This window comes from Rosa rugosa, chromosome 3 (genome assembly GCF_958449725.1).
Source record: "Rosa rugosa chromosome 3, drRosRugo1.1, whole genome shotgun sequence".
Taxonomy (NCBI): Eukaryota; Viridiplantae; Streptophyta; class Magnoliopsida; order Rosales; family Rosaceae; genus Rosa; species Rosa rugosa.
In genome coordinates, this window is record NC_084822.1 from 36042304 (window position 1) to 36103251 (window position 60948).

General features: G+C 39.0%; 8 protein-coding genes and 1 long non-coding RNA gene across 21 annotated transcripts in view; 3 read left to right on the forward strand and 6 right to left on the reverse strand.

The window, feature by feature from the left end:
* The window catches only part of LOC133736805 (zinc finger CCCH domain-containing protein 12-like), a 34433-nt gene extending 29278 nt beyond the window's left edge, over positions 1-5155 (reverse strand). Inside the window, exons 1-5 of one of the 12 annotated variants that reach the window (XR_009859742.1) lie at positions 4257-5114; positions 4028-4107; positions 3709-3864; positions 3446-3563; positions 3197-3290 (exon numbers count right to left, since the gene is read on the reverse strand). The gene's annotated coding sequence lies outside the window, so the exon portion shown is untranslated. Of the gene's footprint in view, positions 3116-3196; positions 3291-3445; positions 3564-3708; positions 3865-4027 lie in introns of all 12 variants that reach the window. The other 11 variants (XR_009859744.1, XR_009859738.1, XR_009859740.1 and 8 more) reach the window with 11 other exon arrangements.
* Positions 5156-10138: 4983 nt separating this feature from the next.
* Positions 10139-14577, reverse strand: LOC133739409 (probable galacturonosyltransferase 3). Of its 2 annotated transcripts, XM_062167188.1 has the most exons (9): positions 14429-14577; positions 14163-14215; positions 14004-14064; positions 13273-13323; positions 13057-13194; positions 12803-12940; positions 12380-12714; positions 11334-12279; positions 10139-10516 (listed from the first exon to the last, which is right to left on the reverse strand). In XM_062167188.1, exons 1-9 carry the CDS (start codon positions 14534-14536, stop codon positions 10241-10243), a joined length of 2106 nt encoding a protein of 701 aa, XP_062023172.1. In that variant the 5' UTR covers positions 14537-14577; the 3' UTR covers positions 10139-10240. The 2 variants fall into 2 exon arrangements, with proteins under 2 accessions (XP_062023172.1, XP_062023173.1); XM_062167189.1 differs by lacking the exons at positions 14163-14215; positions 14429-14577 and having other exon boundaries at positions 13057-13168.
* Positions 14578-16727: 2150 nt separating this feature from the next.
* LOC133738751 (probable serine/threonine-protein kinase PIX13) lies at positions 16728-20093 on the reverse strand. The gene is made up of 6 exons (XM_062166348.1): positions 19600-20093; positions 18789-19123; positions 18106-18241; positions 17837-17979; positions 17594-17717; positions 16728-17452 (listed from the first exon to the last, which is right to left on the reverse strand). The coding sequence occupies exons 1-6, from the start codon at positions 19673-19675 to the stop codon at positions 16995-16997; spliced, it is 1272 nt and encodes a 423-aa protein (XP_062022332.1). The 5' UTR covers positions 19676-20093; the 3' UTR covers positions 16728-16994.
* Positions 20094-25136: 5043 nt separating this feature from the next.
* On the reverse strand, positions 25137-30785 carry LOC133736529 (uncharacterized). The gene is made up of 9 exons (XM_062164053.1): positions 30221-30785; positions 29584-29632; positions 29411-29492; positions 29258-29303; positions 29054-29152; positions 27709-27777; positions 27341-27632; positions 27072-27226; positions 25137-26555 (listed from the first exon to the last, which is right to left on the reverse strand). Exons 1-9 carry the CDS (start codon positions 30716-30718, stop codon positions 25545-25547), a joined length of 2301 nt encoding a protein of 766 aa, XP_062020037.1. The 5' UTR covers positions 30719-30785; the 3' UTR covers positions 25137-25544.
* Positions 30786-31227: 442 nt separating this feature from the next.
* LOC133735144 (uncharacterized) lies at positions 31228-32314 on the forward strand. The gene is made up of 2 exons (XR_009858776.1): positions 31228-31261; positions 31768-32314. It is a non-coding gene; the product is annotated as an uncharacterized LOC133735144 (long non-coding RNA).
* A 2159-nt stretch (positions 32315-34473) lies between these two features.
* Positions 34474-36388, forward strand: LOC133739029 (uncharacterized). Its single transcript, XM_062166741.1, has 5 exons — positions 34474-34730; positions 34822-35008; positions 35371-35580; positions 35735-35926; positions 36011-36388. Exons 1-5 carry the CDS (start codon positions 34648-34650, stop codon positions 36143-36145), a joined length of 807 nt encoding a protein of 268 aa, XP_062022725.1. The 5' UTR covers positions 34474-34647; the 3' UTR covers positions 36146-36388.
* A 4853-nt stretch (positions 36389-41241) lies between these two features.
* Positions 41242-44069, reverse strand: LOC133735183 (metallothionein-like protein 4A). Its single transcript, XM_062162592.1, has 2 exons — positions 41952-44069; positions 41242-41538 (listed from the first exon to the last, which is right to left on the reverse strand). Exons 1-2 carry the CDS (start codon positions 42035-42037, stop codon positions 41367-41369), a joined length of 258 nt encoding a protein of 85 aa, XP_062018576.1. The 5' UTR covers positions 42038-44069; the 3' UTR covers positions 41242-41366.
* On the forward strand, positions 43837-47158 carry LOC133737660 (uncharacterized). The gene is made up of 6 exons (XM_062165173.1): positions 43837-44022; positions 44673-44868; positions 44979-45050; positions 45801-46309; positions 46399-46542; positions 46714-47158. The coding sequence occupies exons 1-6, from the start codon at positions 43837-43839 to the stop codon at positions 46717-46719; spliced, it is 1113 nt and encodes a 370-aa protein (XP_062021157.1). The 3' UTR covers positions 46720-47158.
* An 11050-nt stretch (positions 47159-58208) lies between these two features.
* Positions 58209-59599, reverse strand: LOC133739231 (protein EXORDIUM-like 5). Its single transcript, XM_062166969.1, has one exon. It carries the CDS (start codon positions 59564-59566, stop codon positions 58520-58522), a length of 1047 nt encoding a protein of 348 aa, XP_062022953.1. The 5' UTR covers positions 59567-59599; the 3' UTR covers positions 58209-58519.
* Between the last annotated feature and the right edge of the window lie 1349 nt (positions 59600-60948).

Consider the following 60948-nt stretch of genomic DNA (forward strand, 5'->3'; position numbering starts at 1 on the left):
AGCTTGGATCCAAGATCAAAATATTCACTCCATCTCTGAGTTTCTTAAGTAAGTACATGATTACATTGCTATATTCTTTTGCCTTTAAGATTTATCAAAGTGCATAACCGATGATAAAATGGAAAAGAATCTGTTTTGCTGCAGTCATATATTTTCGTGTTTGATAAAAGTTAATCTTGTCAAAAATAATTATATTTTCAGTTTCTTCATGAAAAATCCTTCAGTTTAGGCTTTTGAATCACTAAAAAAGGTTAAGAAATGAAGAAGTTATGGCTAATCAAAGTTTTCAACTTTTAAACTCGCTGGAAATCTCATACCGCCATTACAACTTCACAAATTCATATCTCCCTCATTTCTTATCCATTTTCTACAAACTTTATATCAATTTGAAGCTTAGGACCTCTACTTTTATTCTGGAAAGTTTGAGAAGTAATGGTAAAATACACAGTACGTAAAGACTTAAACATCAAAGGTCAGTTTCAAAAATATCGGTTTCAGCACTGTTATGGTTCTTTTACCATTTCTGAACTATATCACTCTGATCTGGACTACATGACTTATTCCATTGAATTCCTTATGAAAAATCCTATGACTTGGTGTCCTCACTTGACTATTTCGGACATGAATTGAACAAGTTATAAAAACAGAAAGTTGACAGTACTTGGTACTATTATTTTGATTGACGAATGGACACTTCGGACTAAGATTTCTAATACTATGACAAGAGGACTACTAAATCTTTGACTACTAACTAATATTCTTTTACTACTTCTAATTTACAGTACCTTTATTTTATTGCACATTTACTTTCAAGTTTAATTTGCAGTACCTTTATTGCACAATTACTTTCAAGTTTAATTATAGATATATATATATATATATATATATATAATTATGTATATACATTAATTTGTCCACACAATTTCAGTTATATTTACTTATGTAAGCTTGTTTATATGCTTGTACTTTATTATTACATATTTTACTTGATTTCAGTTATGTATAAGCTTATTTTTAATTAGCTTATTTTTAATTATGTTGTTTGCTAGTGAATTTACTTATTTGTGTTATATAATTATACTACATATGTTTTCATATGAGGTTATTCCTAAATATATGTATGTCTCTATATGTGTGTGTACATATACATATATTATGATCTATAATTTATAAAGTTTGTATTTTGTGAATTTGATTATGTCTGAGAAGTACAATTGTGAAGCCGGGTGTTATCTACAACCCCGTGCTTAAGTGAATTACTGGTAAATGTGTTTTGGTGTTATGAGACGTTAAGCCTGGGCCCTAGTCCCTTCAGATAGTGCACTATTATACTCTTAGGAAGGTTGCTTACTTTGAGTATACATACTTGGGTATAGTACGTTGGACCCTGGTATGCTGCGGCTTACCCATGCTTTGGTATTATGGACCCTAGCATGTGGTTTCCCGTGCTTTGGTATTATGGACCCTAGCACGTGGATTTATGAATTGTTACCAGTCAACCTGGCTTTCCCGTGTTTTGGTATTATGGACCCTAACACGTGGATTTATCATTTGTTACCAGTTAATCCGAAATTTCACTAAAATGAAAAGTGTACTTATATTGTTTTGATCAAATATCTATCTGTGATATATTGTTAACATGTTATGGTGTTAAGTGAAAAGAGAATCGAGCATGCATTGTTTTGAGGTTATTTGCACCTATTATTGCTACAGTATTTGTTGATTCGATAAAGAGATGTGACTATGTGATTTATTACCAGTTTTATAATCGTTTATATATATGTGTCTGTTGTGTGTATACAAATACATATTTAAGATTTGGTGTGAACATATAAATGGTTCTCGGTACATTTTTACTTGGTTGTTCAGTTTTGATTTCTTATAAGACACATTAGTATAAGAATGTAAGCTGTACTTACTGGGTCTGTGTTACTCATGATGCTACACCTTCATGTTTTCAGGTAACGAGTAGATGCATGGGGAAAAAGGGGATGAACCTACTAAATAAAAGAAAGTTTTTCCTACTACTATTTCAAGTGAATACCTGTACTTATTTGAATTTTGCTTAACTTTGGTTACGTAAATATATTAACAATTTCGTTTTCTAATAAAAGTACTATTCAGGTATATCTATATATAGTCTTTTACTTTCTTTCAAAAAGGAAGTTTTATTTAGTTTGGCTCACATCCCAAATTCGGGTACCATATTTCAGTACAATATTGGTCTCGAGTTTGGGGGTGTGACAGGGGGGCTGAGGGAGGGTGGAATGGTCGGATCGAGCTTCCACGGCGTCAAGTTGGTGGCTGGATGATGGGGGAGGCTCAGCGAGTTGGCGAGAGAAGAGACAAAGTGAGAGCGAAGGAGAAAAAAGAAAAAAAAAATTTTAAAATAAGGAAGTGAGGGGTAAAATGGTCATTTTGGACCAAATTGTGTGAAATTTGAATGTATGAGGAGTTACTTGTTAAAATTACGATATGAGGGACTGAACTGTCGAATCCCAAAAAGATGAGGGTGTGACCAGTAATTTGCCCTTAAATAAATTTATACTTATAGATATCTGTAACAAATGTTTTACTCACTGTCATCTGTGTGTAATAACAAAATAACATTTATTAAACAACTTTATACTTACAGATATCTGTAACAAATGTTTTACTCACTGTTATCTGTGTCTAATAACAAAATAACATTTATTAAACAGTTTTATACTCACAGACAATTATAATTTTTTAATTCTTTCCCTAAAATTAAAAAAAAGTTAATAGGTTTTGAATTTCAAAACAGAATAACAATTACTCATAATAATAAGAGTAAGTAAAAATTACTCACAGACATCAGTGTGAGTAAACAATTCTCACCGAAATCAGTGTGAATTTAAACGAATTTGAATTAACGAGCACACAAATGTCGATGAAAACTCTAATTGCCACTGTTTTCTGTATGTAATAAATCTGCATTTCTCTATCTCTCTCTCTCTCGTCCCATTTCCCAGTATATGTTATGTTATGAGTTCTATCTTCAAACAGTCTACACATATCCAAGTGGAGTGCATGTATCTCTCCTTTCCCATAGCCTATCTTCCCCTTCCCAGTCTCAGTCTCATCTTCTTCCACCCTAACTACCATATAAATACATGCTGATCGAAAATGTTCATAAGGAATAGAAGACGTACTCAAGTGAAGGATAAGATCGTACCTTGGACGAGACTACGAGAGGTATAAAAAGAAGATATTTGAGGTGCATCTCCCTATGTCAGAGATATATACAGGAACATTACCAGATAGCTTACCTGATATGATATAGCAGAAGAAGAATTAAAATGCCTATTTCAGTATAAGGTCAAGTATATATAGTAAAGTTTGCAGTAAGGTCAAGATATCATGATGAAATTTATCCCTTGCATATCGCTTGAGTAACGTAAAATTATCAAAGTCAGGGACTTACTATTATATATGGTCATAACATCTGCAGTCCTTTCTCTTTTTAATTCTTCCTCAGTTGAGCTTTCGGCCGAAAATGAGAGACTCAGATTCTGAGACAGCACCATTGGCAGCAGTTCATCCTGTAAACATATTTGCTCCAGATCTCAATATCAAGTATCATTAGCATAAAAGTCTAAGAAAATCAATATATTTGCATAAAATCTGAAATGCCCACAGGCAACAGCAACAATGCAACGGAGGATGTGCACTGCACAGTGTTCAAACCTTTGCTAACTGAATAAAAGCCTTCTCCCAAGCCAGTGCCTTCCCTTTCTCATTTCCTACATCATCAACTGCATGCATTATTAACTGGGTAGGTGACTACGAATGCTGAAGCCTGAAATTTGAAGATCACCATAGAACTAGCATATAGACAGATACCTGAGAGAAGGATGGACTATAATCACTATATACAGAATTACAGATATCTGGGTTTGCCCCAAAAGGGGCAAATGAGGTGAGCTCTCGCCTCTCCCGACTTTGTAATCGTTTCTTTTGTTAATAAATCTTTCTTTCAAAAAGAAAGGATGACTGCATTACGTACCTCAGAATATTTGTTACCAGAGAATCCTCCCAAGGCAGTGCTTGGATCAAGTGGATCCTGAAAGGCACTTAAACATGTCTCTGCATGCAGAAGAATAATGTTTCAGGTGAATAATACGGCGAGGTTACTAAATATAAAATAATCAAGTAAAATGTCAAAAACCACAACAAGACAACATGAGCAAGCAACGAAGGAAATGGTTATTCTTCAAGAAGTTAACAATAAAAACCTGCATAAGTACATAACCACTTCCCTATAAAGCCAAAATTCATGCATAAATCTCTTTCTCTATTTGATGCCTAGCTAAGCCACCATATGCCGTCGAGGAATCGCAGCCACAAGGAATTGCAGCAGGATGAACCACAGCAGATCGACCAAACCAAGGTGCTTGGGAGCACAGAATTATTCTCCAATTCCAAATACACAGCCGCACCCAAGAAAAACTGAAGAACAGGAAAACCAAACAGATCCACAAAGACAGCAACCAAAAGGCGGCCGGTTGGCAATCTTTGTTGCACGAATGGGTAGAACCCCGTGTGCACTAGTGGACTTCAGACGAACAATAGAGGAGATTTAACGCAACGGCGCACAGGATTGGATCTGAAATATAGAGAGAGAATAAGATTGGGAAGAAGGGAAGGTTTGGTGATTCAAGTGGATCGGTCCACACAAGGAAAACAAACGGAAAGGAAAAGGAAAACAGAATGAGACTATGTGAGGAAGTATAAACAGAGGGAGCAAGAGGAAGCTAGTAAATAAGCAGAGGTGTGATGATCCAGAGACTTCTGTCAGCTATTTATAAGCGGAATGGTAATGCAAGCTGCAACTGTGATCTACCAAAGCTCTCTCTCTGAGCTCTGGCAGCCATGGGATTGAGCCCAAATCCAGTAAATCTGTGATTTTGGGTTGTAAACACCAAACTTAGAAGGGAATCTAGTACAAGAGATTAAGTGCTCCACTATAATGTCCCACATTGTCAATCTTACTCTGAAACATGGAAACAGCGATAAAGTGCATGTGGGTTCAACAAACAATTCGCTTTTGGTTCAGTGCATTTGCTTTTCTTTGGGAGCTTTGGATCGGTGGAGGAAACTGAAGTCATAGTACAAAATGCAACTTATAGCAATGTGGGTTCAACAAACAATTCGCTTTTGGGTAGTGGGAATTTTGGTTCAGTGCATTTGCTTTTCTTTGGGAGCTTTGGATCGGTGGAGGAAACTGAAGCCATAGTACAATAATGATTGTCATATTCAGAAAAGCTTGTCTCTCCAGAAACCGGAAACTCCAAAAACCCTGTCAAATTACTGACTTGCCCTCTGTTTTGGCGGTTTACAGCCTTTGCATTATGAATTTCGGTCTAAATTCAACTACTTCCTCCGACAATTAGAATTTGAATAATTAAGAAAAAAAAATGATTTCTTCAAAGTAAAAAAAAAAAAAAAAAAGATTTTGATATATAGATTTAAAATTGTAAAAATGACAGACAAAAGTAGATTTAACATTTAGTTCTTTTTGTTGTTTTGTTTAGGCCTTTTAGGCCCCACTTGTAACAAAAAAAAAAAACAAAAAAACAAAAAAAAAAAAATTGTAAAAATGACAGACAAAAGTAGATTGTGTGTTGTATTTAGTAGAGATTCAACACCGCGTGAAAGGAAAAAAGAGGAAAGCAGCAGGTTGTATTTAGTCATACTGAAATTTACAACCACACATTGCATACTTGATCTTCAAGGGCAATTAATTGACTTCAGTCCGAACTCTTGCTTCTCAATCTGCCGTGGAAACAAGAGTTTGTCAATTAATCTGCCATGGTTTATAGCCAATATTTGGTCTGGTGTACAATCTCAAATTTGTCTACTAACCTTATCGTCAGATGATTTATATTCCCCTTAATCCCTCAGTGTTAGATAACCCTTGAGCATATGATTGCTTCAACATAAATAATCGCAATTGTATCATTTATATCAAAAATTCACCTCGAGAGCAAACATAAATTTTTTGTATTTTCCCGCATGACCACATTTTTCCCAAAGTTGCATATTGAACATATTTGGTGATAAGAGACGCCACGCTAGCATAGAGTAACGTGGAGGAATGAAATGCCGCCATATGTTTGTTGCCCAATCAGTAGATGCTAGGCGCTGGCGAATAAGCTATTTGGTTCTATGGCATCCCCCAATCTCTCCATGGGTTAAACTTAATATTGATGGCTTGGCTAAGGGTAATCCTGGGCCTGCAGCTTGTGGTGGTGTGTTTAGAGATAGTAATGGTCATTACATTGGTGGTTTCTGTCGTGGGCTAGGTAACCAAACTGCCTTCTTCGCCGAATTAATGGGAGTTATTCTTGGGATTGACTATGCTTTTCAATTTGGTTGGCGCTATATTTGGCTTGAGAGTGATTCTATTAGTGTTCTTGCATGCATTACCTCTTCTTCCTTCTCTCCACCATGGCCTCTTCGTATTGCATGGTTAAATTGCTTATCACACATCCGATCCATGTCCTTTTATTGCTCTCATGTTCTCGTGAAGGGAATACTGTTGCAGACAGAATGACAAACTTGGGTTTGGCTTCTTCTTCGTTGGTATGGTATGAGGTTCCACCGCCTGCTCTCTCTCTCTTTTTCTTCGAATGGATGACTTGGGTTTTCCCTATCAGCGTGATACCTAAGGGTTGGTGGTCTCATGGTTCCTTTGCAGCAAGGATTTACTACAGCACCGCATGTTTATGGTTATGTTGTAACCTTTTTAGAGTAGCCGATGGAATTCAATTTTTCCATCTTTTCTTTTTCTACACTTGGGGGTTCATTTTTGCCCCATGTTTTTGTAATTTTAGCTTTTTCTTTAATAAAATTTTACAATAAGGGGACGGGCGGTGGGTTCCCAGAGTGTGGTAGGCCCCTCTCCTTTGGGATTGAGGGTGGGACTTATTCCCTACATTGTCTACCTCTGAGGAACTAATATCGCCTAATCCCTTATCGGTTTTAAAAAAAAAAAAAAAAAAAAAAAAAACTACCAAAGGAAAAGGAAAGAAAATATGTGGATCTATTTATTTAGGGGCCGTGACCACTTACCCAATTTTAGCCTGAAAATTGCCCACTTACTCCACTAAGAGTTTTTTAACCCCATTTACCCAATCCAACAGTGTTTGACAGTATTGCCCTCATACTCTCTCTCTCTCTCTCAGTTCATTGCAGGAACCTCGCCGAGACCCTCCGATTACGTCTTCTGCCACCAAGTCCGATTACGTCCTCTGTGACCTCCAAGTCCGATTACTTCCTCTTCTTTATCTTTCTCCGTCGTCCCTCTGCCCTCAATCTCCGATCGGCCGTGTGCTGGATCGGTTGCTGTCGCAGTCGACCTCATTTGCATCTCCGATCCCGAGCACCACCGCCAGGCGAAGAAGACGCAAGAAGAAGAGGATCGTCGCAATTGCAGCCTCTGCAAGCCATGGAGTTCAGGTCCGGGTCGGGGCTCGCACCGGCTTCGTCCGTCCCCCCAATAAAGAAAAAAGATTATTGCCTCCCAATAATATGTCTACTGGGGGGCAATAATCACTGCGTTGTTTATTAAAGCACACTAATATGTTGTTGATTGAAAATGGAGTGTCTTTTTGGTGGTCTATTGGGGGGCAATAGACAGATTATTGCCCCCAATAATTTCTTAACTGTGGTTCATTTATTGCTGAAATTAGAGCTTTGATAAGTCGTATGTTATTTTGAGTTTATTAAAGTACAATAATCTATCAATGATAGAAACTGGTGATTTTTAGAGTGGTATATTGGAGGGCAATAGACAGATTATTGCCCCCCAATAATGTTGGTTTATTGTCCCCAATTAAGTTAACATGAATTCATTTACTGCTTCACAGTGATGATTGCAGACCTTTTATGGAGAGCATAATAACAACGGAGGAACCAAGGTTGGAAGCTGGGGACAGCATGAGGATAAAGATATTATTGCCCCCCAATAAACAGATTATTGCCCCCCAATAATATAGTCAGAACTACCAAAACACATTAGAAGCTGTCTCTAAACACAAAGGAAAAGATCACTGAATTCAATTATAGAGACTTCATAACAATTAAGACACATTATTGCCCCCCAATAATATATACAGAACTACCAAACATTTCAGAAAATGTAACAAAATGCTCTGAACAAAAAGTAAAAGATCAATAAACAACAATTATGGAAACTTTATAACAATTAAGACACATTATTGCCTCCCAATAGACATATTATTGCCCCTCAATAATATAGTCAGAACTACAAAAAACACTCCTCCAGTTTCTCTCTCTCTCTCTCTCCACCTCCGGCCGACTGCATCGCCCCACCGGTTTCGCCAGACCGCCTTCATCATCCTTCCGCCACCGTCGAGCCATGGATCACCACCCCAGCTCTCTCTCTCTCTCTCCACCTTCGGCCAACTGCATCGCCCCGCCAGTTTCCCCAAACCGCCTTCATCCTTTCGCCACCGCCGCGCTATGGATCACCACCCCAGCCAAACAACGCGTTCTCGAGATCGAATCCAAGAAACCAACCCAGATCGGCTTCGTCCAAGCAGAGCCCGACCGCGCCGCCAGGACCATGGCACCCCCGAGCCGCCTCCGACCGCACAACCCCAAACCCTTGCAGGCCGATCCTCTCTCTCTCTCTAAAATCGGGGAGCTTCTCTCTCTAAATCTCAATCTGTTATGATTTGAGAGCTTGATAGTTACAAAAGGGCAAAACGGTCAGAAATTTTGAAGAAAACAGGCCCAACTCTTAGAGTTTTGGGTAAGTGGGGTTTAAACATGAAAACTGTTGTGTAAGTGGGCAATCTCTTAGTGTTTGGGTAAGTGGGGTTAATTAACCCCAAAATTGGGTAAATGATCATTTCCCCATTTATTTAATATCGATAAGGAGATGTAACATCTGAATATTGATATTCATATGCAACTTAATATTAAACAACTGAATATATCAAATCTCTTCATATCCTCTCTGTTTATCTCGATATTTAATGAACTCCATTAATTTCCAGTATATCCGAACGAAACCGTTTAGGAAGAAAGAACCAACTTCCGGTTACGAAAATTGAAAAGAAGCAAATATAATTACACTCCTCATCGCGTAAAGAAACAAAGTATGCACAATTGGCACAAAACAAATACCTGAGGTGGTGACAAAAGAAAAGCTCTTGCTTTGGACCAACACTCTATGGTCATAGAGATGAGGATCGGCCTCCAAAGCTGGCCTGTCATTGACCTCATAAATCAAAGCCTTGGAAGCAAAACTCTTTGAAATCTCACTGGCAATATCACATGGGAAGTCACACACTGATATATATGCATCTCTTTTCTTCATCCTTTGAATTAGCTAAAGCTTTATGAACACGTACCATGTTTCTATGTCAAGCTTACATACCGTGTTTTGGAACATCTTATTGCCAATTTGAGCTTCCTCACAATGCACATAACCTCCCAGAGATAACATGTCTCTCAGACATTTCATCAAATGACTTCTTTGCACTTTCCATGTCATTTCTGCATACGGACTCGAAGAAGAGTTTTGAACTGATGATATAGAACAGAACCCACTATGAATCATGTAATAATTTCAGTCCCTCATACTACCCAGCAACAGAATGCCTAGCCTTACACTGAACTCCTCTCATCAAGGCTCCCTTACATCATTATATTCCCAAAAGAACTTGATATCTTCTCCTCATAGAGCTAAAAACACCCAATTCAGAATCTGGGTCACCCATGATTCACAGTTGACACCCATTTTTGATTAAACACTCCTGCAGAGACTTTTCCATAGGAATTGGGAATGCTGTAGGAGCCCAAGGCTACTACGATTCACCAAAATAATGGGCACAAACAATAATTCAGAGCTTAAATGAAATCAAGTTTTTTTTTTTTCCCTCCTCTCTGCTAAATTTTCAGAATACTCGAAGCTGATATGAGAATCATCAAAGGTCCAAAGGTTCAAAGGCTAAAGACTTGGGTTCTTCTGTGTGACATTCAAGCTAAATGACAAGAGCACATGAAGTGCAATTTTTTGGCTGCTCATGTCAAGCACTTGCTCAGCAAAATAAAAGAAATTGATCAAACCAAAAAGATTACAAGATTTCTGAGAGAAAGAATTTTGATATTTTGCTTTCCTTGGGAAAAAAGAATATTACAAGGTGTATGTACTTTTGTGTGGAGGTGTGTGTGTGTGGAGCGTAGTTTATTGATTGATGTTACAAATCCGAAGATAAGGGTTGTCATACATTACATATTTTGACCAGTAATTCTTGTACTTAGAAATAGCCAAATCCAACCATGGCTTGTAGTTTCCATTGTAATGGATGACTGCTGCATTCTCTATTGCCGTTTGGTTAAGGGCTGGGTCATAGCCAAGTCCCAAAGAATGCCATCCGCGATCCAGCGGATAGGTCAGCTTATAGAATGTAATAAGTCCTGGTGGCAATGTACCAAGTTTCCAAAGAGTTCGATCCTCATTCTGCAAAACAGGTCTTCTATCAGTTACATTTTATACAAAAGCATAATCTAACAATATCATTGTAAAGCTTTTCAGATAACTGAGTAGAACATGTTAGTTAAACGGTTCCACTTCCACTATACACTACAGATATGGCAAATAATTAGAATAATAACAGTCTTCAGTCTGAAGCAAATGAGAAATGCAATCACTTTCAATACATCTTGCAAGACTTCCAACTATGACGATCAAATAATATCATAGTTCTGCCTATGTTCTTGCCTATGCTATGGTGGGGAGAATATAGAACAAGAGGACGAATAGCCAATCATACTAAAAACTAAAAAAATGAATAAAAAATAAAAAATTCCTGGTTGGGAAACAGATCAAAACATATAGGTAAAGAAGGGGGTGAAGGGACGAATGCAGAGAAACTGAACTAGAGTTTAACATGCCAATGTACTATCAGAACATAATCAATTTCTAACAAATCAAGTCAGGCAGCTTTGAATTGGGATCAGTTTTATCATGACAACTTGGAATAGATGTAAGATTGTCAGAATAGATGAAGAACAGTGCAGCTGTCGAAGCCACCATATCAGTTGAGCACACCCAGTTCACGGAAGCAAATAAGCATAAATATAAAAACAGATAGATGAATAGTACAATTTCTTGATGATCAGTGGTAGTGAGGAGGGGGGAGACTAAACCTTGGGACCTCAGGGTAAATGTTCTTAACCACTCTACAATCAGAGCAACTCAAAGAAGAAGGAAAAAGAGAAGGAAAAACAAAGGGGGAGAGGGATCAGGAGAGAAGAGGAAAAGTAAAGGAACTTACCATATCTTGCCACTTATGATATACCCCGGTCATGTTTCGCTTCCTCCACTCTTTCAAGTCAAACATATTCATGCCGAATGCCCAGCCACAAGCATTTGGATCGAAATTCGCAGATATTATTGGATTAGAGAAGTTGAGGTATTTATCATACCTATGGAAGCTTTCTTTACAGGTCTCCACTGCACCATTTACCATCCCTTGAAGATCAATAGACCAAAGAGCTGTCAAATCCTTCTGAACTACAATGTCATCATCCAAAAATAGGATCTTGTCCAACTTTGGGTAAACGTCAGGAAGGTAGAATCTCAGATGATTCAGCAGTGATAAATATTTTGGATTCCGATATTTGAGCTGGTCAGAACCCAGTGATAGTGAGGAAGGATGGTTTGCCTTGAAATAATACTCTTGAAGTCTGGCAGACTCTAGTTGACGTAGTACAGAACAAGAAGAGGAATTTAGCCACTTAAAATCATCAATATTTTCAACCTGCACTGCTGCTCCAGGAGGAGGGTTGACAAGAAACCACATTTTCATAGCAGCATAGTTTAATTTATCAGTTACCACATGGAAAACATGCTTGCTGGGTTCCTTTGCATGCAACACAGTAGAATTAACAACCACTGAAGTTGCTAGAACATTGTCAGAAAAGATAGCATAGTGGTACAGAGAAGGATCCTCAAGCTTTTCTTTGTTAACATCCTCCCTATTATTATAGCCCAACAGGAAATAGTCTGATGCAAGTTGCAAAGGAAGGCAATGTAACGGTTTGGGGACTGTTTTTGCCGCAAGCTGGATCAAAAATGCACTCTTTTTCTTCAGACCATTTACATTATCTTCAGTTGACTGAAGCATAGCTCTTAACTTCATCTCCATTGTATGACAGTCATATAGTTTGTCCTTTGCTAAAGAGAGAGCACGGCCCATTGCTTTTGCTCGTTTAAGTGCACTGGTAATAAAAATAAAAATAAAAAATAAAATAAAAATAATTGCATAAAAAACCAAGACAGATATTGGTAAGCCTGTAAATAGATAGAGAGTAGAAAAACCTTGAAGGAAGCTCAGCATCGAAATGTGCTTCTCCAATAGCATTCTGACTAAGTTTAGAGTGCTTCATGAGAGATTTATAAAGAACACTTTCGTTCTTTGACTTGGCAATGTTTGCATAAGCAATGGCCATTATGATCTGGTCCCTCATAAGTTTCAAAGTTGAATCAGAATTTGGGTTTTCATAATCTCTCCTCCATATGCTGTACTTTCCCGTGACAGTGGTGTCGAAGGATTTTGATCGGTCAATTGCAGCTGCTGCCATCTGGTCATTAGCTTCTTTATCTTTTCCCAATAGCTCTGCAGTCCGAAGTTTCCTCCTTTCTTCTCGCATTATCTGAAGGGTCAGAGTAATAATTAGAAATCTAAACTTACTGAACAAAATGAATAAAGTAAAGACAGAGGAAAAGAATTTGACAATTCACCCGACGTTTGTGCTTCACTGGGCTGATTGATGATAGACGAGAATACGGGAGTTCACCTTCTCCAGAATGAGGATCATCTGTAGAATGCTCACTGTTCTCTTTAACTCTCATTCCAGATTGAAATGAATCCTCCACTATCTGGAAAGTAACATACTTTAAGAAAATTTGTATATAAAAAATAACACCCATATTCTATCTAAGTTTTCGGTTCCTTCCACATCATATTACTATAAACCAAATATATAATATAATACCTGCACACTCTTTGGATGGCCATGCCTTCCATCAATGGGATTTTCCAAGACCCAGGAAGCAGATAGGTCTCCCAGTCTAACCCTACTACTTTGAACAGCTCCATAATTGTTGCTGTATGTCGCAATTATGTCAATATTCTGTGTGGAATAGATAAACATGAGCACCATTAATTGATATCTACTCTGAACATAAAGAAAAGTACTAGTACTCTGTACCTTTTCATCCAGAACTTTGCTGGTTCCGGTTACATAAGATTCACCTTCTTCCTGCTCAGTCAGGAATTCAATATAGTAAGTGTTTCCATATTCATATGTTGTACGCATATCTGGCATTGAAAATTAAAGATAAAGATAACAAATGTATGAAGGGTTGACTGTCATAGATACATAGCACTTCAGACATTGTACATATGAATATTCAGCACTAATCCTATAAATTCCATAAGTCATTCTATTCGTATAAAACTTCATACAGCCTCTTCTCCGGTTAAGCACATATAGTCTCTCTCTCCTCCCTTCTCTCCTTTCTACTTCTTTCCTCCTTCATATAGTGACCTAGATGGTAGATAGTAGGTCGAGATACAATTCCGTTGGAACTATTCCCTTCGGTATACACATATTCTTTTTTCTTCTTTTTTGGTTACAGGTGTACACATATTCTTTACCATCAAAAACAACAAGAAAGGATAATTTTAGAACTGGATGCAATCCCCAAAAATGTTTGACTGAAAAGCTAGAGCACCAACAAATAAAACAGGTCTTGTAACGACAACAAGCACAACTCAATCACCTTCCACAATGCAAGCGAAATGCGAACTGATTATTTGCTCAAGTATTCCGGATTACGGCATTTAATAGCGCACCGATTTCAGCATTTCTCACGGATTCGTTACAAATGCCATCTAAAATAGCAGAATTGGAAATAATAAGTAAGATGAGATAGAAACCTTGGTATGCCAGCATTGCTCACATTGACACAACCTCTGGCACTTACTGACATCTCTCTGACTGATACAAGTTCACACAAAACAGTAATCAAAAATCATAAGAGTAACTAATTAGATAAAAAACTAAAAGCCCGAAAATCGAGAACAAAAATGGCTTACGTTGTGGAAACATGGGATACATCAGCTCCAACAAGTAAGGTATGAAAAACAACCTGCATTAATAACCGAAAATGAATCAGAAACAGGTAGAGTAAACTAAGAAACCATTAACTCCTCGGTTTCGCCGGAAACAGAGATTTAGAAGAGAGAGAGAGCGAGGGATCTAAGTGATCGGCATAGAAATTCCCAAGAAAACCAAAGCGCGTGATCTTATAATTGGATTGGAATCACAAGTTTCGAGAATGAAAAGGAATTGGAAGGTTTACCAATGAGATGCAGAAGAGGAATAGCAGAGAGTGGAAGCTCGCTGGTGTTGTAGGAGCAACTTCCATACCCAATCTACAGAAACAGACAGACAGTCGGTGCACTACCATGTCCTATGTTGAAATAGTTATATGAGAGACACTTGTGTTTTTGGGCAAGTATTCACACTGACAAAACTGTTTTTTTTTTTTTTTCTTTTTTTCTTTTTTTCTAGGAAAACCAAAATGTTTGAAAGGAGAGGTGAAAATTATGTTAAAGAGATCCCAACTTAAATTCACGGCATATATGATTACGATCCTGGTTACAGTTACTATCACATTTACACTTCTCAAATGATATTTCGATGTCTTTTGGCATTGAGTCATGTTCTGATTACTCTTTAATTTTAGATGTGCTTGTGCATCTTATAGTTTTTTTGGTTCGATGAGCTTGCATCGCTATATGTACTCCTCGGTTACAATTAACATAACTTGTGGTCATTTCCTTCAAACAAAAAAAAATTCCACGGCTCAAATCGACTTACTCTTGATATCTGTCAGCTTTTTTTTTGAAAGAAAAGTTCATTGATCTAGCGATTAAAATCGCTCAGGAGGGCATCCCAATGGGGAGCATACAAAGGCCAGAAACGCCTAAGACTTTGAGCTAAACTAGAACAAACTAGAAGATGTACTACATCAACCAATTGTTCGTGTACAATTAAACTCTACTCTGAAACTTTTCTAGAAGAACTAGCAAATTCTAAAGGTAAATCCTCATTGTCTTCAAGATAATTACCAACAACGAAACCATTGTCATGACCTTGAGAGTTGTAGACCCAACAATCAGAATTTGCGATCCGGGCATGCAGAAGATCAGCAGACCAATCAAGACTAGACTCGACCCAGCATAAGGGACACTGCTCGCCAAAGCACGCAATTGTGGTACTCACAGCGTGACTATACCGAGCCTTTTTATAGAATCTAGAAAGGCTCAATCCACCTCAAAACAAACGCGGCGCACCCAGAAACCTCGTCCAAATTAACATAGAAGCAGGCAATGAGTCACCCGGGTCCCAGATCCAGACCCATGGAGAGGTCTGGCCCAGCAGATGAGCCCAACACCAGCCCATAAGGATACCCCAGATTACTCTGGGCACCCCACGCAGAGAACCCAAACACCACCGCCAGCTACCACCCGACGTGATCATCAACCATCTCCGCCACCAAAACAAGATCAGCCACCAAGGGAAAACCAAGCTGCCACCGTGCAGGAGAGCAGAAGCCCGCCTAGCCCAATATCGACATCGCCGCCTGAAACAGACCAGACTGAATTCCACCAGTCGTGCCTGCACCAGTACGAACCAGATCTGCCCGCTTGTTGACCGATCTCTTCTCCACCACTCGCCGGCTAGGAACGGATGCAATCCAACCAGAGTACCGCCAGGATCCCACACCACCAGAAAGCCCCAAACCTGAAGCCATATCACAAAGGACAACCGGCTAATCAGATCCCTTGCCGTCGTCAGAAAATCGTCCCGTCGAAGGATGAATGGCGTGCAGCCATAGTGAAGAGAACTCGTACGCCTGAGCGGACGCTGGAGAGAAGGCGAAGGAGGCCTCCAAAGAGGATACCCATCGGTGGCGGCGCTAGGGTTTAGAGAGCTCTCGCTCTCTCCCATCTCGTTTTTGATCTTTCTTCATCTTATTAGCTCTTGATATCTGTCAGCTTGTTACATGAGGAAAATAAATTCCACAATTTATAAACAACTTTTTTCTCGGTGAATCCGGTCAATCCCAAATATTATGTCCGAACTCTTACGAATAATAAGTTAATCAACATAGACTGGATGTGCGCTGTGACTTGTGAAGCATGCGTGTAAAAGAAGAAGAAGAAGAACAAAAAAAAAAAAAGGGTCGCTGATCACATGAGCAAGTAGCGGTTATGATTACAGAAGTGTGAGCTGAATATTAGTGAATCACAAAAGGTAAATGAGCAAGTTCACCGTTGAGGTTGAATCTCAAAATTAAGATTCTCGTAAGTTGGCCCTTGACCATGGCCTGGATGTTGAACCTCAGAATCTGGAACATCCAAAACAATTTGGCAGTAGCAAAAGAAGAACCACTAGGCCAACAAAGAATCCATCTTCCATAAGTTTGTAAATGGCTCCATTTCAGATTTGCAGATAATGTACATTATCACTGTATTAGTAGTCAGATTGTTCATAACGAACTACAAAATTGAAAGGTAAGCTGACAAGTTGAGACTTGCATTCTTCACCACTAACACCGTCGAAATCCGAAAACAATATTCAGAAAACTTGAATTTGACAACAAAATGGAAGGGTTGAGTAATATAAGTATAGATTTTCCTCCCACAAAATCATAATTAATGACTTTGCTAACAAGTTTCCAAGCTCAATTCACCAAAGCTACTACAATAATTACACTTTCACAGCTAACATCCCAAGTTCAGTACAACACTAGGCTCATTCTAACCACCAAGAGATACATAAATGAAAAAATAGCAATTCTCTGACATTATATTTTCAGCCGCAAAGGTCTGCAATTGCTGACAGCTGCCTTATCAGTGTTACCTCATTCGAGGTGACTGTTGGTAGTTTTGATTTCCATCTGACCTGGGGTGAAGAGGAGAACGATGGTGCAAAGGTGCCTGACCTTGGCGATGAGCCATAGGATGAGTAGAAAGAGTCGAACGAATCCTAGGCTCCCTTATATGTTCATTGACAGATTCGATCCTTTCCAAATTCTCCACAACAACCTTCATTGGCGGCCGGTTTTTGTGTTCAGATTCAATGCATTTTAGAGCAAGCTGAGAAATTCGGAATGCAGCTTTGGCTGGATACTTTCCCTCCAGTCGAGGGTCCATAATGCCTTTCAATTTTCTTTTATCTGATAAATATGGTTTTACCCACTCCACAAGATTATGTTTTCCACTTGGACGATTCGTATCAAGTGCCCGTAAGCCTGTTAAGATCTCAACCAACACAACACCAAAACCGTACACATCACTCTTCACATAGAGATGCCCTGTTTAATCAAACATCATATGAAGAATGTCAAGGCATAAACTTGGAGTTTTTATTAGTGACCTTAATTTTGTCAAGCAAAGTCAAAAGCTTGAACATTATCAGCTCACAAATTCAGTAGGCTATAAGGATTAAGGATTACCTGTGGCAACATACTCAGGAGCAGCGTAACCATATGTGCCCATGACCCGGGTTGTCACGTGTGATTGACTCTCTGAAGGACCAAATTTTGCCAAGCCAAAATCGGATATCTTGGCGGTAAAGGACTGCAGTGCAAACAAAGAGTGAGAATGAGAGGCACACAGATTAATGAGTACTCAAAGAACTCAGTATTCCTTATATTAGTTTTTTTTTTTAACTGTTTATAAAGGGAAGAGAACTTTACCCCGTCAAGTAGTATATTGGAAGCTTTGAAATCTCTATAGATTACTTGCTTCTCTGATGTATGCAAAAATGCTAGGCCTCGAGCTGCTCCTATTGCAACTTTAAGCCGTATATCCCATGGAAGTGGCTGAACAACTGAACCCCCTGCACAAGTAAAAAAGAAGTGTTCAGTGAAAAACGAACTTATTGTATTTGGAAAGTGATGATGAAATTTCTTTATTTACATGTATAGCCAGTTAAGCCAAAATTTATGAATGATCTTTTGCTTACTTCCAAAAAGATGGTTTTCCAAGCTTCCTTTTTGCATGAACTCGTAGATAAGCAGCAGTTCTTTCTCCTCCCAACAGTAACCCAGCAGCTTTACAAGATTAGGATGAGAAAGTCGCCCCAAGAAATTCACCTCTGACTGCACCAACAAAGAACAATCAGTTAAGAATACAATGCAGGAACAAACTAACTTGATATGCTTACAAAACCCGTATACTTGCAGAAAACTTGTAATAAAGAATACAGAAATTTATCCCTTTTTGATAGGAAAATTAGGATTCACAATTTCACCTAATCACATTTTGAGAAATTTACATATCATAAGATTGTTCAGCATCTGTACAACTCTATAGGTATCCCTTAAACTACACGTGGAAATAGGCCAGAAGCTGCATAAACAAATAACCAACCTCCCTCCAAATGAGCAGCTGATACCACAGCGGTCAAGGTTCTAAGATATTTAACAATGTTCACTGTTTAATATTGGTATACAGTAGTTTCCACTTATGAAATATCAAAAGACAAGAGCATCACTTACAATCTCAATTGCTTAAAGTATGAAAGTGAAAATGACATGGGAAAACTAGTTCGAGGGTAAGTCCTACTCCTACTAAAACTGTAAAACATGATACAAGACAAATAAACATCACAAATTATATTTCTCCATCAAGTAGAAATAAGATTACCTGCCATTCCTCAAAACCTTGCAAGCTCTCTGAATTCAATTTCTTTACAGCAATTACAGTTGTCTTTCCAGACTTGGTCGGTGCCCTCTCCTCGAGCCAGCCTTTATAGACCTTCCCAAAACCTCCTTCCCCAAGCACCGTGTCTGATCTGAAGTTTCTAGTTGCACTCTTCAATTCTAGGTAACTGAAGATCCTCAAGTTTGCGGCGGGTAGGATCTGCCCATCTGGACAGGTCTCATCACCACTTCTCTCCGAAAACTGGCTATTCCTTGATATAGTGCTCCCCACGGAAGTGGATGTGGCATTACTAATTGATTGAGATATGCTACTCGGCACTGAATCAGTGATATTAGAGTTAGAAATTGTTGAGAGTACAAGCCACAAAGAGAATGTAAATCTTTGAATAGCATTTTATATAGTCTTAGCCTCTCCATCCATAGCCAATTGATTTTTGATTGAATGCTCATAGTACCTCAAAAATGACACTCCAATCTTTTTCTTTCTTTCTTTCTTTCTTTATTTAGAGAAATAGAAATCCTTCATGCAGCAAGTTACATGAATATCAACTTACCTCTATCCAAAAAATTCCAAGAGACACAAAATCTAGTGACTTGGAAGTTGAACAACTACCAAATGAGGATTATTGCATGAAATTGATAAACACACACATTGATGATATATAACCAAGTTCAGATTTCAATCAAAGATGAGACATTGCTCTACACCCATTAGTATAAAACTAGCATTCAACAAAACCCAAATGGAAAGTTGGACTGTTGAAGAACAAAATCAAAATTTGACTTTTGGGTACCTGTACTGAGATGACCAGTAGTAGTTGGTGTTGGGTCTTCAGCTGAAGAAGAAGAAGAAAACCAGCAATTCCCCATCTTTATCTCTCTCAACTCTCAACCTGATGAGCTCTATATGCACAAGAGCTTGTCCTAATGATGATGATGATGATAATGGGTTTGCTCTGCGCAGGTTTCAAAAGAAAGAGGAAGTTACAGAGGTAAAGACTCCCCCTTTATATTTGATGTCGGTGTAGAAAAGTTGCTCTTCAGCTCGGAATTTTAGCACGGAGGAGTCGGAGCAATGATGCTTGTCGTTCTGCTTCAACCACCAAACTGGGCCTATCTCTCTCCACTATTAAAGCCTCTGACTTTGTTTATGTCGCTTGACCCAATTCAGCACCCAGAGTACGGTAAAAAAGAGAACCCCTACCGCAAAGACCAAGTCCAGCAAACAAAACAAGCTTCACAGAGTTTTCCTGGTTAATGCGGATGGAGGACAAATGTGGTTCTGAGTCAACTGCCGTGTGGCTTGTACGTTGATTTGTCAAACATAATAATTCTATTCAAAGAAAGCAAACCAAGAAAATAATAAACAACTGTCATCTGCCTGTAAGAGGTACTTTCTGAACAAGAGCTTGTGAACGAGTAACACAACTATTTTTTAAGGTTACTGGTCATAGTAGTTTCTGAATGAGTAACACAACTATTTCCACTACAAGTATTTTATCTGGTTTCATAAATCTTGAATTATTGACCATTTCTTCACAATCACCAAAGAGTTTTGTCTATCCTTTATGATACACAAGTCTTGATTTCAATTAATGTAGAATTCTCTTCTCGATACTCCTGATATTGTTGTCCGACTGCTCAGTGTGTACATGGCTTTACTATCATGCATGCAGAGTTGCAGACATAGACCTCTCTTAAACTAAAACAATTCAAAGATTGAACATGGAAGCAATTAGTAATGACCAAATATACACATTACTACTTTTGTTTAATCTTGAGGTAAGCAATATTGGGTATTTGGGTGAAATGTTTTTTTTTGACGAAAATAGGTCAGCCCTTTCATTAGATTCAGCAAGCAGTACAAAAACGAAACACCCCTATGGGGTCGACAGAAAGCAATCGTTCCTTAGAACCTCATGAAACCCTATTCTAGAAGAATAAAATCCCAAAAAATCCCGAGTACACCCACATTTTAGGAAATCCACGCACTATTATTCTAATAAAAACCAAGAAACCTCGAAGTAGACATAAAAGGGGAAACAACTAAAGCTCTGGTTTTTGCGACCCAAACAAAATTTAAATGTTACTATGGGCCCTAGAGCCCCATTCCAGCCAAAAGCAACCCACAGTCCAGTTGGAATCCCAGATAGCCCAACTTGTCAAGCCGTCAATTGCCAGCCCGCATACACCACCACATCTGTGAAGCCCAACCTTAGAGATCCCAAAGCAAGAAGCCCAACCACGATCATCCCAGCAGGAGGACAAGACAACCCTAAAAGCCTTTTGGGCCCGAAGCCACCCAATCCTAAAGCCCACAGAGAGGCCCACCTCCAAAACCTCCCAGCTGGAGGCCCAATTCAGAAAAACCCTGGCCGCAGCCACTCTTGCATCGCCGCCTCCAGACAACTTGTTGCATCCATCGTCGACGACAACCTCACCTCCGCCGGCGTCCACCTGGGAGAATGAACCCCTACAACAAGACCAAGACGATCCCGCATCCAAATCCCAAGCCCCTAAGCCGCTGCCTATCATCAGAGGATTTCGGCCTAAGAAGATTAGCGCAGTCCTCCTCTCCAGCCACCCCGAAGCCATACGACCGCCACCATGCTCACACCAATCCCAGAACGTCGGCGCAGGAACAGATCCATCACATGTAACACAATTAGAAATAGAACCGCCGAAAGGTCCACCAAAACCAGAGGAGGTGCATGGAACCACCTGTTCCGAACCACCAACCATAGTTATTGTGCAATCCCCACCTCCGTCGGTAGTCTGACGACCACGATCTAAAACCCAGTCGTGCCTATCCAACGCAGACCAAACCAGAAACACGCCGATAGAGCTCGGCCTCAGATCTGCCACCCAAACATCAAAACTACCACCCCAAACCGCAACCACAGGGAACCCACACCAAGGCGGCGCTCCAAGCAACAAAACAAAAGCAACAATGAGAAAAGAACGCTTAGCCACCAAACTAGCAAGAGCCATGAGCATCAAGATTATGAAGTCTTGAGAAATTTGTCGAAGGTGGAATACCAACAATAAACCCTAGCAGAGCGCTAGGTCTTTCTTTTATTTATTGCTGAAGATTATGGGGTGAAATGTTAGTTTTTCTTTCATTTTGATTGGGTAAGGTTTTTAATGCGTTCACATACTACCTTATAGCTACCGTTATAAGTATTTTTAGAATTATTAATGAAATTTCCATAACTATATTATGAATACCACAATTGTGTGTTTTGGTAAGCAATATAATTTAGGATTAAATTCAGTTTACCCCCCTGAGGTTTGGGGGTAATTTCATGTTAGTCTCTGTCCTTTAAATTTAATCAGTTTACCCCTCAAGCTTGTCAATTCTCCTCAACCGTGTCCATTCCATCCAATTTGGACGTTAAGTCTGATTTTTTAGGACTAAAATGGTCATTTAAAGACAAAAAAAAACTAAAAAAAAAAAAAGAATTTTTTTATTTTTTCTTTTTTATATATTTTTTTTCTTCTGTTTTTTTATTTTTTTTATTTTTTTTTTTTTCTGTTTTTTCATTTTTATTTTTTTATTTTTTTTATTTTGTCTTCAACCTATAATACACCACAAGTTATAATAGGTTTATAAGAACAAAAACATACTCTAGGTGGTTGAAAGCCGCTCGCTGATCTACGATATTTGTGATATATCTCCGATAAAGTGAAGAATTTTAGGAGATATCCCTAATAAAATGACGAAATATCTGTAAAAAACTATTTTACACTTTATTTATAAATATCTGTAAAAAATGATTTTACACAGATATTTCTTCACGATTTTACACTTTATCTGTAAATATCTGTAAAAAATGATTTTACACAGATATTTCTTCACGATTTTACACTTTATCTGTAAATATTTGTAAAAAATAATTTTACACAGACATTTCTTCACTTTATTAAGGATATATCCTAAAATTCTTCTCTTTATCGGAGATATATCATAAATATTGTAGATCAGCGAGAGACTTTCAACCACCTAGAGTATCTTTTTGTTTTTATAAACCTATTATAACTTGTGGTGTATAGGTTGAAGACAAAATTTATATATATAAAAAAAAAAAGATGGAAAAAAAATTTTAAAATGAAAAAAAAAATTTAAAGAAAAAAAGAAAAAAAAATTCCTTTTTTTTTTGTCTTGAAATGACCATTTTAGCCCTCAAAAGTCAGACTTAACGGTCCAAATTAGACGGAATAGTAGAAATTGGACACAGCTGATTGAAATTGGAAAGCTTGGAGAGTAAACTGATTAAATTGAAAGGACAGAGACTAACATGAAATTACTCCCAAACCTTAGGGGGGTAAACTGAATTTAATCCTATAATTTATGTTGAGAACTTGAGATATCAGTTTGCTAGTTTTTTGTTTACTTTTTATTAAATGAGTCACTAGTGGTTGTATTTACAGGTTTCAAGATTAGGACAATCTTAATTATGCATGTGCTGCTCACCACATTGTTGAAAATTAACTTTAAATGCTACGTGTTTGTTGTGTTTTCTACTATACTTCTCCTAGAAATATGAATTAAAATCACTCTTAGAGTGTGTTTGGATAAGGGAAAAAACGGGGGAATTTAAAGAAAAGTCGGTATTTCACGATTCCACGACCCAAATTTCTCTGTTTGGATAGACACTCCATGAAATTTGCAATTGCTGCACGAGAAAAATCGACGGAATTGGAGATGGAGATTCCCGACTTCAATTCCTTCAAATATAGGCGTTATTCTTCAATTCCGTCCAAGCGGGGAGATTTGCTTTTCCACAAGAATATTATGAATACCACAATTGTGTGTTTTGGCAAACAATATAATTTATGTTGAGACAAGAGTAATCTTTATCTGTTTGCTAGTTTTTGTTTACTTTCTATTAAATGAGTCACTAGTAGTCGGATTTACAGATTTCAAGATTATGACCATGTTAGTTATGCATGTGCTGCTCACCGCGTTGTTGATAATTAACTTTGAATGCTGCGGGTTTATTATGTTTTCTACTATACTTTTCCTAAAAATATGAATTAATAATTTTTATTAGCTAAAGCCATCTCATTTGTTTACCGTTCCTAACAAACAATGAAACTTCAATGAAATGTGAGAGACCCTATTCTTTTTGAAATGTGAGAGACCCTATTCTTGACTAGCTTAAGTCTTCACTCCTCACTTTAACTTTACCATCTGTATCATGTTCGTTACGCATGCGCTGCTCACTGAATTGTTTATAATTAATTAACTTTAAAAATGTTGCAAGTTTAACGGTGTTTTCTATTACAATTACTCTAGCTAAGCAATCTCATTTGTGGATCATTCAAAGTCCAAACAATGAAATTTCGATGAAATGTGAAACACTATATTCTTGACTACCTTAAGGCCTCACCTTAACTTTCCTACCTTTGCCATGATTATGTGAAAGCTCTTCTTCAAACTCTATCTTACGTAGGCCACGAGGCCGGGGGACTTTCAAAAGTGATGGACCCGACCCGTTTGTAGGTATCTGGGGATCCACATGACTCAAGGTGACTGACAGCCATATTCAAACTCACGGATAAAGAACGCGCACCAATCTCTGAGTCTCATTGGTTGTTTTTTTTGTCTCATTAGTTGTTTGATTTTCTAGGCCCAAGATAAACCCTTTCGGGGCATGTGAAATGCTCTAACTGTGCATTGCAGCACAATGTCTGACCACTTTAACAGCTTCGGGGTTCGAACCTAGGTTGGGGAGCACACCCAACTAGGCAAGAACCACTTGGCCACTTGCAATGGTTTAATACATATAATATATATTTACCATCATACTTTTGTTGACCAAGTCACTTCCTTCCATTCCATGAACAGGAGCCTCTGACCTTCCATACATCATTGATGACATCTAACTGATATAAGTAACACCTGCAAAATTCAAAAAGTCAGATCACAGCCTGGACTTCTTCACCATGACAATTCCAGAATACTACTACCCAGGAAGAAAAAAGGGGTTTAGAGAAGCCGATGATCGTATACGTTCCGTAAATAGAAGTTAAAGCATCCGACTCAAAACTACTCTAAAATATAGTTTGCATCACTACCCAAATGAACTAGATTTAGCCTTCCAACCCACTCTTCGGCCGCTCTCTTTTTATTTTCATTATATTGAAGGCGATAAAAATATATATGAGCTACTGGTATATCATTATATACATTTGCATATGAAGCCTCCTGTATTATATGCACCCAGGACTTGATTCGAAGTCAAGAGTCAAGTTCAAGCTTGTCTTCAGTCAGAAGTCCTTATATATGAATAACTAATACTACCAAGAATTCATGAGCGTCACCATATTGCTATCAACGGTTTCTTGGATCTAATACAAACTTTATTCCTGTAAACTGATACAATTTATAAATAAGAGGGACATGACATCATCTGGAACAAGGGTATCTCCTTGGTATAAGCAAGGAGTTTACAGGTAAAATAAACATGGTACATCACCGGGAACGCGTTCTCGCTAAATCATGGTTCCCAGTGTTACAAATTAAACCTTTCTTTTACCTCTAGACCTAAGAATTAGGACTGATATATTAATCTGTACAAGGGCAGCCTACTACTTTACAATACAATTAGGTGCGGCATTGCTGTGCCTTAAAGCAATCCCTATGATATCACCAGGAGAAAGTAAATCACCCACACCACTCTATGGTTAACTTAAAATTAAGGGGAGACTCAAATGAGGGGAAAATCAATTATTCTTAGAGCTGCAATGCTAAATCCGGCTGCGTTGAATCAGCCCGGCTAGAACTAGGGGACCCTGGTGACTGAAATCTGACGTTCAGATCTGGTGGAACTGAGTCAGGCTTCTGTTGCGGTGAGAATCCTGGATTAGGTTTAATCTGTTGGGATGACCCTTGCCAAGATGACCGGGGAAGAAGCCCCGATGTTCGGGCTGGCAATGACTCATTTTTCACTGAATTTGAATATGAACCAGAAGACTGCTTTGTACCTGGATCTTTAGAGGCCTTGGTTTCTTCTGAATTTAAGCTGTTTGAAGTCGCTGGATGAGTCAAGTTAGTATTAGTCCTGGAGACTTGGTCAAGCATTTGAGATGATTGGAAGCTGAAGCCACCAGGCCTGGTCACGCCAACTTGTTTCCCTACCTGAGCAGGACGGTTTAATCCATATGTCCCATTCAATCCATTCACCCCAGGTTGTATTTCAGGAGTCTGATGGATCTGAAAAGGAGGCCTTGAAGGCCTGATTCCACCAATATTACTGTTCATCATATTAATCCCACCACGAGAGTTTGATCCTTCAACAGTTTCTCCTTTTCCTGTGAGGGATTCAGGAGATCTGTTAGCAACTAAGGGATCTGATGAGGTGGCAGCAGACAGTAGGGGAGGACTGCTTGGATGGTCATCCAGCCCTGAAGAAATAGAAGGGGCATGTTTCTCTGACAAGTTATGACCTGAAGGTTTGTCTGATAATTTATCTTTATTTGGTTCGATAGAGCAAGATGTCGCAGCAGAAGAGTTTGCACGAATGGGCATGGGCTGTGGTGAAGATGGCTGCTCTTTTGAGGATGAGGCTAATACCAGTGGCCTATGAGGAGCAACATCATTTTCACCAACCCACCCAGGGCCGAACTTAACACCAGCAGGCAAAGACCTTTGGATCCTTTGTGCAGCAATTCTCCAAGCAACAGGTCCAAGATTCGCTGCAAATCGAGCCAGGCTCCTTCCATAACCATCTGACTGAAGCCCTACCTGATTCACATAAAAGACAACTCAACATACAACACAAGTAGACTCTAGGCAAGGTAGTATCACATATGAATTCGCCCATCGCCCACCAAAAGGCAGGAAGCAGTGGGCAGTTGTGAAAACCAGCAAAATGAAATCTCTCACGAGCCAGCAAAATTTCCATATTATTCTCTCTCCCATCCAACATCATGCACTCCTGTGGGTGTACTTTTCTTTCTATTTTTGTTCTAATAATAATAAAAATAAAAATAAAACCTGACAGTGGGCGTAACTGCTCCCTTTCAGTAATTAAAGTGAAATATAGTTCAATCTGATTCCTTTTTCCCTTTATAATTGGCTTGTAAACTTCAGTAGCACCATAACAATTCATTAGCCACAACATATATTTTTCCACCATACATATTCTACGATTTAATACTATCTTTCCACCATCAATCTACATACTCCTCATGCTAGTAATATATTCACATACCTACAAACATAAAATCATAGAGAACTGAAAAACAGTAATATACATACAGGCATTAGCTGTTTTCTTTCTCCATCAAATGTAGTCAACACAGTTGACTCTCGTCCATTAGCTGAAGGATGAGAGTGTAGATATGTATTACGCCTGTTCTCATCAAATACAAACTGCTTTCTCCCAGTCTTGGAATTACCTCTCAACATGGAACCTGAGTTAATACAAAAAAGAGATTTTAATCAATAATAGATGATAAGTAGCGTATCAATGAATATATGAAACAACAGACAATTAAAATTGATGGGATGTACAAAGTGACTCAAACCTGTTAAGTCATCATTCCTCTCAAATTTGTTATCAGCCAACCAACTAGTATACACATCATTATTTCGTGAACGATCATAATTGGACAATATGGCATTTTCTGCCCCAGTGGCAAGAGTGGCATCTGAGAACTCTGAACCAGCGCGCTCCAAGGAAGGCCTGCCAAGTGGTTTCTTCAAATTTTTGGTCGGTGGTCTACCCCTTCTTACGACCTTGGGTTCTGGTTCATTATCATCACTATCTTGCCTCAAATTTTCAAAGTTCTTTTTGGCAAGCTCATGGATGGAGCGCGCCTGGAAAAAATCATCAGAGTTCAGACAACACAAATATCCTCAACCTACGCAAAGAAGGAGCTGAATTTAACAGTACCTGTCGAAAATATATAGTATCTGGGGCATTGTACTGCATTGCATTCGAGCAAATTAAGAAAATGTCATCCTGCAAGATCATTAAATCAAATTTAAAATCTGACCAAATATAGCATAAGAAAGAAATGACCAAATCTTTAATCTTCACACGATTCAACAATAAAATTGCATAAATATAACCAATAACGGAACCGCAAGATTGACCAACACTAAAAGCAAAAACTGTATATAGTAAATGATAGCCTAACACACAAAATATCTGAATAGAACAATAAACAGAGTACTGCAACTTTAGATTCAAAGGACACAGCAATGCATTGTCTCCCAGGGAAATAATCGAGCAATGCAGAACGCAATGCATTATATTAAATGAATCGAGCACATGTTTCAAGCACATTATAACCATGGAATTTAACCAATTTAAGGTAGTCCATCAAGTAGGCAAGCCAAGGCCAATGTTCAGGAATTGTGGAAACAGGAAACATCCGACTTCATGCAGCATTCCCTCATGATTCACTGAATTGGGGGACAAGGAACCGCTCCGATAAGATCAGCCAGTAAAAACTGAAATCACTCCAGACGGCATTACCTTATTAGTTAAAATCATGTGAACAAGCTGAGGCCTTGTATGCTTGACGATTAGGGATATAATCCTCATTCTATCCCAGGGGAGCTAAACTCTATAAGTTAGATGTTCCCAATGAGCACTAAAATTCAAGTGAACTAACCTCGAGAACTTAATTGTTCCCAATAACACTAAAACTGTATGAGAAGTAAACTTTCTGCAATAAGCACAGTGCGAAGTAATTTCATTACTAATCTTGTTCACTTGGCATATAGCAAACTGTACTTGTGATATATATATATATATATATAATGAAAAAAAAAGACCAACCGATGAGCAGGTGAAAAGGCTATAGTGTATGGTATTTAATGTTCAACTAACAACCACCAACATCGGTTTCAGCAATAGAAAATAGTAATGTCAGGGTTTTCAATCCACATTATTAACTGATTCTTATCAGAACTTCTACACTGTATTGCACAAATGGAAGTGTTCAGTGAAAACCCAATAGAAATGAAAACTTGAGGGAAAAACAATGGAATGGCCTAATCCGTTTAAATGCAAATGACTCCACAATTTGTCATAAATGCCGGATACTCTAATAAGATGTTGGCACAATATCAAGTTAATTGAAAGTAAAACTAATTCCAAATCAGAACATTTTCTTTCAAAACTTCACAACCCATTCAGCCAGCTTAGCAGAAACAAAGATGAGGAAGATTCAAATCAAAACATATAATGCAAGGAGAACTTAAAGGAGCTCAAATATGTGTGAGCTGACCTCAAACTGCTCCAAGCTGGCATACGCTCCACTAGTAAGTTTCTTCTTCACTGTCCCAAAATCCATAGGGTTGTCTATTACTTCATGGTAGTCTGGAAGCTGCATAGTGTATTTGGAAAAAAAAAAAAAAAAAAAGGAAAAGTTAGTATACAAAGGAGAACATCAAACAAGTCCTGGAAGTTAATGCATCACCTACAAACTAACCTCTTCCGGGTCCACAGGTTCAGAAAACACCCCATAGGTGTCCTTCCTGAAATAATATTTTTTAAAAACAAAAAAAATAAATCATCAAACTGAATGTACAATTCACCACAACAAGATACAGCAAAACACAATCCCAGCACCCCTAAAACATACTTTTGAAGCCTCTCAAGAACGAAAAGTAGCAGCTTTGTATTGGGTAAAGGAGTCGAGGGTCCAGAATCCAACTTCACCCCACCTGCACAAAATTGCAAACTCAATGACGTAACTTCCAATCCAAACCCGTAATCAAACACCTCAACAAACTAACAATGCGATTATCAGCAAACCTTGGTGGGTGCTTGAGGAAGGGTTTGTAGCAGGAATCGACTTGTCGCCCTGCGAAAAGTGAATCAAATTCAGTAACTAAATAACAACAGAAATAGATGCACAGTGTATGTTTCCATTCTGGGTGAAGAACCGCCAGCAAAACCAGCTCAGAAAAGGCAAAGTAGCGCAGCATTCAAAGTACCAAAAGGGGTAAATACAGTTGCAAATTCCTGAATAATGGTTATTAATTAAAGAAAAAAAAGAAGAAAGGACAAATTGTGCTTTTTCAGCAGATTTGACAGGCAAATCATTATTAGGCTCAGTAAATACAAAGACCAATTTAAGCTGAATTCTTTAGAGCACCCACAATTATCATCAATTAAATTTAAGAAACTCACAACAAAAGTTTTTGCAGCCGGACTAAGTCATTAGTCAACCCAATTTACTGAAGATTCTAGAAAACCACAAAAAAAAAAAAGAGAGAGAGTTTCCAAGGTGCGAAATTCAAGGAATTTTGAATTTTTATGTCAACGTATATATTTCTCAGTCCCACAGAAAAGGACCCAAAAAATAAGAGAAGGAATTTTTTGCCGCGAAAATCAAAAACCCCCAAATCAAATCCAGTCGATTCTTCCCAAATCACCAAAAATCAAATACCTTTGGCGGGTGAGCGAGCCCAGATCCACCCCCTATAGCATTGATCTTACGCTTTTTGCCGCTCTCCGACGCGGCGTTGTCGTCGTCGTCATTCTCCGACCCGCCGGAATTCACCGACGCCGAATTCGCGGACGATTTCGGCAATTTGAGGACCAGCTTGAGTTTCTTCTCGCGGCGCTTCCCGTCCGAAACGCCGCCGTTTCCGTCGGAGTCGTCGTCGTCGTCGTCTTCGTCATCCTCGTCGTCGTCGTCGGGGTTGGGGTTGCGGCGGGTGGATCGACGGAGCGGAGGCTGGTTGTGGTTGTGGTTGGCGGCGGTGGTGGTGGGAGGGGCAGTAGGGGTGTAAATAGGGTTGGAACGAGGGGCAGAAGTGGAATTGGAATTGTTGGAGGTGCGGTGGAGGTGGTGTTGTTGCTCTCTGATATTCCGTTTTTGGAGATCTAAAAGAGAGGGGCGTCCTTTCTTCTTCTTCTTCTTCGTCTCCACTACCTTACCCATATTTTCTTTTCCTGACCCCCCCTCTCTCTCTCTCCTCTTGTTTCTCTCTACCCAACGCCAAACAAACAGGGTGTTATTTTTTTTAAAAAAAAATTATTTTTGATAAAATTTAATCTTTTTGGTTATTTACGCACTTATAATTATGATTTTTTATTGGTGGGAGAGGCGTGCGTGGCACGTGATCCGAGCGTTTGGTGTGGTGGGTGGGGACACGTGGAAGGAAGATGCCAAAACGAGGTCGTGTCGAACGGATACGGTTTCTGGATTGAACTTTCAGTTTTTTGTCTTCATCTACGAGTCGGCGACAGAGCCGTACGACGTTCTCAAGTCTCAACGTTTTACCTTGTTGACATTTTTTTACTTTCACCAGACTCTCTGTTTTTTTCTTTTTTTTAATCAGATAAACAACTCAAATACTACAATTAGTTTTTCGTGAGTCAAACTCACAACCTCCCACTTACGAAGGAGAGACTATGCCACTAGACCAAATGATACTGGACTTGAAAATTACTTTGAATGACTCTAAGTTGGAATGATTGACAGGTAATAATTGATCAAGAAAATAATGCTCAATCACTTAGATTTAAAGGTGAAACAAAAAAATTTAATTTAAAAATAATTTTTTCTACTCTTACATTTACATCAATCAAGAATGGTTGACCATCATTTTCTTGGTCAGTTACTACTGCCCAAGTGTACATTAATTATTACTCTAAGTTGTTCAAAATTGAATAATATACCAATTTGGTAGTATCATAAAGCAAGAACTTGTAACGTATATTTATGTTTTTAAGAAATTGTCTAGAGTTCACAATCAAAAACGATTAATCGCTTAATCACACAAAAATAAATTGTTACGAGTAAAATTAAATTGAATATAAAACGTCTTTCACTAGATAGTGTCATTTCGTGACGCATATACTATATTGTGAGTTTCATTAACTCACCACTAATCTATGTATCTACTATTGCTCTGCTGTTATAAGAGATTTAAACTTACTATTCTTACTCGTAGTTTTTTTTTTCCGAAACTTACCACTTATGATCAGGCACGGAACTAGGGTGCGGCAGGATTGTGCTGCATTTGGGAGTAAGATCAGAAGCTGTGTGGAAAGCAGTGAGGTTGGGTTTAACCTCAATGGCCTGAGCAAAGTAGCTTTATGTAAATTTGGTTGTGAAATTATGGCGACTTCAATGAGAAAGGAAGAAACCTAGTAGCTCGCGAAGTGTTTTATCTATTGCTTGGCTTTCATTTTAGAGAGAATCTTGCGTAGGGCATCCGCACGAAACACGTGGTGGGGAGGACCAATCACTGTCCAGCAGGGGGGTGTTTTGGGTATTGCACTTTAGAGAGCAAGGGCAGTTTCGGAAAAGATGGAAAATTTGCTTGCTTCTGATTGAATGGCCGTAAGGCCACGTGGTGGGGAAACCCCCACCTAAGTATTTGTCTTCATTTTATTCTCTTTCAAGTATGCTTGTCTGTCCAACCTCGCATGCATATCAATTATCAAGCACTTCAAACTAACGACTATGGCTTCTTGTATAATTTTTTACTGCTTTGCAACTAATTCAGAACTCTATCAATTTCTGCAGACAGTCGTAGGTTATAAGTTTTCGTCATCTAGCTAGTGGGTTTTGACAATCCCCAGATCCAACAGAAACCAAAATTCCTCAAGCCTATCAACTCCAGCGGTTAACTTCAGCAAAGGGGAAGGGACAAACTATTGAACTAGTAGTCATTAACTTCCTATGATCAAGAACCTGATAAGACTCTAATTGTGGATCATACTTCTTATGTAACCATCAATTAATGTAACTGTAGTCTCTCGCCTTTTGATTAGCCAGACTTAAAAGTCTTAATTTGTAGGCATAGTATATATTTGGTTGATTTCATATTGAGCAATACACAAGGATTCCAACTCTAACCACCACAGGTGGTCGAGTTGGTAAGAGCCTCCTGGTGTGGAACCCCCATACTCGGGTTGGAATCCCGCCGACGCTTATTAGAGTTAAATCCCAATATATTCTTGGTGGCCAGGGGGGAGGAAGCGTTTTGACAAGATTCCCTGAGCACAGATTAGTCTCTGGGCCCATAAAGCCTTGGAGGACACTGTGTGATTGAACAATAAAAAAAAAAAAAAATTCAAACTCATATAGTATATTTATGTCCACCACCGATCACTCCATTATTATGTAATTTTTTTTTTTTTTTGAAAATATGGCTGGTGCGGCTACTCTCAAGCCTTGATTAATCTATCTATACTATTATTAAGAGAATAGGCTTTGTACCACTTAAAGTTATGCCGCTCCCAAAACCTAGCCGTATGTGCTCGGTGATCCAAACATGGCGACCGCTGCTGGTCTCCATCCTAAGTGGAGAAACCCGCTCCACCTCCCACGATCCAATCTCAGCCCTCCAAAGCTGGTTCTTCCCGGCGACCACCCAACAACACGAGGGTTCTGTAATTTTCCAGGTTTCTGATCCTTGCCGGATTGACTTCGGTCCAGACCGCGGTAGACCTCTAGAGGCGAGCCTCGTGCGCTTTGATTCGAGTCTCCGATCTGTCCAACTTTGGGACCTGAGGAGGGTGGTGGAATCGGTGTTTCATCGCCGATGCAAGCATATCGAGGAGGATGAGTTTGCTGAGATCGGACGGGCTCGACCGCCTCGGGGTCGTCTCAAATTCAGAATTCTTGATTCTCCGCTTTGGATGCATAGGCTGATATGGGGAGACATGTCTCAGCACTCGGGCTGGAGACGAGATCAACTGCATCTCATTTGTGCGGCGGCGATTATGGTTGCGACGGAGATGGAGGCCGCAAAAGTGGTTGCTCCCAATCGGGGTGGGTTGCATTCGAGAGGACGTGATCGCGTGTTCCATCGTACTGTGACTGTGATAGAAGGCTTCCGTTCCCTGGGAGCGGTGGCCGCCGACACTGATCTCCGAGCAGAGCATAAGATGGCGAGGTCGATGGTGGCAAAGGGCAACATGGTCGCCGGTGGGGTGTCCAAATCATTTAGGTGGCCCATTTTATGTGGGTGGCCTAAATCAAACTGCTCGTTTTGGACCCAGGTGTGGCCCAATTTAAAGAGTTTGGGTCCTTTGGGTTTTCGTATTTGGCACCCCGGCGAATTCTGGTACTTCACTAATGGGCTCAGGTTCTTCATGGTTTCGTCTTTGGAATCTCGGAGGATCGACTCAGAACATCACATTCCAGTCTTTCCATTCCTCCTGGCCCAACTGTTTGGGGCAAGGAAAAAATTTAAAGTTTTTTGTTTTTTCTTTCTAAATTCTGCCTAATTCCTATGTTTAGTTTTCATAGTTATTAGGCTCGCTTTTGAATAAGTGAGCACTGGTTGTCTAATGGGTGGTGCTAGCATACCACGTCCTAAACTTGTCTAGGAATGGCAAGGGAAGGTATGTATCCGTGCCATTCTGGCTTGAGTTGAATGAAATGAATGATTTGGATCAAAAAAAAGAGAATAGGCTTTGTTAGCCAAAATTAACCCTAAAAGATTAAAAAACTTGGAGAATAAATTAAATTACAAGGATAAATAGGACAATTATAAAATAGATTTTTATTAAGAAAATTAAAAAGAATTATTCCACAACCCCCACTTTTCTCTCCCACTATTTTCTCTCTGCAAATAAATCTACCACTAAATCTATTTTTTCTGCAATAACTATCCACTTTTTTTTTTAACAACGAAAATTTTTTCGTATTGCAGACTAGTTAGTATTTTTTTTCTTTTTCTTTTTAAAAGATGATCAAATAATTTCACTCCTACCCCCATGGTGACTGAACCCAGAACCTGGATCGTAGGTAGTGGATGCAGACTAGTTAGTATTGAATAAAGGTGTGTGCGGCAGTCAGAGAGACAAAGAGTGAGGTCAAATACCTGAGCCAAGATTGTGAGAACCTGAAAAATGTGTATAGCGGCGTTCGTGTGGCAGTCTCACCCACGCTACCCCTTCCTCCTCCTCCTCAACAGGGACGAATATTTCAACCGGTGAGACTCCCACCGTTCTGGGATTCAATCGTCTTCTTTTTGCTTCGATTTTGATTTGATATTGAGAGGGTTTGATTTGGTTTGATGATAGGGGAACGGCGGCTTTGCAATGGTGGGACGACTACCTCGGGATATTGGGCGGAAGAGACGCGGTGGAAGGTGGGACATGGCTGGCTTGTTCCAAGGATGGTAAGGTGGCTTTTCTCACTAATGTCAGAGAGCTCAACAGACTTGTGCAATGCAAGAGCAGAGGAGAACTCCCATCTCGTTTCTTGTCGGTATGTTAAGATTCTATTTCCCACTACTACAAATCTACAACTACTCTGTGTTTGATTTTTGCCTATGTATATGTGTTTGTCAAAAACCCAAGTTGAATACTTTTAGGAATGACATTATATTATGTGATTGGGTGTGTGGATTATCAGAAAGGGTCAAGATTTGTATATGCTATGTTCAGAAGTGTGGTTTTATTTAGGGTTATATTATTCTGAGATCAGGCACCTCCAAGTTCCCAACTTTCTCAATCTCCACACTTCCAAATTAGCTGTCCCTTATACAGTTATACTGATACATTCTCATTAAACATAAATGACAGAGATCTTGGATGGCTATCACTTATCACAAGTTTCTATTGTTGCAGGGCAAAAAGAGTCCGATGGAATTTGCAGAGGAAGTTGTTGAGGAGGCAGACAAGTACAATGGGTTTAACCTGATATTGGCTGATCTTTGTTCTAAGACCATGCTTTATGTAACCAACAGACCAAAGGAGGAAAAAAAGTTTATCACTGAGGTTTCACCGGGGATTCATGTATTGACAAATGATGCAATGCTTGATTCTCCTTGGCCTAAGGTAAGAACTAAATGGCTTGTCAGTTGGGACGCTTCAATTTTAGCACAAATTTATCACATAATCAACTAGTTCTTTGCTGCATCCTTGGTTTGGTGACATTTACATTATAATTAACTCCCTACATATATTTTGAATCGGCTTCTTTTTTTTTCAGTCTCAACGACTTAGCAATAGTTTCGAAGAGATGCTCAACAAGTATGGAGATGATGAAGTTTCGTTAAAGGAAATGGCTCTACGACTAATGACAGACGAGACCAGAGACGACAAAAGCCTGCTACCTTGCATTTATTCTCCAGAAGTAGAATACGAACTAAGTTCCATATATATTGAATATGCCCCTGCATTGGTAAAACCAATTACATATCTTCCTATATAGTTTTGTCCCCGCTTTAACTAATTTTCTGAAGGTTTTCTTTTGAATTTCACATAGGGGTATTATGGTACTAGAAGCACTGAAGCAGTGTCTGTCAATACAAATGGGGAAGTCACCTTTTATGAGAGATTTATAGCTGGGGATTGGCATGAAAGGACCGAGACCTTCCAGATTGAAGAGGAAAGTAAATAGTATGCATATGGTTCGGTAAATCTCCATTCATTAGAAGAATACATGAATGGACTGGATTGTTGACTTAATAATAATAGCTAGTTCAGAAACTGACATGTCTTTCATTGTTCCTTTTATGGTAAAAATATCCATGCTTGAATAGACTGGATTGCTGGCTTATCAAAGATAGAAGGAGTATAAACCGATTGTGTTGTTTTTGACACAGAGGATGTTCATTAATAAACATTAGTAACTTCAGCATGAGTTCTCGGGACACCCCTGAAATATTTTGCGTTTATAACACCCATTTATGCTCAATAGTGTCAAACTTGAAAGTAGCGTCCCTTGTGTTCACTGGTTTTGTAGATTAAGTTTGCACAGTGGAAATTTAGTTTTTGAAATTTTTGAAACAAATAATCTTCCAGGGGATCTTTATAGTGATTTCACTGTTATTCATTGAAGCTTTTTTAATTAAGAATTTGAAACTTGGAAATACTGGTAACAACCAGCCAAGTATGTACTTCTTCGATTGATGGTTAATTAATTTAGATATCTTAGATATCGAATTCAAAATTACAGAACTTCTAACATATCCTCATAGTTTCTATGTTGTAGCTAGCTAGTTTCTATGTCGTGACCACTTACCCAATTTCAGCTTCAAAATTGCCCACTTACTCCAGTAAGAGATTATTGTGCCCACTTACCCATTTAAAAATAAAAAGACTATTTTAGACAAATTTTCATTATAAAATTAAAAGCATGCCATTCTCTCTCTCTCCCCTCTTTCAATTCCAAGCTGACAACGGCCTCTCTCTCTCTCTCTCTCTCTCTCTCTCTCTCTCTCCTATGCTTCCCGAGGCCGTCGTCCGAGGCCTGCATACTCGCCACCAGCGCTGGTTCTCCTTCTCCTTCTCCTTCTCCAGATCATCCTGCCTCGCCTCTCCGCCTTCCTCGGAGACCTTAACTTCCGGCAACGGAGCCACTCGGTCCGGGTACGACACCGGGCTTATGGAAGGGTCGTACTTTATGAACCGAGCGTGTTCTCTGGTCTACGGCGAGTCGGGAGAGCCGTGAGGAGGAGCGTGCGACAGTGGCGGCGGTTGTGTTTGTGCTGATGATTGCGGAGCCGGGTCCGGGTCGGGTGAGGAGGAGTGTTGTTCGGGTTTGGGAGCGTAGGAGACAGGTTCGATCGGAGAAGGCTGGGATTTCAGGTTGGATTTCCGGCGGGTGCCCAAGACTGGTGCCCAAAGCAAATTCTGGGTGTCCAATTATGGGTTTTGTAGTGTGAAATAAGATCTTGGAGGCTCTGGCATGTTTCACTTGAGGTTGTTGCAGAATTTTTTATTTTTTTTTTGGGATGTGAATAGCTATAGATATTTCACTTCTTCATCATGTGTATAGTTCCTATAATCTACAGATTTTTTTTTTTCTGTTCTTTTCTTTTGATCTTTTCTTAAAACAAGTAACTTGATCATGCAATAATAAGATTACATTTCCTGGCTACTGGGGGGCAGTAGACACATTATTGGCCCCCAGTAGACTTTGATACGAGGGACAGGGATCACTATAGTGTGGTGTTTTGATAAGTTACCTGTTGTTTTCTATGTATTAAAGTCAAATTATCTGTAAATCCTACAAAATGGTTCATTTTTGGTGGTCTATTGAGAGACAGTAGAGACATTGGACTTTTTATTGGGGGGCAATAATATGATTATTGGGAGACACTAATATGATTATTGGGAGCCAATAATATGATTATAAATTGATCAATTGTGCCTGTAGTGTATTCATTTTGGTTTTGGGAGTTCATACAATTCACTGGACGGCAATAATATGATTTTCGGGAGGCAATAATATGATTATTGGGGGGCAATAATATGATTACTGAGGAGCAATAATATGGTTACTGGATATTATTAGGGACCGGTCGCCGGATTCCGGTCACCGGTTGCCGGATTCCGGTCACCGGTCGCCGGCGCCCTGCCACTGGTCACCAGAGGCCGGCAAGGTGGAGGATGACTTCTCCCTCTAAGTGAAAAAGAAGGAGAGGGTAAAAAAGTCTCAACCAAAATAAAAAAGAATTAATTGGGTAAAGGGGAAATAATCCCTTAGAGTGTTTTGGGTAAATGGGGTTAAAAAACAGTTGGTGGAGCAAGTGGGCAAATTTTAAGTTAAAATTGGGTAAATGAGCATTTTCCCTTGTTTTTATATCTAAAATACAGACCAGGTGAAGTCTATTAACAACTTTATTACATGATACTTCTCATCACAGCGGTGATGATACTATTGAGCTTTTTTAGGCAGCGCAAGAGACACAGTTGCAAGCATCACCGCACTTGCAGTAGGCCTTGCCAACCCCAGTGGTGGCAACTTTCCTAGCACAAGTGCACGCGCGGGTTGCAGCCACAATGCTCGCCGCAGGAGCATTTCTTGTGGTTGTCCACAGTCGCAGGGTCGGTCCTGGTTGTGCACCTGTCATCGAAGTTCAGATCCTGTTAAACTACCACCAGTAAAAATGAGAACCTAACTTTGTAGCATCTACATGGAGAGTTCAAGTTTTTTCAAGTAGGGAAAACGTCACTAGTCCATCCTTTCTAGGAACTACCCATAAAAACAAACTAGCAAAACTTCTGAGGTACTACAAGTCTACGGTATATTGACGATACATCAATATACCGGATTTGGTTCGTTATAAATATAAAGTAGAGTCTCAAACTAGCAATCTATCAATACATGATGCCTGTCTACATTTGAATCGAAATAATTTACTTTATGTATCGGTACAGGAGTATATACCTATTTGAACCACTCATTTTTTACCCTTCCAAAAAGTCGGTTCTTGTTTCCTAACTTGTCTAGAAATTGGTTCTCGTTTACAGCAAAATTAAACCAGAAACACTCGGGTTTAAAGGGAGGATATATTTCTTTCTATGTAACTTGTAAGGATGAATACAATACGCTGCAATGATTGTTTGAAGTATGAGGTATTACCTGCAAGACACGCCGCCAGGGCATGGAGTAGGGCAGCCACACCTATCGTTGCAGGTGGTGAGTCGGGCACCTCCCAGAGTAGCCATTTCTTCTTCTTCTTCTTCGTAGTTCATTTCTATTTAAAGTACTACCACTGGTCTGATGGCCGTGCATTTGTGATGCCAATTGCCAAATGGCAAAAGAGGTTTTAGTGTAGACAAGTGTTATATTGTGTTGAATGAAGTTCTCAAGCGTAGTGGAGGTGGCGAAATTTTTTCATGCATTTGTTGTTTGCTGCTCCACGTAGCTAGACATTTAGTCAATCTTTCTTTCTGGACTTTGTGTGCTTCATGATCTACTTGGACAAACATCTCATATATAACCGCCAGTTGGTAAATTCAGTTATATATCTTCTGATGCAGGTACTTGTTCGATCTACAACATATAATCACATGACAATACACAATTATTACTTTTAAGATTTAATTATTCAAATACAAACTTACTTTAGAGAACATGTATAGTCTTGTCCCTGCTTGAGCTAGCAAAATTTCTCAAGGCTTTCTTTGTATGGACTAGAAGCACTTCTGCAGTGTCCTGCGAATACAACTCGGATCAAAGAGAGAGACGAAGAGGAAGTGAATAGTAAGCATACATGGTTCAGTACGTGAGTCTCTACATTTATCATGAGATAGTGTGTTCATCAATAATCTTAAAGCTTTGGGAGTTTTTAGATCCAGAGGCTATTAATTACTAAGGCTAGCCTGTTCGACATCATTATGCACGGCTAGTTTGTCATCCAGCAGATCATTCTTTACGATCGAGTAGACTATATCAAGCATGATGAACTGGCCGTTCTTTGTAAACGCAGTAGCAATTGTTGGCAGCTAGCTAGCAGCTTCTGATGAATTGCTTTTGCACATGAAGGATTTTCAGTTGGCATACAAACGTACAAGTGTATTTACACAAAAACATTTTGTGAGAAGGAGATAAATTGACCCTATTGGGACTCGTCGGTCAAAGATCTGTGTCTGTTGGCCGGAATAAGAAAGCAATCAAAAACTGAGTGCAAACAGGGGTGAACATCAAAAACTGATCATTGGCTACTACATTTTCATTGCAGAATTCAGCTCCACATAATGTGGGATACTCGTGCCTGGTCAGTACACAGTCAGCGCAGCAAAAACAAATATGGAGAAGGTAGGGAACAAAGGTGGGCTTGTAGCAATCTTGATGCTGAGGACTCGCAGAGAAGCGAAGTGGGGCTTTGACGAACAGCAAGGCAAAAAGTACAATTCAAGTACATCGGAAAGGAGCTGCAGCATGTGCAGAGCAAGTTACTGCAATCTCCAAACCTTCGAAGTTGCCAAAGAGAGTTCAGATATTGTGATCATGGAGGATAACTTTGTTTTAGTGGCCATGGTTTTGAGGTTGTGAAGATGCGAGTAAAACATCCTCAAGTTCAATGTAGACACTGCTACGTACTGATCGACTTCTCTGTAACAGTATATGACTCGTGATGTATTGGCGCTCAAACGATGGTAAGAACTAATTAAGAGCTAGACCAATTATATCATATTAACTTTTTGTTTACTGTATCCATTCACTAAATTAAGCTTGTTAGACAATATAGTAAGACTTGCTACAAATATCATATCTACACATACACTAATATTACACCTTCGATAAGTAAATTTGGTGTGCGCAATAGTTGAGCCCAGATTCAAGTTTGTAATTCAGGGTTTGTAGGTTTTGTAACATTCAAATTCAGTGTCCGAATATGGATGACTACGATCTCAAGACTCGATAGAGGCTAGTTTAGCATCTTTAATCATAAAGCCAAGGTTTCAGGCCAAATGAAAAATTCAAAACATAAGCCACAAGGTAACATTGTGTGAATAACCAGGCGCCGCATCACTTCGGATACATCTTGATCAAGTAACTTAAGAAAATGAAATCACTTCGATTGATTCAAATGAAATTCTACGTAGCACGTAGACAGAAGATGTCCCAAGAAAATTCTAAAATTTGGAGTGCTGTAAATTATAACCTCATGTATAAAATTTATAGTAGCTCTACGGCTCTAGCTAATATCAAAGGAACCTCATATGATGGTAACAGACACACAGAAATTGGATCCTTTTATTTCTAGAACAAAGACCAGCAAGTCTATCAAGTATTAACAACCTTCGACACAAAAAGGAAAATGTCTATTAACAACTTTACATGGTAGCTTTTATAATAGTACACTAGCTGTGATGGATATCCTTGATTAGGCAGAGCATGAGACACAGGTACAACCCTCGCCGCACCTGCAGTAGGCCCTGCCTACTCCGGCAGAGACGACGCTCTTAGCACAAGCGCACGGGTTGCAGCCACAGTGCTCGCCGCACGAGCACTTCATGTGGCCGTCCCCACTCGTGGCCTCCGTCCTGGTTGTGCACCTGTCATATACAAGTACAGAAGGGTATAAAATTTCCACAACAATTAACATATAAGAGATCTAGGGTGACGGAAATAAAATTTGAAGAAAGAGGTGGATGTATCTTTCTTCATAAACAGAATCCAACTCCATCAACGACTCAGAACAAACCGAACAAGCCGGTGGTTGTTTCCTAGCTGGGGAATCCTATATTCTTTAGGGTTTATATTAACTCGTAAATATAGAGCTAAACCCTAAACACTGAACAATAGAGTTTCAAGAAACGTGCTGTAATAAACTGATCTGTCGATCCGACTCTTGAAATTAGCTCAAATAGTAAGAACAATCGAGAAATAAGTTAGAATTAAAACAGGTTCAGGGTTACTTCCCTCTTTATATGTCAAAATTAACTCGAAGCAGTGACGTTTGAATTACCTACAGGACACGCCGCCAGGGCACGGAACAGGGCAGCCACAGCTATCGTTGCAGGACATCTTCACACCTCCAACTGTTTCTGCCATTTCTGGTTCTTCTCAAAGTTCTTGACTGAAACTCTGAAAGAGCTAGGTAGCGCTGTTCATTTCCTTTTATACAGCATAAGAGTACGACTTCAAATGCCAAATATGCATGCATGTGTGATGCCAAATGGCACAAGCAGTCTTTAGGGTTTGTGGAGGTGGCAATATATTTTCATGCATTTCTTGTAGCTTCACCACGTAGCCAAAGTTGATCTCGATCTATTCTGATAAACTTTCAGAAACATCTCATATGACCGTCAACTTTGACAAGTGACTGATGTAGAATGATTCCGTTAAGGAAATAAGGTCTCTGACATACACTGGATAAGAGTTGAAGGGTTTAAAAGAAGCAAGAAGAATGTTCTTGATCATTACAGAACGGGTTACAACTCAATTGGACCTCAAACGCATATGAACTGACAGTCAAAAAGCCAATTTTATTCTTGAGGACAAACTATTGACAGATCTAAGAATGTGAAACGTGATGTTTTCCTTTTCTTTTCTTATCTCTCTACTCGTAACATAGAATGGTGAGATTGGAATGTAAAATCAATAATGACGTTTAAAACAAACGTGACAACTATATATAATTGTCCTAACTTAATCATATGTTAAGTATTGAATTTTCACTCAAAATGTCCTGATATAATAAATTCATTCTAGATCCAAAAAAATCTTGATATAATTAGATGTGAATGTTCACAAAAAAAAATTGTCTAGACCACGTGTAGTGCGGCCGAAGATTTTTTGGCTTACACGTGTTCTTCTGGTTTGCTGATGTGTGAGTGAGTATGCCAACTTGCGGCTGGGTGACCTGTTAGCTAGTCAAATAGTCACCCTCAAGTATAAGGGGTACAAGTAATAGTATATGGATTTAAGAAATGTTGTCGAACTCACAAGGATTAGATTCCTTTCACTAGCTAGGGTGTGAACCTAAAGAGAGCTAGAATATACAAATGTACAATCACAAAACCTAAATTCACAAGCTAGGCTCATGGTGAGTACTTGCAAGATGGAGTAGCTAGTGATTTGATTTTGGTTTTTGAAGATAATTTTGAATTGAAAACAACTAGATGCTGAAATATGTAAATTAAATTACTCTAAACTAAACTAGTGATCTAATAGATGAAAGTTAGGATTTGGATTGTCTACAACTAACCTCCCTTGCAAGTATTGGTACATATCAATATTGCTAAATTAATTAACCAATTTCTCTCCTTGCATCCCTCTCAGGTATAATAAGGGACATGCTCATTTTGTGATATCAAGCAACCCCTCTCGGGTGTAGTACTTAACTACTTAAGTTATGTATTTCAATCCGGTTAGGTATCTAGTGCATTACTCTAAGTGCATAAAGTTTGGAGATGAAGAAATTATGCAAACCCACCAAGCTTATCTCTAAGTGATAGTAATTCAGAACCTCTACATGCACACCTACTGTATTTTCATGCTTTAACATTCAAAGGTTACCAAGCTCTAAATATTATACCATGACATGGAAAATACACATACTCAAAGTGTAAAGTCTAAGCATATGCATTCAACTGATCTTGAGCTTAGCATGTAGATGTATGAAAGAAAATTGCATCACATCATGTCATAGCATCAATACATACAATATTGGCTAGAGCTTTCAACCCTACCTCCAACAAAGTAACTACTCACTGATTATCATACAAATTAACATAAAATCTATGATATACATCAAGGTAAATTAAGGAGTTGAGAAAAGAATGAACTAGTTGAAGCTTGACAAATTGATTGCTAGCTTTTCCTTGATATTCCTCCTTGAATCCTCCTTGATGGTGAATGGATGGAAGATGAACTTCTTCTTGATGATGAATGGAATGGAGATGAAGATGCATGTGATGCTCTTTTGGCTAACTTTGAGTGGTAGTGATGGAGTAGTGGTGGTGGTGGTGATGAAGTTTATGGTGGTGGACGATGGTAGTTGTGGTGATGATGATAGAGGAGATGGAGTAGTATGGGTATCATGGGTTTGGATTTTGGGAGGTGGAGCTAGATGGAGGTTTTGTGGTGGAGATGAAGAGAGAAAAGAGATGTAATGGGGTGGTATATGGGTGATACTACTAGAAAAAAGATATTTTACTGCAGGCCGTAAATGGACATGTCGTAAAAGACCATTATTATTTAAGGCGTGCATGAAGTGCGCTGTAAATGACTCATAATGTGTGTCGTAAATGAGTCAAAAGTGTGCCGTAAATAAGTTACAAATCATGCAAGTGAAGAAATAGACTGCCAAATTGCGCCAAAAGAATAATGATCGAACCCGGTTTCCTTCATGGGATGACAGGCTAAATGACTTCTCATTAGATCAATTGCTTGCACTTTTAAAGAAACTGGAGCACAAATTGAAGATGTGCATCAGCAATTTGATAAGCAATATGCTATTGAGCGATGAGGATATACTCCGACCAACGATGCTTGATTTCTCTAATTCTCTGTCTCTCATTGTTTTAGAAATTTCATGGTACTCCAGATTATAACATATTATGATTTTTTTTACTCTCAACGGATTTGATTTAGAAAAAACTAGAGTAACATGAAATTTACATTGTTTTTATTAATTAAAGCATACTAACTGATTAGGTTTCTAAATTAAATTAATGATCTGCAGGCCTTGTTATTTCCAAACAACAATGTAGACTATTCTCAGACTGGATTGACCCAATACCCTACTAGTGGTTCGATGATGTATACAAGTGAAAGGACTTTGCCTGAAGAGCAAACTAATCTCCAAGTCTTGTTCAAAACAACCTTAATCACTTATCATCAGAATTACAATTACAGTTCAATGATGATGAACAGAAACGGTAAGACCTACTGATGAATCTAATATAGTAACATAATAACATATGAAGTACAATACTCTGCATTAATTTTGATCATAAACTTGGTATGTGACTAACAACAACATATGCAGGCATGCTATGGCAGAACTACAGCATTCAGACTGCTCCATCAACATCAAACGGATCAAATTACAATGAACAAAGTATGTCTATGACGTGCGAAAATCATCTACAATTAATACAGAAACATAGATGAGAATTTGACATTGCAGACTGTGTATCCAATGTCTGCAAGTTACTTATTTGATAATGCCAATCATTTCTTGCATCTAAAAGGCTAGCGATGACGATGAAGATTGGTCAGCACACGTACAAGTGTTCTTGCATCTCAATGAAATCGAAGTACCCAAGAGATTATTGTTGTCTTTAGATATTTATTATTATTATTATTATTTTCTAGGATTGCAATTTAATTTGATGATTATTTGAGGAGAGACATCACAAATATTCATATCTTAATTGGGCGGTTTCAAGTTTCAACTTCTTCTTTTTTCATGCGAATTTCTACTTACACCACAACACATGTGGGCAAAGGCCACACACATATTGCCACATAATTAAAAAATTGTGGATATAGACCTCATACCCACTTTTATATTCAATGTTGGTGTCTATATCCTCAACCGACAAACAAAAAACACGGGTCCCTAATTATTTAAATTTTTTTTTTGATTTAAACCAATTATTTAATATTTTTTTGGGTCTTCTTTTCTGTACGCCCTTATCTCTTTCTCTTCTTTCTCTCAGACTCTTATCTCCTTCTCTTCTTCTGGAAAAATAAACCATCTCTCTCTCTCTCTCTCTCTCTCTCTCTCTCTCTCTCTCTCGCTCTCGTCTTACTGCGTCTATTTCCATCGACCTTCCTCCGATTCTTCAATCACAAATTCCCTTATAAACCCAAAAAGCTCTCTCCAGATCTTCACAAAAATACTTGATAGAATTTCAGATCCCGATCCACCGACAATGTCAACCACCGTCCCCCCGTCCTCCCGATCTCCACCACCTCTGTCGCCGCCGCCGGATCCATCGAGTCCCAGGCCTCCCAGCCTCGGATCGCCACCCTGGCCTTCCGCGCCTTCATCAACCACATCACCGACACCGTCCGCAACGGCCTCTCCCAGCGCCGCCCCTGAGCCGAGCTTGCCGACCGCTCCGCCTTCGCCAAGCCCGAGTCCTTCTCCGCGTCCGCGTCAACTACCTCGCCGTCGTCGCCCTCATCGTCACCGTCTCCCTCTTCACCCACCCCTTCTCCCTCGGCCTCCTCGCCGCCTGGCTCTTCCTCTACCTCTTCCGCCCCTCCGATCAGCCCCTCGTTATCTTCGGCCGGACTTTCTCCGACACCCAAACCCTAATGGGCCTCGTCGACCTCAGCGTCTTCGTCGTCTTCCTCACCTCCGTCGGGGTGTGTTAGTATGTATAACCTACCCTCTATTTTTGAATTAGGGATTGTGATTTCTTTATTTCTTATGCGATTGAGGTTTTTCTTTGCAGCAAGGGATTGAAGAGATTTCATACTGTGTTTGTAGAGAGCGAGGTTGCGAATCACCTCGGATGAAAGAAGCCATCGACCATCAAAATTCGTTCCTCGTGCTTCAACCCGAGACCATGGAGAAGCTCCAGCGACAACACAATCAGGTACCATTTTAGTGTTTGTTATTTTATTTTCTTTGATGGGCTCTATTCGATATATATGCGGGAGAAAAATTGGATGATTTTTGTTGTCTATGGTTTTCTGGTTATGGCTTATTGATTGAATTTTGTATGGGTCTATGCCTATCATCTCTAATCCAAGATCCCCAATTTCAGCACTGAGTAGGAGGCTGAAACCATGGCAGTGATTGAACCTAAGTTGATTTCAGCAATCGATCCCCAGAAAGTTGAAATAAAATGAATAATATCAAGAATCTGATCAATTTCAATTCCGGAACTGCAAAGAAGCAATAGGACTGGATACTGGACCATGAATAGAAGCAATTGTTGACCGGGAAAAAAAAAAAGCAATTGAAACTCTGACTCTGATTCCTACCCGTTGGTCCCACCATGTCAGAATTGCAAAGAAGCCACGCTCAGCAAAACTGAGACAATTAAGGGGAAAGCAACCCCTCTACAGGGCACTGACCCAAAAAAAAGTGGCTACAGCGTGGCAATTACCTATTGACACGCACATGTGTGTCCTTTGGCCCAAATATGTCACGAATGTGTATGTGGCCATTGCCAATAATTGTAGTAGTGTTATGTTATCAGATTATGTTAAAAAATAACAAGTTAACAACCCCTATGTGCCCCTATTTTTGGTTCCATTTGGTTTTGTACAATCAAGATATTAATCACACTTGTCCAACGGTTAAATTAAATAATCCTTAAAAACAAGTGCCCTAAAGAGCTTTCGAGACAACGCGCTTCACGCGCGGCGACTTTTCCTTCCCTGCAATTCCTTCACAGATCTATACTGCAACACCGTCACCGACGGTGATTTCTCCACCAATTGAGCACTTCGCTCTTTCTCTGGCAACGGCGGCCCCTCCCATCTTCACTTTCTCCGCCCTCCCACCGGGAAGTGGCGGAGAGGACTCGATGTCGGCAAATCAAAACAAACGAAGCCGAGCAAACGATACCCTCTGCGACAAATTCATGGCGGCGCAAACCACCGATGAAGAACCTGCACCTCCGCTTCCAGTTTCTTCCCCTGATTCGAACAGCTATGCGGCTCGTCTTCTCAACCCGCTCAGTCACTATGGCAAAGCTGCAATTGAAGATTTTACAATGACTGAAGAGGACTACACTATCACCGAAGGTACGATTGCTCCAAATATCTGCTTCTCTAAGCGAATTAATGATAAATTGAATGTTGAATGGCGGTGTGCTGTTATTGTGAAATTGATGGGAAAACCAAATGTCAAGAATGCCTATACATTTATGCATAGTGGCCTCAAACGAAAATGGAACCCTCAAGGTCCATGGCAGCTCATTGACTTGCCCAACGACTTCTACATAGTTAAATTTACACTGGAAGCTGATCTTAATGTGGCTCTATGTGGAGGTCCTTGGATTCTTGCTGGACAGACCTTGGTTGTCCAAAAGTGGCGCCCTGCATTTGATCCCAATAATGAAAAAATAAACAATATGGCTGTATGGGTGAGAATTCTGGGTATTCCTGTGAGATACTTTAAGGATTATACACTTAAGGTGGTGGGGAAAATTCTGGGAACTGTCATCAAAATTGACCAGTTAACTCTAGCTCAAGCTCGAGGAAAGTTTGCTAGAATTTGTGTTGAAATTGATCTGCAGGCACCTTTGAAACCTTTTGTGGAGATTGAAGGAGTTGCCTATGGAATTGTTTATGAGGGAATATCGCAAATTTGCTTCAATTGTGGTTGCTATGGACATGCCAAAGCTAATTGCCCTCAGTCTGCTCCTTCTAAGCCTGTTCCTGATGCTGAAAATCACATGAATTCTGAAACTCCCACTTCCCCAGGTTCTACTGCAACTAACTCTTTTCAGCATCCTACTGAAGCTGCTTTGGCTACTAAAACCAACCATCAGTGTAATGGCATGGAGCTTTCTTATCAGAATGTGCAAGCGACTCGAACCGGCCACGGACCATGGATGCTCATGTCGTACAAAAACAAGAAAGCCAACTCTAGTAAGATCCCAGCTAACAGTGCCCCTGTTCCACCTGGTTCGAGATTCGCTTTACTTGAGACTTTTGTTGAAGGTGAGAACAATGCTCTGAATGAGGTACAACCTACTCCTGTCGATTCTTTAGATGGTCAAGACAATTCTGAACCTGCAGTGGTGCGTATGTGGAAACAAGTTCAAAAAAAAGCCAATATGATCACTACTGACAATGTGCAGCATGCTTCTACTTCCAACAAAAACATCTCAATTGGCAAACCTCCGGGATCCCAGAAAAAGCCTCTCAAAGACATAACTAATGGAAAGTCTAGTTCGAGACCATTTGCTCCTAAATTCAACCTGGGAAGAAGATCCAATCAACCTTCTGGAAAATACATTGTGACATCTTTAGCACAGAAGTCTAAAGTAACATCTCAGCCTATACCCACGGATAAAAATCAGTCCTCAGTTTCTTCCAGCCCAGTTCAAGACCCACATCCTCCACCCAATCTCTCTGCCAAATTTGGGAATTGCCCTCCTGAAAGCGGTTCAAATTTGGAGTCAACTTGCGCTGAAATGGATTCGACTACTGAGGTTTCTACTAGCAATGGCCAGGTGTGTTCTGTCCTTGCTTCTGATAACTTGAACAACATGATATTTACTGTCTCTGGTGAGAATACTAACCTATCCTCAAATATGGAGGATATGGTTGATAACTGATTTTGGGTCTCAACCCTCTTATTATCTGCTTTCCAATGATTAAAGCTCTCTTTTGGAATTCTAGAGGTGCAGGAAGTGAGAAATTTAGATCTGACATTGCAGATCTTGTTAAATTACATTCAATTGATGTTTTAGCTGTTTGTGAACCCCGTGTCCAATTTTCTAGAGCTAAAGATTCAATCTTATCTCTTGGATTCTCTGATTATATCATTGTTGAAGCCAATGGATTTTCTGGTGGTATTTGGCTATTTTGGAAATCTAATCCATTAAAGGTCGATTTTGTGGATAAAAATTGTCAATCAATCACAGTTAGAGTGACTCGCTCTGGTGGTATTAATTGGATGCTTACTGTGCTTTATGCTAGTCCTACTAACTCTGTTAGAAGCAATCTATGGAATTATTTTGATCACCTGGTTTCAACACATCAGTTGCCTTGGATTTTTATTGGTGATTATAATGAGCTTTATTCCTCTGCTGACAAAAACTTTGGTTCTATGCGTGGAAGAATTGGAGGGCTTAAGCAATGGGCGGATCATAACGCCTTAATTGATATGGGTTTCATTGGGTCCAACTTTACTTGGTCTAATAACAGAATTAAAGAAAGGCTTGACAGAGCTTTTTGCACTTGTGATTGGAGATCGTACTTTCCTGAAGCTTTTATAAGACATTTGGCTAAAATGAAATCTGATCATTGTCCTATTCTTTTACAGCTTCATTCTAACAATTCTGTGAATAGAGCTGCTATCCCCTTCAGATTCCAGGCTATGTGGCTGACTCACAATGATTTTGCCCCTTATGTTGATAATACCTGGAAAAACTCTTGTGGGTCTTTTGTTGAAAAAACTCAAGATCTATCCCATGCTCTTCTGGACTGGAATCAACACACTTTTGGTAATGTCTTCAAAAAAAAGAGACAGTTACTTACTCGCATCGGTGGAATTCAGAAAGCTACTGATAGGTACAGCAATCCCTTTCTTCTCAAACTTGAAGCTAAGCTTTTGATTGAGTATGAAACGTTGAGAGACCAGGAAAATATTTTTTGGAAACAAAAATCGAGGAACAAGTGGTTACAAGGAGGTGACAGAAATACAAAATTTTTCCACTTGAGTACCCTTGTGAGGAGGAGGAGAAATAAGATTGAAGGATTATTTGATGATAATGGGGTTTGGCAAACTGACACAGATTCTTTGAATAATATGGCTGTTGCTTTCTTTCAAAAGCTTTTCTCTAATTCCATCACACAGGATTCTAGATTTGTTATTCCTTGGCTGTTTCCTTCTCTTGAACCTGATGAGCTGAATGATTTATGTCTGCCAATCAATATGTGTGAGGTTAAAACTGCCATGTTCTCAATTGGAGGACTAAAAGCTCCTGGACCCGATGGATTTCCTGCTGTTTTCTACCAAAGGTTTTGGAATCTTTATGCCACAGAGGTCTTTTTGATTGTGCAGAATGCTTTCACTTCTGGTGAAATTCCTTGTGGTCTGAACCACACCATTATCTCTTTAATTCCTAAGGTCAGTGGACCTCAAAGTATGATGCAATTCAGACCTATAAGCCTGTGCAATACTGTTTACAAGGTAATCTCAAAAATCATTGTGGCAAGGATTCGACCGCTCATGCAAAAGCTAGTCAGTCCTAATCAGGTCAGTTATGTCCCTGGTAGACAGATTTCAGATAATATAATGATTGCTCAGGAAGTTCTTTTCAAATTCAAAAGGTCTACTGGAAAGAGAGGCTTTTTTGCTTGGAAAGTGGATTTATCTAAAGCTTATGACCGTCTCAACTGGCAATTCATTGAGTCGGTTTTATATGAATCATTCATTCCTCAGCCTCTTGTGAAACTTATTATGAGTTGTATTACATCAACAAGTTTCCAGATTTGTCTTAATGGTGAACTAACTCAATCTTTTAATGCTCAACGAGGAATAAGACAAGGTGATCCTCTCTCACCTTATATCTTTGTTCTTTGCATGGAGAAATTGTCCCACTTGATTCAATCTGCTGTTGATATTGGTGTTTGGAAAACTGTAAAAGCTTCTCAATCAGGTCCTAAAATCTCTCATCTCTTCTTTGCTGATGATCTGATGTTATTCTCTGAAGCAACCCTTGACCAAGCCTGTATTATTAAGCAATGCCTTGATAATTTTTGCTCTCTCTCTGGACAAGCTGTCAGCTATGAGAAATCTCTCATTTTCTGCTCTCCTAACACTAGCAATGAGATTGCTTCTGATATCAGTTCCACTTGTGGCTCTCCTCTTACCACCGACTTGGGAAAATACTTGGGTATGCCTCTCATCCACTCTCGTGTTACTAAGTTTACTTATGCTAGCATCTTAGACAAAGTTCAAAGTCGATTGGCTGGCTGGAAATGCAAAGTTTTAAGTTTAGCTGGCAGAGTAACTTTAATTCATTCAGTTACTGCTGCTATTCCTAATTATGCTATGCAGACTGCTAGATTGCCCATGCTTATTTGTGATGACTTAGACAAAATGAATAGGAACTTCTTGTGGGGAGATACTGAAAATAAAAAAAAAATCCATTTGGTGAACTGGGATATTGCTTGCTTGCCTAAGAACCTTGGTGGTTTAGGAATTAAGAAAGCTTCTGATATGAATCAATCTATGCTTGCTAAAGCCGGCTGGAGGTTATTCCAAAATGATGTTGGTTTGTGGGCTTCAATTTATAAAGAAAAGTATTTGAAGCATGGCTATTTGTTTGACCTAAACCATCAACAATCTAAAGACTGCTCCAGTACTTGGAGAAGTGTTCTTCATGGTGTCAACCTATTGAAAAAAGGTCTTATATGGAGGGTTGGTGATGGTAGGAAAATTAAGTTTTGGACTGATGTATGGTTCCCTCCTACTGCACTCATCAATCATGCTCTGCCAGAGTCTATTATTAATTGTGAGGCTACTGTCTGTAGTTTCTGGAATGATAATGGTTGGGACTTGAATCTACTTTCTGCTTGTCTTCCTACTGCTATTACTGATCAAATTTTGCGAATCCCTCCTGGTTTTGATGGTTGTGAAGATGATATCCAAATCTGGGGATGCACTTCCAATGGTTCTTTTTCTGTCAGGTCAGCTTACAGCACTTTCTTTGAGGACTATGACCAAATGAACTCTCCTTGGAAATTTATTTGGAAAATGCAAATTCCCCCAAAGCTCAAGACCTTCCTATGGGTCCTTTGTCATGGTAAACTTCTCACCAATGCTCACAGAGTTAAAAGAAACCTCACTGATGATGATACTTGCCCTATATGCCACTGCACTAGTGAGTCCCTCTCTCATCTTTTCAAAGATTGTCATGCTGTTCTTAATGTGTGGAAGTCTTTCACCTTGCCTCAGCCTGTGAAATTTACTTTCTCCATGAGTTGGGAAGGTTGGTTACAAGCGAATCTTTTTTGCAAAGCCAAATGTCATGCCGGAAATCTTTGGTGTTCTACCTTTGTTTTCATATGCTGGTTTATCTGGAAATGGAGAAACAAACATATTTTTGAGACTCACTTTCGAAAACCAAATTATCCAGGTATGGTCATTAATGCTGCTATCTCTGAATGGAACAATGCTCAGTTGAAATCTGATTTGAACAGAACTTATTGTCTTAAGCTGCTGAACTGGATGAAACCTCCTCATGGAACCTATAAATTAAACATTGATGGCAGTAGAAATGGACATTCTGGAAAAATTGGTGCTGGAGGGGTTATCAGATGTTCTAATGGATTATGGCTCAAGGGATTCCAGATAAACTTAGGCATAGGTGAAGTTTTAGACGCTGAATCCTGGGGCCTATACTATGGTCTCCAACAAGCTCTTGAAGCTCACATTACTCATGTTGAAGTAGAAACGGATTCTGCAATCCTGGCAAAGTTGATCTCTCATATTGATGTCGCTCTTCATCCCATGGGCTCTCTTATTTATTGCTGCAAAAATTTGATCAGAAACTTCATTTGCTTCTCCCTAAAGCACATTTATAGAGAAAGTAATATGGTTGCAGACTGCCTTGCTAAGGAGAGCATCAATCATGATTATGGGATAATTGAGTTTGATAGCCCTCCCACTCATGCCTCTTCTGCTTACCTTGATGACCTTGATGGTATAACCCGGCAAAGAAGAATCTCTGCCAGGCATGATGATAGGCCAAGCTAGTTAGCCTTCTTTTCTGTTTCTTTGTTTCTGGGTCTTTTGACCCCTTACTTACCAAAAAAAAAAAAAAAATTAAATAATCCTTTAATTAAGTCCTTATTATAAGTCTTTATTACAAGTGCCCCAAAACATAATGGCATACACCGGTCACCAATTAACATCTTTGATCTTAGTTCATGAAGTATATTCCAACAAAGAAAACATGCATTGGAAATCATTTTCAGGAGGTTGGAACTTGGATTATTTTTTAAATAGCAGCTCATAAAATGCATGTTAATTATAAGATAAAATGCAAACAATTGAATTAAAAAAATAAAAGATAAAATGCAAACAAATTTGTTTTTGATTGTCTGGTGTAGTTTTAGCACATAGAATTGACCTAGGAAAGAAGACATGGATCCTCTGCACTGTTTAAGGATGTTTTCTTGTGAATTCTTCAATTCATGCCAGCAAATAAAAGGGTCCACTGTGTTTTAGCTCAAGATTGAACGAATATTTGTAGATTTTTTTTTTTCTTTTCCTTTTAGCTACTGAAGAAATATCTTGATATTTTCAGTTAGATCATTGCCTCTTATGAAAAAGAGAAGAGAAAAAAATGATATGATCGACAAAATAGAGAGTATGATTGCATTCTATAATTGAGGTACTTTATGTCTTCTTCTTCAAATTTGCTCACCACCAATATTTTGGTGGTGATACCCAAGTTGCTTCCAGCCTCAGAGTGGTAGCTCACTCGGCCACCATTTTTGTAACAAAAAAAAAAAAAGACTTCAACACTAGCTCTCCCTAGGTACGTACTATGCTAGCTAGTTTTGTTAATTGTTTTCATCTTGCATTTTCAGCATATATATATTGGATGTCTCTCTTCTTCTTTTTCGAGCAAAATATATTGGATTTCTTAGAAGTTCAATTTGTTGGGGAGATACTCAAACAAAAGTTGGGGAGGGAGTGACAACTCTAGTCGAAGTGGGAGAAATTGGATCGCTGCTAGTTAGTTGGTGTAGGAGACTAGACGGATGATGTTGCCCATACAGAAGTTGCTCGACAGCCTAACCATAAGGATTTTCTCAAAGGGAAAAAGGAAATTTAAGGATGTCCAAGTTAAATATTTAAGTTAAGAGGTGATAATATGACATCGATTAGAGTTAAAGGGGTCAAGAGTTTAAGAGTTTAGGACGTCAATCCACTTCTAAATCCATATTATTTGCAAGTTAGCTTCTTATAATGTACTTCGTTTAAATTCACTGGTCGTGTTTTTTTCTCCTGGAAATATTAATTAGATTCAGATTAAGTTTAGAAACTTTGACCTAATTAGGGCTAGGAACCAAAACCGTGAGTTAGGCCATTGATTAATAAAACGAATGTTGATCAAACACTTTGAAAAATGAAATACTCTCTCAACTTGACAAATACAACCATATTCTAAACTTGCAGAGAAATGATCAAATTTTCTAAAAACAATAAAATGATGAGTCATTTTCAAGATAGTTGGAAAGGAAGTGTTCATAACCTGTTGACGAGGTAATGATGAATTGCTTTTAGGTGTGAGAATCTAAGACGCCAATTGAAAGGAAGTGCCCCATTGCCAATTTGAAAACGTGATATAATTGTGTGGATTTGATGGTTGATACAAATGGATGAAGTTAATTGCTTTTGACAGAGAAATATAACAAGCTTAAAATGTTTTATGTGGATTAGCTAGGGTTTAGCAACTTAGTTTATCTCAGCAATTTGGCACTTTCTCTAATTTTTGGTACTTATATATTACTCACCTTGCAAGGAAGATGGATTGGAGATGCACAAAAATGGAATATAACTGTAGTATGAAGATACTCTACGAAGTTTTAGGTACACTTGATTAATCAATGTGACTGGACTTCACTTGATTATAGGACCAATCATTTTGTCTCGTCCCTTTTTTTTCTTTTTTTTTTATACAGAGATTTACATTGTATTAAGGGCAAATTCATTGTACCTCCCGGATGTGAAATTATTTGTGTTCCTGCACTTTTAATTTCATCACGCATTGTCCCTGTACTTACCAATTTCAATCAATTTTGTCTAACCCCTGGCTTTTTTGCCAACTATTATGTGATGTATTTTGAAATTGTAGTTACATGCGATATAATTTTGCATGCCACATTAGTGAATCGTCATCATATAAGGGAGTCCATTAGAACCACATTTTCAATTTATAAAATACTTACCAAAAAAATGAATGATTAGACATGATTGATTAAATTGGAGAGCACAGGGTTACATGTGATGAAATTAAAAGTGTAGGGTCACAACTGATTTAATATGTAAATGTTAGGAAAGTAAAATGAAATCTTGTATTAAACTAAAAGAAATACAACGGAGAGATACAAAACACACTCAAAAGAAATAATTTGAGATGTTGTAAATAATTTGTGAATATTTAATAACTTTCTTGGTCTAAAACTACTCTAATAACAAGTAAAAATACGATAAGTTACTAAAACTCTTAAAACAACTATAACTCCGTTAAATGGTCCCGAAAAGCAGTGAAATGGTCAGAAATGAACTCCTAGAACCCAGAATTTTCCGCACTTTGCTGAACATTCAGAGAAGAACAAGTGACCGTTGTCATAAATGGAGAAAACAAAGCAGTTGGTTTCTGACAAAGTAACTATAGGTTTTCCAAGTTAATTTACAATTTATAACCGACTTATCCTATTATTTATTCAACTTGAATAAGAACCAAAGTTTTTGTGAATGTGCAAAAACAAAAAAAAGGGACACTTGCTGCTTATGACCGCCATCTGGTGTATAGACTTTGATATTCGGACCTTTTGGACCGACTTTATTAAAATTTTGTACCCTTCTTTATTTTATAATAATTGAATAAGTTTCCTTTGGTGCCCCCTAAAACTTTGCAAATTTCTTTACAGTAATAAGTGTAGCTTTAGTGGTCCACAGTGGTAGCTGTGCTATTAAAAGTCGGGGCATCGAGTGGCCTCTTGCTCAAGTCCCTCCCTAGTAGCCAACCCATTTGACCCACTAATGGACAGTTTCTGGTACATGGCTTCAATCTCTTTTTGTTCTTGTGATCATATTTTGGTTAGTTTGATGTTTGTGTTCTCACTAATACTTTAGTCAGTTTCGTTAATTTGGTATTAAATTGTGAGCATTCGACTAAAATACAATAACAATATTATCCAAAAATGCAAGAAGTTGTGACGAGAATTTCTAAACAAATATTTTGAATAAGCGATTTTTCTTATTTGTGGCAGATTGGTAGTTGAGTTTATTGAGAAAGACATATACGTCTCTAAATGCAATTTAATGTGCATGTTTGACATCAAATTAATAAAAAAGATTATATTCGTTACAAACTTAAACACATTGATTCTATTAGCAATAGAAACTTAATCAGCTAAAAAAAAAAAAATACTTGACTCATATTCAAGAATGTTTATTATTCGACTTGGCAAACTAAAGGTGAAAAAAATCATGCATAAGATATTGTTCTAATTCATCTCATTTTACATAGTAGAATAAATGTGAATGTAATTTTGGACATAGAATTCCCACTAGTCTAAAATAATGTTCAAAAGAGAGGTACCAAAATTTAGCAACCCCCTCATAAATCATGGCCACTTCCAAAATATCAAAATAAATGTAGAAAGGGGTGTGCAATAAAGAATGTGGTCAGAACAACATCAAACCCACATGACCATCATATATGCTTCTAAGGTAGTGGAGTGGAGTGGAGTGGAGTGGAGTGAATAGTGATGGCTATTTGAGGTAAACTTTTCCTTTCGATATTTTTAATCTTGCTAGTCAATTAGCATCATTCAAGAGTGTATCCACCAAATGACAAAGTTGCTTGTATCATCACACCTTTTATACTTCATGTTCACCAAATACCCTAATATATGCTTGACAATCATGTCCAATTTTGCATGCTCAATTATTAGGGTTACAAATTCAACCTAAATTAATCTAGTGGTATTTTATATTTTTTAATTATATAATGATAAAAGGTCAAAAAGTATCAGTTATGTGCAAATCCGTGTTATTCCGACAAAATATATTAGATAAAAACTAAAAATCCTAACAGTATACGAATTAACATTTGATAGATTATTCAATTTCTAGAGATCTTATTAATGGAGATTCGTTTATAAAATGACATGTTAGTCAAATGTTTAATAGGGGTTACTTTCTTGGGGTAATGATGCTGAATTATAAAATCAAAGTCCACCACATTACAGTGAGACATGCTCAAACCCCACTATATATGGAGTTGGTGACTCCAAAATCCAGCACAGTGTTTTTGACAGAACGATGATTGATGATGACCCTGAAAAATTGACATTTTGGTTCTGCTTTCCACTTGTTTTTATCAAAAATCTTACTAACATGCTCAGTTTAATTGCTGTGATCATCAAATCTCAGAAACTTCCAAGCCCATTGCTACTGTTTTTTCACATTAAAGAAAACTATTTCATTGGTTAAAGTCTTTCTTTTAGAGTGTTGATCATGACATTTTACAACAAAACTACAAATTGGGGTTCTTTTTTACCCAACAGCAGCAAATCATTGAAATAAAATCAAATAAAAAAAAAGGTGTAGCATGTCAAAATAGTGAAATACTGATAAAGATTGAATTAGTTGCAGCAAATTGCTTGATTATGCTTGAGCTCGAGCTCAGCTATACATGATAATAATTGATTAAAGAAACCGAGTTTCGAATTTTTCCTTTTCGCACCTAGTAATTCGAATATGTTCGACTCCACGAACCAAGAACTTGAGCTATAAAATTCATACCAAATTATGATAACAAAAAAAAAATTGCCAATACGAATTTCCTCTTCTTCTTCTTTTTTCGATTAGAATACGAATTTCCTTCAAATTGCCAAAATAACATATGAACATATAATATACTGTAAAATTTTATATCTAAGATAGTAAGATTACACTAACCTATAGCTAGCTACCAAAAAAAAATATTACAATAAGCTCAAGCAAAGCTTACTTTATCCTTCTCCTCCACCGCCACCGCCACCGCCCCCGCCCCCGCCCCCTCGGTCTCCAACTATCTATCTATAGATCTAAAACCAAAAATAATACATTTTTTTTTTTCCAATATGCATGATTTGAACTTAATCCATAGCATTAGGCCCAGCACAGGCCTTCAGTTCAGGGCTCCATAGCCACTGCACCAAGAACTTCCTCCCCTTCCTCCCATTCACATTGAACGTCCTCCCTTCTCTATCCCTCATCACCTGCCCAATGTACCCACCTCCGCCTCCTGTTCCGTACAACCCCTCGCACAAGTCCCCGATCTCAGTCGGCGCCGTCGGGTCCTCGCCGGCGTACCAGGCATTGACAAGAGGGTTCGACGACAGCTCGGCCAGCTCGTGCCCGATCACACTGATCATACCGTCGACGCCGACGTCCTTGTTCGGCGGCGACAGAGCTCCGGGACCGCCTCCGCCCATGTAGCCGGGAAGAGCAAACGGGTAGGCGCAGACCTCCGGGCACTGCTTGCCGGAGTTTCCGATCCAAGCGTAGGGGAGCGTGTAACCCACCATGGAGGGGAATGTGAAGTAGTGGAAGCCGCAGACGGCGCGGCAGAAGTCCTGCATGGCGACGTCCTCGGAGGTCAGGATGAGGTAGATCCCGTTCTTGTGGTCGACCGGGAACGGAGCAGATCTGACGGCGTTGGCGATGACCTGCTGGACGGAGAGGCGGGTGAGTTGCTTGCCGTGGGAGTACTTGAGGTCAGCGTGCTCCCCCGCGACGACGACGGAGCGGGAGACGTTGGCGCCGGTCTGGTCGGTGTAGAGCGAGACAGTGCGCCACCACTCGGCGACGGAGGGCGACGGAGCGGCGCGGAGGTCGGTGGTGGAGATGGAGTGGAGGAAGTCCTTGATGAGGAGCTTCTGGGGTAAGGCCCAACGGCCGTACCAGATGAGGTAGATGTTAATAGGGGCGGAGGAGAGGACGGGGCCCATGTGGTAGCGGAGCTGCACCAGATCTGAGGAGCCCTCGAACTTCTTGGAGGAGGAGAGGGTTCGAGGAGGGAGCTTGGGGTTAAAGATGGTCGGCTTTGTGCTTAGGGTTTGAACTGAAGGTGGTGTTGCTGCAATGGAGGAGTGGAGGAGGAAGAAGGGGAGGAGGAGGAGGAGGAGGGAGAGTGACGACATTGTTGGAGATGGGGAGTACTGAGGGGAGAGTGAGGAGAGAAGGAGGGGGATATAAAGGTGGGGAGTGGAGATTGGGAGGGAAATGGGCTGGAGACAGCTAGCTGCAATAGTAGCAGTAACAATGGCAATGTGTGGGCACAGGTTCTTTAGTCTTTACTTTGAGTCATTGTCTCCTTCTCTCTCTCTCTCTCTCTCATGGAACACTGGGAACTGGCTTTCTAGCTGGGGCTCTTCTGATTTCAAATGTTAGGCATGGAAATCAATTTTTTTTTTTTTTTTGGGGTACGTGTACTGTGTACATTATTTGAATATGTGAAATGAAATTGTTTTAAGGGTGGATACGATTTTCTGTTTGGATTTTGATGAATTTTTTTTTTTTTTTGTTAGTTGCAGTTTAAGGTTTTTGTTTCTGTTATATGAGAGAGGATCGAAGACCCGTAATATAGTCTGATTTTATTTATATTTTCGACATACTTCTCCCTCCTCATTATTTAGGCTAATCCTAAAAAATAGTACAAGCACGGAATCCGAAAGACTACACAGATTCGACAAAAAATTAAAGAGACTGGTCAAACTCGACCGACACAATCCAAGTATTGAACACTTCCACCGTAGAACACAAATTAATTGTCTCGACCGAATTAAAGAGGTTGGAATTTGTGACAAAGATCTTACCACATAAAACAAATTTTCACAAATTTGTTAAACAGTCTCCGTTATATTCCTGAATATACAACTATTAATCAAAATGATACTACTATTATGAAGATAAAAATTGTCTGATTTAGACTATTAAACAGTCTCCGAGTACATGAAATTGAATGTACATTACGCCCTTATTTAGGACAAAAGTAATCGCCCCACCTAACAAATGATCCGGCCGAAACCATCGAGGGTGTCCCATCAAGGGTGTCAATGCTTGGAATGAAGAATTCACAATCATGAAAAATCAAGAACCAAAGTCATGAACAATATCATGTACACAAGTAAACTTTTATATGTTAGTACAATATTCAAGTTCACATTTCATCTTATACTCACCTAATTTCTTAGTATATTCTTTATTTTCTGAACCGTTACGAACTTCAACCCGAAAAGTAGCTGGCACATAAAATTTCTTTAAGCAAAACCTAGTTTCATTTATTCCTTGGGGTTATTTTTAGCTAGAGTTGAGGCAGTTACAGCAGCTTCTGAACCTTAGCTAGGTCACCCATGACCATGACCAAATCTGAAAACGACAGGAGATAGATCTCTCCTAAATGCTTGGGCCAATTATTTCTGGCAATTTTTAGTAACACTGAATGTTTCTGATCAAGCACAATCGAGTTAAATTTTTTTTTTGAGGTAATCGAGTTAAATTTTTTATCGGTGGAAGAATGTGA

What these genes read in the sequence shown, in the direction of transcription:
- LOC133739231 (XM_062166969.1), bottom strand. Translation starts at nt 59,566, where the DNA reads ATGTCGTCACTCTCCCTCCTCCTCCTCCTCCTCCCCTTCTTCCTCCTC.
- LOC133737660 (XM_062165173.1), top strand. Translation starts at nt 43,837, where the DNA reads ATGGTGAATGGATGGAAGATGAACTTCTTCTTGATGATGAATGGAATG. An exon ending in AATGATGATGAACAGAAACG is followed by an intron (nt 44,869 to 44,978) that starts GTAAGACCTACT and finishes CAACATATGCAG; the next exon opens with GCATGCTATGGCAGAACTAC. An exon ending in TCTTCCTCACCTCCGTCGGG is followed by an intron (nt 46,310 to 46,398) that starts GTGTGTTAGTAT and finishes TTTTCTTTGCAG; the next exon opens with CAAGGGATTGAAGAGATTTC.
- LOC133739409 (XM_062167188.1), bottom strand. Translation starts at nt 14,536, where the DNA reads ATGGTAGTGCACCGACTGTCTGTCTGTTTCTGTAGATTGGGTATGGAA. An exon ending in TCCTCTTCTGCATCTCATTG is followed by an intron (nt 14,216 to 14,428) that starts GTAAACCTTCCA and finishes TTATTAATGCAG; the next exon opens with GTTGTTTTTCATACCTTACT. An exon ending in AGCAATGCTGGCATACCAAG is followed by an intron (nt 13,324 to 14,003) that starts GTTTCTATCTCA and finishes CTGACTGAGCAG; the next exon opens with GAAGAAGGTGAATCTTATGT.
- LOC133738751 (XM_062166348.1), bottom strand. Translation starts at nt 19,675, where the DNA reads ATGGGGAATTGCTGGTTTTCTTCTTCTTCTTCAGCTGAAGACCCAACA. An exon ending in AAGGTTTTGAGGAATGGCAG is followed by an intron (nt 18,242 to 18,788) that starts GTAATCTTATTT and finishes TTGTTGGTGCAG; the next exon opens with TCAGAGGTGAATTTCTTGGG. An exon ending in TCCTGAGTATGTTGCCACAG is followed by an intron (nt 17,453 to 17,593) that starts GTAATCCTTAAT and finishes TTGATTAAACAG; the next exon opens with GGCATCTCTATGTGAAGAGT.
- LOC133739029 (XM_062166741.1), top strand. Translation starts at nt 34,648, where the DNA reads ATGTGTATAGCGGCGTTCGTGTGGCAGTCTCACCCACGCTACCCCTTC. An exon ending in TCCCATCTCGTTTCTTGTCG is followed by an intron (nt 35,009 to 35,370) that starts GTATGTTAAGAT and finishes CTATTGTTGCAG; the next exon opens with GGCAAAAAGAGTCCGATGGA. An exon ending in TTGAATATGCCCCTGCATTG is followed by an intron (nt 35,927 to 36,010) that starts GTAAAACCAATT and finishes AATTTCACATAG; the next exon opens with GGGTATTATGGTACTAGAAG.
- LOC133736529 (XM_062164053.1), bottom strand. Translation starts at nt 30,718, where the DNA reads ATGGGTAAGGTAGTGGAGACGAAGAAGAAGAAGAAGAAAGGACGCCCC. An exon ending in GTTCTTGAGAGGCTTCAAAA is followed by an intron (nt 29,304 to 29,410) that starts GTATGTTTTAGG and finishes ATATTATTTCAG; the next exon opens with GAAGGACACCTATGGGGTGT. An exon ending in AACCTGTGGACCCGGAAGAG is followed by an intron (nt 29,153 to 29,257) that starts GTTAGTTTGTAG and finishes TACACTATGCAG; the next exon opens with CTTCCAGACTACCATGAAGT.
- LOC133735183 (XM_062162592.1), bottom strand. Translation starts at nt 42,037, where the DNA reads ATGGCAGAAACAGTTGGAGGTGTGAAGATGTCCTGCAACGATAGCTGT. An exon ending in CCTGGCGGCGTGTCCTGTAG is followed by an intron (nt 41,539 to 41,951) that starts GTAATTCAAACG and finishes TGTATATGACAG; the next exon opens with GTGCACAACCAGGACGGAGG.